Genomic DNA, 69192 nt, shown 5'->3' with positions numbered 1-69192 from the left:
TGTTTCTCCCCTGCTCTGTGTAAAACAATGTGCAGAGAACCTCTGTTCTAATAATGGAGGCCTGCTGTATAAGGATATTGACACCCTTCTTGTGGGGTCATGGGAATGGTATTTCCCAACAGAACAGTCTGAAGGCCTTTTAGGTAATAGTATTTTTAGCTGCAATTTTCAGTGGCAATTGTTAATTATGATCATTATTAATATATGCAGTTTATTATTATTATGCCTTTTTATTAAAACTTTGTTGGCTTACAGTTTACTGCCAATTCATAAGGAATTTAAAAATGTTCCATCATATATTTTTCCTATACTACTAAATCACTCTATGCACTGTATTCTATATTTATCCAAATATGTTCATTAATGCTTTTATGCATTCCATAGTTTTCTCCCCAAGTCAGAATGCTCATTCGTAGTTTTAAGTGTATCCCATCAGTGCTGGTGTCCTCTGTCAGTTTGGGAAGGTTCTCACAAACACACACATCCTCCAAAATGCATGTAGCCATGCTGCAGCAATGCTGAAGCTTAGGCAGACTGTGAACCGCAGTGATGAGGGGAGGGTGCATTAAACTGCCACTGGCAACATGAAGGCTTACTGTGCATCACTACAAACACTACAGCCAGTTATGCATCGGAACAAACACTACAGCCAGCTACACATCAGAACAAACACTACAGCCAGCTATGCATCAGAACAAACACTACAGCTGGTTATGCATCAGTACAAACACTACATCTAGCTATGCATCAGAACAAACACTACAGCCAGCTACGCATCAGAACAAACACTACAGCCAGCTATGCATCAGAACAAACACTACAGCCGGTTATGCATCAGTACAAACACTACATCTAGCTATGCATCAGAACAAACACTACAGCCAGTTATGCATCAGTACAAACACTACATCTAGCTATGCATCAGAACAAACACTACAGCCAGTTATGCATCAGAACAAACACTACAGCCAGCTATGCATCAGAACAAACACTACATTTAGCTATGCATCAGAACAAACACTACAACTCGCTATGCATCACAACAAACACTACAGCCAGCTATGCATCAGGACAAACACTACAGCCAGCTACAGTATGCATAAGAACAAACACTACAGCCAGCTATGCATCAGAACAAACACTACAACTAGCTTTGCATCAGAACAAACACTAAACACTACAACCAGCTATGCATCAGAACAAACATTACAACTTCCTGACCCTGACCCCTGCTCTGTTGCTCCCTCCTCCAGGGGAGGAGTCTCTCACAATCTTTGTGAATAAGAGGAAGCTGAGCCGGGAGGGCGTGGTGAAGGAGGGGGACGGAAACCGCACTGTGACCACGCTGGAGACCCTACACCAGCTCGCTGCTTCCTACTTCATAGACCGGGAGAGCACCCTTCGAAGACTGCACCACCTGCAGATAACCACCTCTGCTATCAAGGTAAATATTCACTCCTCCTATTCTATTTCACATTGCCCCATTCCTCATTCACTCCTGTTCCATTTCACACTGCCCCACTCCTCATTCACTCCTGTTCCATTTCACACTGCCCCACTCCTCATTCACTCTGTTCATTTCACACTGCCCCACTCCTCATTCACTCCGGTTCCATTTCACACTGCCCCACTCCTCATGCACTCCGGTTCCATTTCACACTGCCTCACTCCTCATCCACTCCTGTTCCATTTCACACTGCCCCACTCCTCATTCACCCCTGTTCCATTTCACGCCACCCCACTCCTCATTCGCTCCTGTTCCATTTCACACTGGCCCTATTCCTCATCCACTCCGGTTCCATTTCACACTGGCTCTACTCCTCATCCACTCCGGTTCCATTTCACACTGCCCCACTCCTCATTCACTCCTGTTCCATTTCACATGGCTGTTATCTTTGTGTTACTCACTACATAGTGGTCTTGTGCTTCAGCTACCCAATGGCTGTGTAAGTTTATTTTGTGCACCATCCCTGTGTCTTATATTCAGGCCAGTGCTTGATGTCAAAAATAAATGTTTTTAGTAAATTATGACATAGCCTCTTTGCAGTCTAGTGTATAATACCATCATTTTTTCCCTTCTGAATGTCAAAGCAGATAAAGCAGGCCCTCCCAATCAAGAACATGCTGCAGAAAAGATCATTCACTCATACACAAAGAGATGAACTGTGCTGTCAGGAGGATTGTGAGACCAGTCATGTCTGATAAGCAGCTTGTCTGAAAAAATTAATCTACATGAATGAAGGGTACACTGGAAGAAGTGCTGAGGTGTACTTCTGCTTCCCCCCCCCCCCAAACTCCTGCTTACTTGCATCCATTTGTCAGGGGCTGTTCCCTGCACATTTACTGCATCAACAGTTTCTATCTTCTGTCTCTATAGCAACTGTAGTGTCTGCATGTTTGTGTGTATGCCTGTGGGTGTGCGTGTGTATGTGTATTTGTGTGTGTGGGTGTATGTGTGTGTGTGTGTGTGTGTTTTTTTTTTCTGCACCTCTGCACCTTGAACTGATGCACTTGTACGTCGCTCTGGATAAGAGCGTCTGCTAAATGCCTGTAATGTAATAATGTAATGTAATGTGTGTGTGTGTGTGTGTGTGGTAGAGAGAGAGAGAGAGAGTGTATGTGTGTGTTTGTGTGTGTTCGCGTGTGCATGTGACAGACAGAGTTATATCTGACTGATTGGTGCATAATCTAAAAGGAGGGCAATGGAGAAATGCTCTGAATCAAATCTCCTCCGTTTTAAAAATATCCAGTTTGTACATTTGGAGAATGTCCAGTGAAAGAACGTGTTCAAAAGCAGAACAATTAAAGGATACCATGTCTGTACAGACTGTACTTGTTGTCCTGTGAGGATTGATACTGTACACAGTACAACCTTGTGGGGAAGAGATCCACCATGAGCACATCACTTACACTGATGCTAATCCCCGGGGTGCACACTGCACTTGTTCTGGTACCACTTGTTCAGACATCACTTATGCCAGGCAGTGGTCTCATTTTATAGCCATCATCTACAGCCACAACCCAGTTATTTTAAATGGAGGATTTTTCCGGAGTGTTCTAACACACGGCGCTGCCGGTGTTCCTGCCTCTTGTTGCTGCTGCGGCTTAAGATCGGAACGCGGAGTGCTTGTAGGTGCAGGGTTCAGGCCGGCAGAGAAAGCGGGGCTTGGAGCAGGGGCCGGCAGCCGGAGGGTGGGTTGGCCGGTTACAGACCGCTGATCACAGGCTGAATGAAAATGGATTTTGGGCAAAGGTCAGAACTCCAGGCAAACAGTACGCGCGGGTTTAAAGCGGGAGGTTAAATAGCATTTTATATGAGAGCCTTTGTGCCCCGTGCCATCAGTGAAATGATCCCGGCTCCTTGATTAATTTTAGCGGCGGCGAGATTGAGTTTAAAAGGGCTGTGACCTCAGTGCAGTAATGTGATTAAAATTACATCTGATAAAAAGGCCTGAACCACCATAGCTCAAAGCGAGGTTTCCATAGCCGCCATCCGTCAAATCAACACGAGGTTCCCATAACTGCATTCTTCAGCTCAACGCAAGGTTCCCATAACCGCATTCTTCAGCTCAACATGGGGTTCTCAACACCATCCATCTTTTCAGCACGGGGTTCCCATAAACCACATCCAACTGCTGAACGCAGGGTTCCCATAACTGCCATCTATCAGCTCAACACAAGGTTTTTTGTTGGATTATGGTTATGAGAACCCCACGTAGAATGTATATTGTCTTAAAGCAGTATGTTTCGGTACCTCTTTAGATTCCTTTGATACTCTTCTTGCCTAGGTAACAGAAACAAGGACTGGTCCTCTTGGATGCAGTAACTACGACAACCTCGACTCTGTCAGTTCTGTCCTCGTACAGAGTCCTGAAAACAAAGTCCATTTACAAGGTATGTATAGTTCAAGCTGCTGTGTTTTTAGCGGCTAGGCTTTATGGCCTGCAGTTCATTCATCATGGTGAAAGATGGCACAACAGCCTCCTCATCAAGCCACTCTTTGTGCAATCACAAAAGTCATCACTTGATCCTTACCTGGATCATGCCCATTTATTCTAACTGCATAATAATGAAATACTCACATTTCCTGTAACAGCAGTATTCATAATGTGGCAACAACATGATATTTACCAGTAACAGAATATGATTTATCAGCTTTTTGTTTGTTAATAAAATATTCTCAATCAAAAATGCCCATTGACACTTGAATGTTTTGAAAATGTTTGCTCTTACTAATAAGCAACAGTAAGACATTTCTGAGTTTGTCTATAAAGCAACTGAAAAACCATCTAACATCTAATGAAAATCTAACATCTCCTCTTCATGTACTTATCTCTCCCACGTGCACAGCTCTCTCACATGCACACATGCACACACATACACACACACAATGACAGGAGGGAAGCGGGCTTTGAGTTGGACAGATTAACGGTCACTAATGTGTCCTCTGTGGGGCTGTGGCAGAGAGCGTGTAGTATTCATGCTCATGTTGTTCCCTGTCTGTTTGGGAATTGGGTGTCAGTTCATCTAGAAACATGACACTATCTGCTTCATGGGCAGCATCGTGGTGGCCATTTTGGAATAAAATGTGGGCTAATTTGTTAACAGAGCAGCAGCAGTAAATCTCTGGGCTGTATTTTTTATCACTGGGGTGGGCATATTGTGTGGGAGGACTGCAGCTGTAAATTTGCCCTCGTTCATTAGATTCACTGGAGAGGTTCACAAGCGGGCATTAAATCTCCCAGTGGCGTCTTCCTGACATTAGATTCCATTATCGCTAGGAGCCGTCACACAACGCGCTATGGCCGGTGTTAATCGTTCCGTCCTGTCACGGTGCTCAGTACATAGGGCATATTCCCACCTTTAAAAGCACTGTGTGTTGGGACACAATGTGTTTCTTGAATTTCTCTGCTTTTTCAGCTTTGTTAACTCTTAGGACCTGGTAGTGTATGCTTCTGAATTGCATTGCAGTACCATCATTTTTGGGGTTTGTGTCATTTTTACATTTGTTTGCGCAGGTCTGCAGCTGATTCTCCCTCTTTACCTGCGAGACAGCTTCATCAAAGCTGCCCTCAGCTACATCACCTGCAACTCTGCTGGGGACTTTGTGTGCAAGGACAATGACTGCTGGTGCCACTGCTCCCCCAACTTCCCAGAATGCAACTGTCCTTACACAGACATCCAGACCATAGAGTATAAGCTGTCCCAGCTGAGAGAGATGTGGGAAAGTCACAATACGGAGTTTGAGGGCTCAGGTGAGGCCTTAACTGTGCTCAGATTACTGGTGACTTGGCTGTTGCAGTAACCAGTGCATTTGTTTTTTAATAGATTCAGAAAGGAAGCGACTAAGCAGCATTTATACTGAAATTTGTGGATTCCATCTTTTCAGAAGGAAGGTTCCACAGGACTCAAACACATGCTTATTACATTGTTCTCTTGGAGTGTTTTTTTTTAGGTTTAAATGGCTGAAGTCACGTTTCATTTTACTATTTAAAGAACTGCTTCATTTGTGTGTGGCTTTATTATCTTGTTTGACTCTTGCTGCCCTCCCCATTTGAATCTACTGTTAATAAAGCTAGTTCTCACCTGTACCCACTGTTGGTAAATGGATGCAGATCAGGTCTATGTGTATCTCTTCTATGAAAGCCTACTGCAGATCCAACCTGAATCTGCAAGCTTTTTGTCATCTTTATAATGATGTACTGGAGTCTTTAACATTAACTAAGACTATCAATATTGGATTAAATTTTAAAGAATTACACATTTAAAACTTAATCACATGAAAATTATGATTACATTTTATTGTCTGCACATTCCCTGTACTTGTTATTAAAATGAAAGTTCAATAGATCATGTTATAAACTTAATTGCAGAGGGAAGATTAACAGCGAACGGTGTACATCTGTCTGTGAGGAAAAGAGATCATTGAGAATGTTTGTTTATGTTCTCATTCATCTGATAACATAATATTTTATCTTGGTGACTCACCCTGCCAGTGCTCTTCTATGATGTGGTTGTGCAGTTGGGTAACCAATCCTGACTTTATGGCATAATTGGCCATACATTTATTGCTGTAATAATTGACCTGGGAGCACAGGTTTCAGTCCATGAATAAACTGTCTCATCACACACCAGCGACCCCTTGTGGTGCAACGGATGCATGCAATCTGTCTGCACAAGCAGCAGAGGTGGAAAGTCCAGGGGTTAGAAGATGACAGTCCTGCCATGCATTTCTTCCACCCATGAACTCACTAATGATTTCACTAATTAGTCCTACCTAAACCTGGGGAGGACTTTAACTTTCTGAACCTGGAGTTTCCACCTCTGACAAGCAGAACATAAAGTGCACTTCACCAAAGCAGTTACTGTGCTCCTCTGGTGGACTGCAGAGTGAAAAGAAGCATCTTCTAAAATCAAGCTTTGATGAAGAGCAAGTGCTTGTCCATGCCCGCTAGATTGACTGAGGAGGTTGCAACAATGAGACTGGCTTATGTGTGGAAAGCGGTCTCTTGCAGTCTCTACGATTGCTGTCACTTTTTCCCCCAGATGAGTTCCGGGCCTTCGTGAAGAGACTGCCCCAGGACCACCTGCTCAACATGTCCGCCATTTTCCAGCTGTGGAATAAAGACATCCATCTGCAGCGCCTCTACAAACAGCTCGAGGGAAACCTACAGCAGGTCTACAGCAAGACCCAGAGCATGATCCAGAAACTCTTCAGCATGAGCAAGCGCTGTGACAAGCAGCCCCAGTACCGGCTACCCAGAGAAAGGTGGGTGAAACCAACCAACCAGCTTATCAGTTGCTCTCAACATTACTGCTTGTTACCCAATCTGTATAACATATAGTACCCTGAAAAAACAGATCTGTGATGTGTGTATGTGTATTGGTGGTAGCAGTAGCACCAGTAGTAATTGTACTGGCAGCAGCAACAGTAGCTGAGGTAGAGGTGGTAGTATTCATGTTAGTAGTACCAGTAGTAGCAGGTGTATGTACTCTGCTGGTGTCTGATTTTCACAGGCCTCTGGCCTACTGGCTGAAGCTGGTTCAGTCCCTGCTGTACTGTAATAAGAATGGGCTGCTGGGCACATTTAACGAGGAACTGCAGACGTGCGCCTGCCCCTTGGAGCAGGAGTGCCAGGGACCGCTGCCCTGTCTGGTGGGCGAGGGTCCCGGCTGCGCGGCGTGCACCCTGGACAGCCCAGCCACCTGCAGCGGCTGCAACCCGGGCTACGTGCTGGTCTCGGGGGCCTGCCGCCCCCAGGTGTCCCAGTCCCCGGAGCTCTACCTGGGCCTGGAGACGGACTTCCAGGACCTGGAGCTCCGGTACCTGCTGCAGAAGCACGACAGCCGCCTGGAGGTGCGGGCCATATTCATCAGCAACGACATGCGCCTGGGCAGCTGGTTCGACCCGTCCTGGAGGAAGCGCATGCTGCTCACGCTCAAGAGCAATAAGTACCGCACCAGCCTGGTGCACATGCTGCTGGGCCTGACCGTGCAGGTGTGCCTGACCCGCAACAGCACCCTGGAGCCTCTGCTCTCCATCTACATCAACCCGTTCGGGGGGAGCCACTCGGAGAGCTGGCTGGTCCCCGTGGGCCAGGGTTCCTTTCCGGACTGGGAGAGGACTAACCTGGACGGGGCCCCCCAGTGCACCAACTGGACCCTGACCCTGGGCAACCAGTGGAAAAGCTTCTTCGAGACGGTGCACATCTACCTGCGCAGCCGCATCAAGTCCACCAACGCCCTGGGCAACGAGACGGTGTACTACGAGCCGCTGGAGTTCACCGACCCGTCGCGCAACCTGGGCTACATGAGGATCAGCGGGGTGCAGTCGCTGGGCTACAGCATGCCCTTCGACCCCGAGGCCATCCACGAGCTGATCCTGCAGCTGGACTACCCGTACACGCAGGGCTCCCAGCACTCGGCGCTGCTGCAGCTGCTGGACATGCGCGACCGCGTCAACATGCTGTCGCCGCCCGGCCCGCAGCGCCTCGACCTCTTCTCCTGCCTGCTCCGCCACCGGCTCAAGCTCTCCGCCAGCGAGGTGGCACGCATCCGCGACGCCCTGCGCGGCTTCGCCAGGCAGCTGCCCCACGGCATGGACTACGAGACCGCCAAGCTGTGCAGCTAGCCGCGAGACCGCCAAGTTCCGCGGCAGACTGCCTGCTGGGATACAGTACGGGGGCTTGAGGACTCCTGCAAGTGTCTGTTAGAGTCTGAATGGGAACAAAACATTTTCACTTGACAATACATGGGATATATGGAAACCAGCCTCTGATTTCCATATTAAACAGGTTTGTTGCCACTGCTTCTTTTGGATAAGAATGCCCTTGTGGTAGTACTCTGTGGGCTACTTGGATGCCGTACAATAAAAAAAGATCCTGTCTGTCTGTAGCACTGGGCAGATTTGACCATTGCATAGTGAAAGTGCTATATGGTTCAGAAAAGCAGAATGCGAAGAACTACTACTTCAGTATTCTAACTGCATTGCGTGCGCAATAGTGTCAGCTTGCCCTGCATTTTTCTGAGTTGGTTTAATGTCCTAACAGTCTTTCAAAGGTATTACAGTGGTGTTTTATGCTGACGGCAGCTTTCCAGCAGTCGTTGTGTTTGGAAAGTTGTCAATTTATTTGTGTTGTCTTCATTCAGAGCACATTCCCTCAGTCTGGATTTTTTGCTACGAGATCACCCGTTAGAAACAAAGGCACCACATGCTGCAATGCTATGCTAATGCATTCATTTTGAGCTAGTTAGGCATTCTAAATAAAATGTGCAGAACCTTTAGAAGTCATGTTGTATGTGTTGATGCTAGAGTTATGATCTGCTGCTCATCAGATGCTGTTCCAGGACAGAATTGCTCCAGCTTTGAATAGCCGTCATGCTAATCGTTCTGTGTGAACACTGTTGCATCCTTCCAATAGGAGCTCAGTTCATCAGCCCTGGGAATTTTGACTTGATTTATATGGTTTATGGAGCGAACTAATTCAATAAAGTACATTCTTACAAAGTGTGTTGGTTCTGCTTTTTCACACTTCCACACACCTGACAGACATGACACAGGTCCAGGGTGTGGCTTTTTCTTCATTATGACATCATGTCAAATGTTTAACTTATCTGCCATCATGACATCATGCACAATGCATTGCTTTAAACAGATTGGATGGGTACCTTTGTTTTTTGTTTTTTTGTTTTTTTTTGGGGGGGGGGGGTTCAATTGCAGCACACAGCAGACATGATTGATGACAATATAAGTAGGGATTTCATGTACCATGAACACTAAAGTATCACAACTTACAAAATATTTGAGGGAATATTCATGGTCCACACATAATGTACACAAAAATATTAAAAATAAAGTGTCATAATCTATTTGCTCTACAGTTTATTTAACAAAATCCACATCCGCTTATGGCAAAATTATTGTACATAGCTAATTTCCATTCTCCATATATCTACAAGCCCTCAAATTCAAAAAGAGTTTTCAAGGAAAGATTAGGCTATTTCTCCTCGAAAATTCACTTTTGTTGAGTTCTCAATAACTTGGCCACAATAGAAAAACATCTGAAGTGAGAACTGAAGAAAACTTACCACGTATTGATTGACAAGCACCAAACACACCACAGCCTGTTGGATCATTAGCTTACAAATACAAGACTAGAGGGGTTGCCAAACAAATAAAACACATTTAACATAAGGGGTAGCCTATACAGTGTACATCCTAAGTCAGTGTCCTAAATCAGTGTTTGAGAACTTCATTTCTTTCAGTGACCAGTACTGATTGTTAAATTAGCAAGAATGTTCAGCAAAGAACACTCTAATTAGTGGGCTTGCTTCCGGGCCAGCCCACTCTTGCTATCTTGCATATTTCTTTAAATTTTTTATTATCTGCACTTTATGCCCAATTTTTCTAGCTCTATCTACTCCTACAGTTTTTGCACTACATTCAAACTTTTTACACCAAAATGACCGGCTAGTTCCAGACATTGTTACTTTTATTCAGATTTTTAAAATATTTAAAACTTTTTGAAATATTCAACTTTTTTGTGGTTACTCCATAGAGTCACTCGGGACGTTTAGTCAAACGCTGTAGTAGGACGCATGCGCAGGTGGTCACTCTCATCGACGGTGCTGGCAGGTGTGGGCGCAAAGAATTGCGTGTTATTAGTCATATTATGGCATGCTATCCTGCACGCATGAGTAGGAGCTAATGACACACAGCTACAACCACTGATACAGATGTATGGACACACGGACGCTACAACCACCGATACAGATGTATGGACACATGGAGGATAACAAATAACGTTACAGAGGTGAGGACATGCCATAGCTTGCTAGCTATATAGTTAGCCAAGTTTTACTCATGACACTTTTACGATATGACTAATCCATGGAACATAATCGCTACTTGCTGATCCCCGGCTGTATATGTAACGCTACGGTGCGCCGTGGGTCTGGACCCAAGCGGCCAAAACCAGACTTCGTTTTTGAAGCTCATTTCCTGGTCTTGTTGTTCCTGGTTGCTCACTAGCGCCACTACGGTTGGCTCCAGTATAGGTGTTTTCATATCCGGTTTCCATGTAAGTCTACGGTACAAATGCGGTCAAAATACAAAGTCAATAATTTTTTCTCATGAGTACAAATAGTCACAATATGTGTATTTTATTCGTCTTATGACTGTCCATGGGTCGATTTCATGATTTATTGTGTCATTTGAGCACTGTTATAATATTTGTTGTGGACCAATGAGGTACCGTTTGCGTCACTTTCTGATTACTGCAACAGACTAAGCTACAGTAGGGGCTACAGTCTATTGTCACTGGGGTGGGAGGTGGCGCCTCTTGGCCTTGACATTGTGGCTCCGACCATGGTCCACCTGTGCGAAGTCAGAAAATGCAGGCATCCCATTTCGTAGTGATTTCATTATGGCGTGTGCTATTTACAGCTGCAGTAGACGACCATAAAATAATCATCCTCTGAAGTTTTTCGGTAGGCGAGTCATTTTTACTATTTCCTTTAGCCTACTTAACCAAATAATTCGTTGGCAGAAAGCGTAATCAGCTTGCTATATTTGGTAGTCCAGTAGCCTATGCTAAAACTTCGCAACTTCGGCTACCAAGCTATTTGACTAGCTAGCTAACCCTAAACGGCAAATATTCAATCTGTCAAACGTGTTTGACGGCTTGTCAGTCGTGTACATTCCGTAAATGTCTACCTGGGCCATGCTTCACGCTTGTGGCAAAGCTACTATAATCCCGATTTTGGGATAAACATTGCAAAATTTTCAGTTTCACGAAGCGAATTAAGAGTCTTAAGGTTTATTTGCTGAATAACATACAACACACGATGAAATCACACACACACAATTTAACGAAATTAACCATCTTTGTAAGACTGGCATTTAGAAAGGAACATGTTTTTAACATTTAGGCTAAGAGACCGACAAGAGCATTTAAGACAGTGGTTCTCAGAATCGGTCCTGGGGGCTCCTTGTGTATATTGGCTTTTCTCCATTGGTTTTGATGATTTACAAGAAAATAAAATAGCCTAATATAATAATTAGAAATTCAATTTACATTATTTTTGTCTTCATGCACCAGGTGGAAAACTTGCTGTACAAATTGCGTTGTTATATTTACACGCCTGCAGATCAGTTATTAAAATACTTGGTAGATTTGTTAATCACCGCTGACAGTGTTAAAGTAGTACCATGGTGATTTTCACACTTTCTCGGTTTTATGTGCTATTTGCACAAGAGGCATTGAAGAAACACAATGAGCAAAGTATTAAATATGTCCGTTCTGTATTTTTGGAGAAATATGCGTTTTAAATTCATCGTCCTATTTTCAACCGGTTGAGAAAGTTGTCATTTTGCTACGTCACTAATACAGTAACTACTCCCATTTCCACGCCCAGTAAAGAAATCTGACAGCACACACCGTCCTTCTGTTCAGACAATGCAAATATTTGACTAACGTTAGGTTCACTTAAATTAGAGTGCCTTTAGATTATTTCTGGTTATATTCATTTAGCTAGCTAGCTAACGTTAGCTAGCTAGGAGGTTTGCTTTCATAAGACAATGTTATCGATAACGTTAGCTTGCTAGTTTGCTTTTATGAGGACGTTATAGTTGTGCTTTTATCTTAACTTGGCTAGCTAGATATCAAAAATTATAATTGGATATAAGTCAACGTCCTTACCTTAGCTATCTACCGATACTTGATATACTAGCCCTACTAAGCTAGCTAGCTTGTGAAAATTCAGTCTCCCAAGAGAGCGTAGCATGGGGGTAGCTATGGAAACGGGGCACGGTCTGTCAATCATAGCTAACTGACAGTTCTCATTACCACGCCCAGACGGTTCGGGTGAATTTTTATTGTGGGAAATTTAGGCTTAGAAAAATACGTTTTAAAGTGCATTGAAATGACTGAAGAATTAAAAAATTATGCACATTTGTTTTGTTGTTGCCTGAAGACAACTGGGAAGTGTCACGTTCAACCACCATAGTACTCCTTTAATTTTTATTCGGTAGAAAGCGAACGATCGGTCAGCTAGCGTCACCCAGCAAGTGAACACCACAAACAGCGATGCAGTAGCTAGTAGCAGTTACTGGCTCATTAACTGACTGTGGCGAAAACCTACGACGATAACTTGCTCGGTTAACAGCAGGTCTACCAGACAGTTATATGAAAATTAGCCTAGTCAAATCACCAGTAGCCTACACATCTCTGATTGATTGACCATCAGTGTAGTCGATGTTCTTCCCCTGTGGTTCATATTGCTAATGCGTGAGCTAACCACGGATAGCCTACCTAGCTCACTGGCAAGCTGATATGCTAGCTAAGCATATTCGTTTTGCTGAGAAACATAAATTGAAGATAACTGAACATAATTGTATTATTAATGTTATACATATAACGTGATTACATGACACAGTACAGTCACGGATGGAAATTAAACTCCGTAAACATTTGATAATATATTTTAAAACATAACGGCAGATAGTCAGCTAGCCTCAAGTTCGTTCTGCAATCGTTCGTTCAGGTTGATGAGCTTTTCCGCACCGGACTGTCAATCACATTGTAAAAATCACAAGACCGCTTAACTCTATGGTTTTGGCTCCAAATCGAGAAAATGGCCGCGCCCGCCATTGAGCTTCAAAACGTGTTATATAGAGACCCACGGAGAGGCAATGGGTGACGTCACAGTGGCTTTGTCCTTATTTTTTACAGTCTCTGGTCTGGACTCAGAAAAAAAAAAAAAACATGGACTGGATTTTTTTTAAAACTGGACTGGACTCAAAAAAAACCTGGACTGGATTTTTTTTAAAAAACTGGACTGGACTCAAAAAAAACCTGGACTGGATTTTTTTTTAAAAACTGGACTGGACTAAAAAAAAACCTGGACTGGATTTTTGAAAAAAAACTGGACTGGACTCAAAAAAAAACCTGGACTGGATTTTTGAAAAAAAAACTGGACTGGACTCCCAAAAAAAAAAACCTGGACTGGATTTTTGAAAAAACTGGACTGGACTCGAAAAAAAACCTGGACTGGATTTTTTGAAAAAAACTGGACTGGACTCAAAAAAAACCTGGACTGGATTTTTGAAAAAAAAACTGGACTGGACTCGGCAAAAAAAACCTGGACTGGACTTTTGAAAAAAACTGGACTGGACTCCCAAAAAAAAAACCTGGACTGGATTTTTGAAAAAAACTGGACTGGACTCGGGGGGAAAAAAACCTGGACTGGATTTTTGAAAAAAACTGGACTGGACTCGGAAATAAAAAAAAACCTGGACTGGATTTTTGAAAAAACACTGGACTGGACTCGGGGGAAAACAACCTGGACTGGATTTTAAAAAAAAAAACTGGACTGGACCTATTTTTTACAGTCTCTGGACTGGACGGTTTCCTGCTTCTTCTGAGCTATGCGCCCTCATTGAAATGCATTGAGGCTTGAGGACAGTGCCAGTTAAAATTTGAAGCAAGCCCACACATTTCTAGTTACACGTTGTACACATACTGCTGGATCGACTCACCACAGTAGACACCCCGGCACAGTAGATGGCGCTGCACACCTTTTAGTAAAGGGTACTCTGGCCACTCATCCACTGAAGAAGAAAATAAAATCTGCGGCCGACAGTCAGCCATCTTATGGACTGTGTGTGCAGTGCGCCGGTTCATCACTGTTGAATACCTGGAGGTTACAGGTTAGTTCAGCAGTAATTTCCCCATACGCTATTTGTTATTATTTTTGTTGTGCATTCGTTTGTTAATTATCTTAGCCTGATTATCGCAGCCACTCACGCGAATGTTAGGCAGCAACACAGAATTTGAGATGTAACGTAGCTAACTATAGCTTAGCTCACCCAGTGAACAAGAATGCTCACAGGCAAACCGTTTTATTCATAGACATCTGTGGTTTTATTAACCAGCCGTCGATAGCTATCTATGTTGCATGCTAACATTAGTCGTGTTAAATGACCCGCGACTCTGAAATGCCAAACGGGCTAAATAAATAAAAGCTTGCGGTCCTGCAGTGCTGGTGTCAAATAAACTATTTACAATATCTGTGGCCATAAGGTGTAGATGAAGCGTAGCCAGCTACTAAAAGTAAAGCTAGTAGACCTGAGCTGCAGGAAAAAACATGAAATTATCGTACTGATCTCAGTACCATGTATTTCAAGAACGTGAAATACTGTTAGACATCTGACGACATCTGATACGATTAGCTTGTACAAATTGTCCACAGCCAGCTTGTATTTTCCCTGTTGCTAGCATCATGTTCTGCATCTGTGTACCAATAATTAAAACAAGTCTGCAGCGCCGACTTGCTTTTTTTACTCAATATATTTTGAATACTGTTATAGTCCATTATTGTTTAATAGGTTAAATTATTAATTTGACAGGTGAACCTCATCCAGAATGGGGGATATTAAGAATTTCCTTTATGCCTGGTGTGGGAAAAAGAAACTCACGCCTAACTATGATATCCGAGCTGCTGGAAACAAAAACAGACAGAAGTTCATGTGTGAGGTGAGTACGGTTAGTTTGTCTGTTTGTCAGTCATCCTCCGTTAGTCATTTAAAAACTTTTTTAAACCTTTAAGATTAAGAGTTTTATTATTGCAACATGGTGGGAAATTTCTCTGCATATTGTCAGTATCTGCGATACTATATGTTTAATGGTGTTTTCCATACCCTCAGGTTCGTGTGGAAGGTTTCAGCTACACTGGAATGGGAAATTCCACTAACAAGAAGGATGCCCAAGCCAACGCTGCCCGTGACTTCATCAATTACCTTGTCCGTGTTGGGCAAGTCAACCCCTCTGAGGTTCCTGCTTTAGGGGTTAGTTCTCAGTTACCTCATCTGTGGTGCTTGGAGATTCTGTAGCAATAACAATTCTGTGAATAAAAATGAAGTGTTAGGATTCTCCTTCTCAGTGTCTAATCTCCCAGCAGGCAAGTGTACCTGAGGCTGACGTAGCTGACAGCGGTGGGGGATTTGGCTCACTTCCTGAAAATGGCCCTGTTCCTCCACACTTGATGGTGAAAGCTGAGCAAGGTGAGTTCCCCTCACAATATTCAAAGGCTTTTGATGCTTGCTGACCAACTTTAACACTTATCCCACACTCTGGTTTTGCATTAATCCCAGTCAGTGCACTCATTTTCTCTGGTTAATTTCAGTTATGCAGAATGAGGAGGAACATATGAAAGAGCTCACTTTGAGCTTATTGCTGAATTATACCCTGTAATGACTTAATTGACAACAATGACTGACTTTATTTTCATTTCCACAGCTATAATTAACCTACCAGTGGATTGTGTTTGGGCCCCAGGCCAGCACTTAATGCATTGTTGTTAACAATATGTGTTAACAATTATTCGTCAGTTTCTCATGTTGCCGTGTTACAGTCCCCTTTTCCCTTCTTTTTTTTCCCAGAGAGTGCTGATAGTGAGTCCAGCTCTGGGCCTGTTCCAGGAGTCACCGGATTGGGTTACTCTGGCTTCCCCGGTGCCCAGTGGGACCGTGGGGCCAACCTTAAGGACTATTATTCAAAGAAAGAAGAGCAGGAGGCACAGGCAGTGAGTCACAGTTCGTGCCTATCTGTATAAGTGTTTTAAACTGTTCAAATGGTGAGAATTTTACAGAGACATCCCTGTATATTTAAAAACTGTCATATTATCAATCTTTTTCTGTTAAAAAAACTCAATTTTTAAAATTGAGTGAACATATTTTGTTATTGTTGTTTTTTTCTGAAGACCTTGGAGTCTGAAGAGGTTGATTTAAATGCTGGTCTTCATGGGAACTGGACTTTGGAGAATGCAAAAGCTCGCCTGAACCAGTTCTTCCAGAAGGAGAGGAACCAGACCGATTACAAGTACAGCCAAGTTGGGCCTGAACACAACAGGTCAGGAAGAGTCTGGCAATGTTCTGTACCATGCCTCGCTGTACCACTTCCTGTTTCCTGCATGCTGTGCATTTCATGGGCATTTGTTTGCAACACATTTTTCCCCCTGTTCTCCTTTTATCCTGGTTGTATTTCTTAGCTTATTTTGTAGCCCAGTCTCATAGCTGCAGGATCCTGAGTGAGTCTGGGCCGGCGATCACAGAGGAGCCTCATCTGCACAGCATATATCCAGCCGGCGCTTTGTCTTTGCTCCGCAGCCCTCCCTCTGTAAAGCCATCGTGCCGGAGGATTTGGGGCTCATCGCTGCACAAAGCACAATATGGAAGGGGAACACTGTAGAGCCGCTCACTGGATAAAGTGGCCGTTGATTGTATCTATCTAGGCCGTAGATTCTATGGTGTCAACACTCTGAAGATTGATTCGGCAGCAGTGTGTTTCTCGGCCAGACTGATATGGAGACAGAGCCCTCCTGGGTGTGCTGATAGACCCTAGGAGATCTCGCTGGACACTTCCTGAAAATTCAACGTAGTTTTACAAAAAAACATCTGTTTGTAGTCCAGGCTTCGGTTGAGTAATTAGCAGCTGGACAATACAATCGAAGCATATGTGTAGGGAAATTTGGGGGAACCTCTACTGAGGCTGATGCGCTGGTAAACTTCAAAAGCATCAGCTGTGCTTAAGGATTTGCAGATAATCTCCATTAAACTGCTGGAGTACATATTCTGCGAGAATAGACTGCCGTCACCAGATATCACAACCTTCCTGTTGGAAAACCTTGGGAAACATGTGGCGTCCCTTAGGCTGGTCTAAGCTGTCACATGGTTGCATCCGAAGTGGGGTGGGGGAGCGCAGTACTGTGTGGTTGTGATTTCTGGTGTCGCTGTTCCACTTAGGTGTAGGAGGAGCCTTCGTGCCCCGAGCGGACTAAAGGCCAATAAGTCTGGCAGAGAAACTCACTGCTGTCCAGGGTTAAGATGAGACGAGTGGAGAATAGCCCTGTGTGTCACAGAGGCTCCCTTCACTGTCTCAGGGCCACTGTGCTTCACAGGTTAGTTTCCCTTCGAAATGGTTCCCTTTTGAAAGTAGGCCTTCGGCGTCTGCTCAATATTTGTGTCCTTTTATCCAGTTTAACTCATTAGTTAAAGCTTGTATTTGTTTTTGCAGGGCTTTTTTCCGCTCTTGTAATTCTGTGCGCTCAAGGTGCTAATCTCTGCCCCTTCTCTTTCAGGAGTTTTATTGCCGAAATGAGTATTTTTGTAAGACAGCTCGGTAGAAGTAAGTACGGTTTTGGTATATTTTCAATAGTTCAGAAATTCTACTGTGAAGTTTTTCTGTTAATTAGCCTAATTGGTGGAGCTGCCACATCCTTGAGGGAGACAATAATTGTTAAAATGGTTCGTAAGCTGCTGGGGCTCGTGTTATTTTCATGTTTGTGCTTGGGCCGCATTCATTTACAAGAGCTGAATCGGTACGCTAAATGAGACTCAGGCGTAATAATAATGCAACAACAACCATAATAAAACAAAAATCCCAGTACAGCAGTATTCACTAAGTGTAGGAGATCTAAGTCTGTGGCTGGCTCTGTATTGACCCCCCCAAAACAGTATTTTCATTCTAACAATAAAAAATTATAATTATAACCAGAAGTATACCGGCTTATACAAACAATAACGTAGTGATTGCAAAGTTAATTTGTGAGGGGAAAAGACTCATAAGATCAGGATTATCAGAAGGTAACAATGTGTTCAGTGTATCTATATTGATGAATATTTGATTGAAAATATCACATTAATCATTGTGGGCGGCATTATATTAACCCTTTGAATAGTAGGCTTTTTGGAATGTTTACATCAGAATTCAAAGTCAGTGTTCTAGAACTCCATTGCTTCAGTTACCAGTAATGATTGTTACATCAGCTTTAGAATGTTTAGGTAAGAACATTCCAATCGCGTATCTTACACCTTTAAAGGGTCCGTTGCTAACAATATCTGATTAAGCACCATGCCTGAATTTTGTAGAGATCTTTGCCCGTGAACACGGCTCCAACAAGAAGCTGGCCGCGCAGTCCTGCGCCCTGTCCACCGTGCGCCAGCTGTACCATCTCGGGGTGATCGAGGCCTACACGGGCCTGACCAAGAAGAAGGAAGGAGAGACCGTGAGTTTGAGATCGATTTAGCACACTGTGCCATTCTGAGGGACGTCTTCCTGTTTGCGGATTTGTCATTCTCTGTCTAACCTCGCTAGCCCTTCCCCTCTGGCTGTTGCTGACTGATCAGGGTACCCAGAGGTTGCTGGGCTGGGCCTGACTGGGCCCTGCGGTCGGAGCTGACGAAGCCGCGATTCTCTCTCCCGCAGCTGGAGGCGTTCGAGGTGAACGTGGCCCAGGACTTGAAGCAGCAGCTGCTGAGCGTGACCCAGGAGCTGGGGATTAGTGTTCCTCCTGTTGTGAGTGTTTGATGCTGGAGATCAGTTTCCTTTCGTCTGTACGTCTCTGTCGCTGGCGTCAGTGTTCCAGCGCCTGCTAGCTTCTCTAGAGCTGGGGATTAGTGTTCCTCCTGTTGTGAGTGTTTGATGCTGGGGATCAGTTTCCTTTCGTCTGTACGTCTCTGTCGCTGGCGTCAGTGTTCCAGCGCCTGCTAGCTTCTCTAGAGCTGGGGATTAGTGTTCCTCCTGTTGTGAGTGTTTGATGCAGGGGATCAGTTTCATTTTGTCTCTACATCTGTATCGCTGGCGTCAGTGTTCCTGCACCTGATAGCTTCTCTAGTTCTGGGGATTAGTGTTCCTCCACCACTAAGTCAGTAAAATCTTCCCCCTCTATGGAAATGCTTCAGACTACTGGTCAGTATATCCCAATCGCAATGTGAAATCCGCTACTTTTCAGTGACCAGGAAATTACATATACACTTTTTGGCCTGGTTTGTAGTATTGGGGTGTTGTAACACTCTCATCCCCCCATAAATTGCACCCTGATTTGCACTGCACCTTATATTTTACATAGAGAAAGGATGTTGGGCAGATTAAAATGGACAGATGAATGCTGTCCTATTGATAATCAAGAGCAGCCAGTGAGTGACACACTTTTTCTCCCTGTGTTTTTTCCTCCCTCTCTCCTCCAGGATCCCAGCGGCCCTGTATCTCTGGTCCAGCCGAAGATGGCCCACTTTGAGCCGTCGCAGAAGCAGAGCATTGATGGGGTGGTGCCCTGGTCCCCCCCACAGGTCAACTGGAACCCCTGGACAAGCGCCAACATCGACGAGGGCCCTCTGGCCTTTGTGAGTCATTTTCCAAGCCATGCTTCCGCTCTTAAGCCTTATGTGCCAACCTGTTAGTAAATGGCACTACACAAAATAATGTAGAAGCATTAACCACGCGGATTAAGGTCCCACTTGTATATTTTAGGCTTTTAGCAAGTGCTCTTATCCGTGAGTGACTTACACAGCTTATGTTCTTCATATCTGATGAGCTGTGAAAACCAGCTATTTTCTGTATTATAGTGGCCCCACTACATTAATCCTTTGTGCTTGTGTGAAACCGCTTGCTTGGTGCTCAGGATTGCTGCTTGCCGGTACATGAGTGTCGTCCTGGCTGAAATATGGACCCAAAGGTTTGAAACAAAGATCTTCTGTCTCCGCAGTGCACTCCAGAGCAGATCAGTTCAGACCTCCAGAATGAACTGATGTATCAAATGAAAGAGGATCAGAATCTGCAAAAGGTGTGGAAGAGCCCCATGGTCCATTTGATCTGTGTCTAGCTGTTCAGTATTTACCAATTGTACTGAGCTGTGTGACTGCAGTATTTATCATTAGTACTGAGCTCGCCGATTGCAGTATTTATCATTAGTACTGAGCTCTCCGATTGCAGTATTTGTCATTAGTACTGAGCTCTCCGATTGCAGTATTTGTCATTAGTACTGAGCTCTCCGACTGCAGTATGTATCATTAGTACTGAGCTCTCCGACTGCAGTATGTATCATTAGTACTGAGCTCTCCGATTGCAGTATTTGTCATTAGTACTGAGCTCTCAGACTGCAGTATTTATCATTAGTACTGAGCTCTCCGACTGCAGTATTTATCATTAGTACTGAGCTCTCAGACTGCAGTATTGATCATTAGTACTGAGCCCTCAAACTTCAGTATGTATCATTAGTACTGAGCCCTCAAACTGCAGTATGTATCATTAGTACTGAGCGCTCAGACTGCAGTATTTATTATTAGTACTGCAGTATGTATCATTAGTACTGAGCTCTCAGACTGCAGTATTGATCATTAGTACTGAGCCCTCAAACTTCAGTATGTATCATTAGTACTGAGCCCTCAAACTGCAGTATGTATCATTAGTACTGAGCGCTCAGACTGCAGTATTTATTATTAGTACTGCAGTATGTATCATTAGTACTGAGCTCTCAGACTGCAGTATTGATCATTAGTACTGAGCCCTCAAACTGCAGTATGTATCATTAGTACTGAGCTCTCAGACTGCAGTATTGATCATTAGTACTGAGCCCTCAAACTGCAGTATGCATCATTAGTACTGAGTGCTCAGACTGCAGTATTTATTATTAGTACTGCAGTATGTATCATTAGTACTGAGCTCCATGTCTCTGTTGGCTCGTAGATCATAGAGGACCGTGATCAGCTGCCAGTGAAGAAGTTTGAGGATGAAATCCTGAGGGCCATAGGCAGCAGCCCGGTGGTGATCATCCGCGGTGCCACGGGCTGCGGCAAGACCACCCAGGTGCCGCAGTACATCCTGGACCAGTTCATCACCACCGGAAGGGCCTCCGACTGCAACATCGTCGTCACCCAGGTGAGATTCTATCTGCGAAGCGGGGGCCCTCTGGTCCTTAAGCACCCGATTAGCGCCATCGCGGCTCCACAGTTTAAAGAGGAAAGGCATTTGTCTGCCTGCGAGCGGTTGTCACACACTGCCGTGGTTCTAGCAGCACGATGGTTAATCATATTTCTATCCCCGAACAGTCCTATAAATTTCAGTTAATGTTGCTTCATAATGTAGCACTGCAGTATATTATTTATTGATGCGTACAGATGCCTTGCCAAATGAAATTAAGTGATGACTGTAAGGATTTATGAAGCGTAATTGTAGTATTAGCTTTTTTATGTTCGTTTGGCACGGTGAGCGGTTTTTTCCTGCGGCAGCAGAAGTTGCTTCAGAAGAGGAGCCAGTTCCTTGCTGGTTTATTTCGTAGGGTTGTTCGTGTTTCTCTGAGACGTTGCGCACGCGGTTTGCGCGCGCATGTTCGTATGTCGCGTGCGTTTGTTGCTTGGCGCGTTTAACGGTGCTCTGCGTTCTCTCCGCTCTGCGTTGGACAGCCGCGGCGCATCAGCGCGGTGTCGGTGGCGGAGCGCGTGGCCTTCGAGAGGGGCGAGGAGGTGGGGAAGTGCTGCGGGTACAGCGTGCGCTTCGAGTCGGTCCTGCCCCGCCCGCACGCCAGCGTGCTCTTCTGCACCGTGGGTGAGCGCGCCCTTCCTAAACGTGCGCCCGGTCAGCTCCCGTTTCCTCTGCTGCACCGTCTGGCCTTCGTTGAATTTGCTTCGAAATCAGGGCGAGTCTCTCTCTGCTCATGTACTCAGAGCTACCGCACTCACTGAAATGCTACCGTACTCACTGAAATGCTACTGTACTCACTGAAATGCTACTGTACTCACTGAAATGCTACCGTACTCACTGAAATGCTACTGTACTCACTGAAATGCTACTGTACTCACTGAAATGCTACTGGACTCACTGAAATGCTACCGTACTCACTGAAATGCTACTGTACTCACTGAAATGCTACTGTACTCACTGAAAGGCTACTGTACTCACTGAAATGCACTTCAGTGCTGCTTTACACTACAGGCTTTCTGCTTTACACTTCATGCCCGCCACCGAAACATTCTGTGCCGTTGGAATCCTGCATTCACTGGTATATATTTGCGAAAAGTTAGCTGCTTTTGTAACGATATGAAGGTTTTTTTTTACTAATGTCTTGTTCCTGTAGGCGTTCTTCTGAGGAAGTTGGAATCTGGCATCCGGGGAATTAGCCACGTGATCGTGGATGAAATCCACGAGAGAGACATCAACGTAAGTGCTGTGTGCCCGAAGCGAGCCGATCTTTCCTGCCATGGGAGCGTCCTGTTTGTTTGCCTTCAAGGTCACTCTTAGGCTAAGGGCACTTAGCCTTTGGTAAAGCCAAAATGTAATCAAATTTAATTTAAAATAATCCTTTATGTCATAAAACAAAACTAATTAAAAAAATTCATTTGCTGAGAAGCTCGTTCCCATCTGTTGCCCCTGTTCAGACCACATGAGTGTGCGGGAACGTATTAGAATGATTAAGGGCGTGCGTCTTGTGTTGAGCACAGCGGTGTGCGTGTGCAGACAGCGATAGCATGCCGGGAGACGCTGGACTAACGGCCATTTTGTGGCTCCCCAGACGGACTTCCTCATGGTGGTGCTGCGAGACGTGGTCCAGGCCTACCCGGAGGTGCGCGTCATCCTCATGTCGGCCACCATCGACACCAGCATGTTCCGCGAGTACTTCTTCAACTGCCCCGTGATCGAGGTGTTCGGCCGCACCTTCCCCGTGCAGGGTAGGGGCTCAGCCTTGCCCACTTGGCTACCGAAGCCGTTCAGCGTTAGCGTCCTCTGTCCCTGTTTTACTCCAGACGGCGTGATGCGCAATGCCAGCGGAACGCTAGTATACATGAAGAAGTAGGAGCTGGGGACAGAGTGGAACCATTTTCATTTTTTGAATCGTGCACCGGTCTGCATTTTTACTCCAAAGTTGCAGTGGGAGCCATTGATGCTGCTATAGTTCACAGCAAGCATGTTCCAGGAGTACTTTTTCAACTGCCCCGTGATCAAGGTGTTGGGCTGCACGTTCCCTGTGGAGCTCCTTTCTCTGAGCCTGTTAGCCACTCGTTGGCCTGAAGCACAGCGTGCGTTTTGTATGGGACTGCAACCTCGGCCCCGCATCGCAGTAACAACTGCCTCATTCAGGGTCCGCTGTTCAGCATTCCAGACGTCGCACACACAGTAAATCTGAAACATTTGCACCAAGTATGGGGCTGCTGTGATTCTGCAGTCAGATCACTGTTTTCTGGTATAAATCTAATTCCGCAACGTAAAGGATTTTGGCGGTTATGTGTTCAGATGCACATGAAAATGCAGCTCCTTTGTGATTTAGGATTCACGCTCGGATTTCGGTGCTGTAAAGCTCCCGGTCCCGGGTGCGTGCGAGATGAAAGCTGAGCGGTAATTATTAGGAGCACGTACGCTTGACTGATCACTTGTCTCACGGCCAGTCCAGTGGCAGCAGGTGGTGTTGTTTGTTTCTTCAATGTGTGTGCGCGTGTGTGTGACTGTGTGTGTGTGCGCGTTTGTGTTTGTCTGCGTGTTTGTTCATGTCTGTGTGTGTGTGCGTGTGTGTGTGTGTGTGAGCGTGTCTGTGTGTGTGAGTGTTTATGTGTGTGCGTGCGTGTGTGTGTGCGTGTGTACGCGCGTTTGCCTGTGTGTGTTTGTGTGTGTCTTGTACGTGTGAGTTAATGTATCCTATATTTATTACTTGGTTTCAGAGGTTTGAGATGATTGATGTGTTAGCAACTGGGATATGATGCCCTTATTCTTGTGCTAATGGATGCTGCTGGGATGATGTACAGTCTAGTGAAGGGCTCCGTGTCCATTATGTTCAGAAATGCTGTAAAACATCACTCACCTCCCAACCCCCTCCTCCCCCAGAGTACTTCCTGGAGGACAGCATTCAGATGACCAAGTTCACTCCTCCCCCCATGGAGAAGAAGAGAAAGGACAAGGAAGAAGAGGGGGAAGGCGGAGACGAGGAGGTACTGCGACTTTGTTTTTGCGTGACTGACAGCCCACCAAACCAATGAGAATTATTAATTCCACCTCAACCCCCAAAAAACATTGCCTATGCACATATCTCATAAATGTGCTGGTGCTCTGAAACATGGTATCCTTATATCTACAGAACTTTGTCTCCCCCTATATTTAGCAGTCTTGTGGTGTAATGTTTGCTTATACAGCACACTTGTATTGTGCTGGGTAAGCAGTAGATTCGCCTCAAGCCCAGTGTTCAGGCTGCAGCGGGGTTAAGTCGCATTCCCGTCTCTCTGTTTTGCCGTGTTGCAGACTAACTGCAACACCATTTGCGGGCCTGAGTACGGCCCTCAGACCAAGAGCACTATGGGGCAGATGAATGAGAAGGAGACGTCCTTCGAGCTGATCGAGGCGCTGCTCAAGTACATCGAGACGCTGGGGGTCCCCGGGGCCGTGCTGGTGTTCCTGCCCGGCTGGAACCTCATCTACTCCATGCAGAAGCACCTGGAGATGAACCCTCACTTCAGTACGTCGCCCACGCACAACGCACAACGCACACACACGCACATACTCGCACACACTCATATGTGCAGTGCACTCTGTCTCACACACACACACACACACATACTTGCACACTCACACATGAACTCTCACGTGCACTCGCACACACACTCGTGTGTACACATGCACACGCATAAACGTGCATGCACACGCGCAGCACTGCAACCTCCATACAAACCTGCATCTGTGTTGTGTTACAGACGGTCACGGGCCTGTGTTCTGTGATTTGTGTTGCAGGCAGCCATCGGTACAAAATTCTTCCACTTCATTCCCAAATTCCCAGAGAAGAGCAGCGCAGGGTCTTTGAAAGCTTGCCAGAGAACATGACTAAAGTAAGAGTCTTCACAGCAGTGCCTGACAATATCACTAAGGGGATTACCTTCAAGTCCTCGAATGAAAGTGTAGCTTGTGTCTGTGCTTGTGCTTGCAGCAGAACTGGGGCTACTGTCTTTTAAATGGAGACGCTACCGAAGCTGTTTAACATTAGCGTCCTCTGTCCTCGTGATGCAATATGCCAGTGGAATGCTAGTAGACATTCCTTATGTGGGGGAGTAGTAGCTGGGGACAGAGTGCAGCCATTTTCATTTTTTGAATTGTGCACTTGTCTGCATTGTTACACCAAAGTTGCAGTGGGAGCCATTGATGCTGCAGTAGTTTATAGCAAATAATACGGAGGACTTGCTATAATTGGCTTAGAGACGCCCCTAACAAGTGTTATGAGCCGGGTTGTACGATTCCCTTGCTATAAGAAATGAAAGCTGGCTACGTGGCTAATGTTCGTTTGCTATAGTTATTTAGCCATCTGTAAGTCGGCGAGCTGTGGTCCATCAAGATATCACGGATAGCTTTGGAGCCTTTGTGCTGTGGAGCTTGCCTTTCGTTTGTGTGGAATTCTTGTCTTAAAAATGATTTCTCTCTTTTGCTTGGTAAGCTTACGTTCTACAATTCAACTTTATAGGTTATCCTGTCAACCAATATTGCTGAGACAAGTATTACCATCAACGATGTTGTTTATGTCATTGACTCTTGCAAGTAAGTACTTTTCTCATTTCCACAGGCCTGTAAGGCTTGCTATTGATGGGCCTCGTTGTGCCATTCCTAGTAAATCTACCATTTGGACTTCCACCAAATCTAATTTGGAGCTTTTATGCCTTGCAATAACCGTAGGATTTGTTTTACCTCCAAAGGCAGAAGGTCAAGCTTTTCACGTCTCATAACAACATGACAAACTACGCCACTGTCTGGGCGTCCAAGACCAACCTGGAGCAGAGGAAGGGTCGGGCGGGCAGGGTGCGGCCTGGATTCTGCTTCCACCTGTGCAGCCGGGCCCGCTTCGACAAGTGAGCTGCCGCCAGGGGGCGGGGGGGGTCGCGATGAACGCAGTGCGGTCGCTAATCTGTGCGCGTCGCCCCCTGCAGGCTGGAGACCCACATGACGCCGGAGATCTTCCGCACCCCCCTGCACGAGATCGCGCTGAGCATCAAGCTGCTGCGCCTGGGTGCCATCGGCCACTTCCTGTCCAAAGCCATCGAGCCGCCGCCCCTGGACGCCGTCATCGAGGCCGAGCACACGCTGAGAGGTGCGCGCGGAGACCGCGACTGATTCGCTGCCTTAGCAACCAGAGATGAAAGGAGAAACCGTACCTATCATTGATCGATTGAGTTTTATTTGATGATCGTCTGAAAAATACAAGAGGAATCTCAAGTAGGAAGATCATCAAGTAGCAATCTTAAAACTGTCAAGGAGAACATTGGAAAGCTTATTTTCATTGTGGTCCTTAAATACCTTAAAAACCTACGACTGAGTGATTATCTCGCAGATGTGAACGGTGAAATGGTTTGTGCGAATGACATCTGCTTTGTGTCCAGATCTGGATGCGCTGGACTCCAGTGACGAGTTGACTCCTCTGGGCCGAATCCTAGCCAAGCTGCCCATCGAACCCCGGCTCGGCAAGATGATGATTATGGGCTGCACTTTCAAGTGAGTCCCGTTGTGCTTCCCCAGCAGAGAGACTAATGGGGAGTGTTACATCCTGCTGTCTCGAAGTATGTATGAACTCCATAATTGGTGGCGCTACAGTGAGCTACTGCTTGAAAAGATGACTGATAAAACCAGTGGGATGCTAATAGCATGTGGTAGCTCTGCCAGTTCTCGGTTTCATTAAACCAGACTTTAGTCTCATTGCAAGCAGATGGATGTGAACATGGGAATGGTGATATTTAGGAAGGGAACAGCATTTTCCATTTGTCTATATGCCAGAATTTTCTTGAGTGGTTATTCGCTACACAGTGTGATTTAAGGTATGAGAATTTTTCTTCTGTGTTTATTCTATTCAGTGTAATAAATTCGATCCACAATTCCATTTCAGTACAAATCAAACACTGTCTCTGAAATCTGATTTAACTGTATTGTTAAATTGTGATAAAAGCAGCCACTAATTGAAAATGTGCTATGCTGGCTAGCAGGCTAAGTGCTGGTAGGTTGTAGGTTGGTAGTTGTACCGTGTATTCATTCATGCTAATCTTTTCTTGGTAATATTGTACTAAACGGTCTGGTTTGTTGGCTTTAAATGTGAGTTTGTCATGCCTGACTAAGATTAACTAGATAATGTATAGACTGAGAGGGAGCATCTTGTGGTTTGTGTGTTGGTAGTTAATGTGGTAGCGATGTGGGAGGTTACATTTGGGTTAAGTTGCCAGTTGGTTAGCTTGTAATATTCTGTACAGTCCTCCTGAGGACATTCCCCCAGCGCTGACTGAATGTTGAGGTTCACTCTAATCAGGTGTGCTTGTTCCGTGTGCGTGTTCAGTCAAAGCCGAAAAGCAGGCAGCGTGAAATTGGCTCATTAATCACCACTGTTGCCGCGGTTGTGTGGACAGCGATGTCATTTTTTATGTGCGTTTTCCATTTGGTATGATGCTCGCCATGTCAGTGTTAGCCAGCTGATTGTTCACTGAATATTACAAATACGTGCAGGTTTTGTGACCCAATAGATAGCCTATATCGCGGCTGGAAACTGAATTGAACACCATGGTCTTATCTGCATTTTCAATATGCAGAACATTTGTTCCTGCATTCATTAAATGTGTTCTGTGTGAGAACTGCAGAATTCTTAATACAACGTCTGCAGTAGTTTAGCACAGTAGCTGTTACCCTCTAACGGTGGCTTGTGCGGTTTACTCGCGTATGTTTGCCCTGCAGTGTTGGGGATGCCATGTGCACCATCTCCGCCGCCTCCTGCTTCCCCGAGCCCTTTCTTAACGAGGGCAGGCGCCTGGGCTTCGTCCACAGGAACTTCGCAGGCTCGCGGTTCTCCGACCACGTGGCTCTCCTCTCAGTCTTCCAGGCCTGGGACGATGCACGGTAAGAGACTGAACCAAGCTCTGCTGTCTCATGCTTATTGTACTTACAGACAGTACAGGAGTGTACCATCTTGTGCTTATACATAGGTCTACTGTCTCTTGCTGATACACACAGATATGTCTACTGTCTCATACTCATTATTCGGACGATACAGGGATGTAGTCTCATGCTTATTATAATTACAGATGGGTCTGTCATCTCATGCTTAATCAGACAGTGGAGAGGTCTACTGTCTTGCCACTATTAATAGGTCTACTGTCTCACCTTTATTAATACACTTACAGAGGAGACGACGATCTCGCCACACTTACCGTTTTAATACTTTTACGCAGATTTACAGAGCAAAAGCACATACAGGGCCCATAAACATACTTTGTTGTAAAACAATAAACATCCTGATAGGATGGATTTTTTAAGGAGCTGCAGATGGAGTACGAGAGCAGTTTGACAGTGTGCTGTGTCCTCGGCTTTAGAATGGGAGGCGAAGATTCCGAGATCTCATTCTGCGAGCACAAGCGTCTCAACATGTCCACCCTGCGCATGACCTGGGAGGCCAAAGTCCAGCTCAAAGACATTCTCATCAACTCCGGCTTCCCCGAAGGTCCGCTCCTCCATTACCTCAGCCGCCACTTCCTCCTCTGTGAAGGAGAAACGGACCCCACGGCACGAGCACCCCATTAATTGAACTGGGTCCTATTAATCCCTCCTCGGAAAACTCATTCATTTATCTTCCCGCCGCTGTTTGTTTTTAAATTACATTTTCTACAAATGCAGATTTAATTATCCGTTTGGCGGCCTTTGATTAAATGCATAAATATTCCCGCGAGGAGGTTTTAGCTTCCTTAGTTTCACTCTGTCATAAAATCTTAAGATTATAAAGAATATGTGTGCAACGGAGTGTGGAGGTATCCTCTCTCAAGCACGTAACCGTACGAAATCTATGGTCTTGTTTCAGTTTGGCCATCGCTAGGCCCTGGATAATTTCTGTTAGAATTGGCAGCGGCCTAACCATGGCAGCCTAAGACCTAACCATGTCTTAGCGGTACATGTCATCTGTCATAATGTTTTTTTAAGACTGCGCCTTCACTTTGGATGACAGAATGCCTGATGACGCAAATGTTCAACAACGTCGGGCCGGATAACAACCTGGACGTGGTGATCTCTCTCCTGGCCTTCGGCTCCTACCCCAACGTGTGCTACCACAAGGAGAAGAGGAAGATCCTCACCACGGAGGGCCGCAACGCCCTCATCCACAAGTCCTCCGTCAACTGCCCCTTCAGCAGCCATGACATGAAGTACCCGTCGCCGTTCTTTGTGTTTGGGGAGAAGGCAAGTGAGCTGTGTCCATACCCACTGCCTGTGCAGAAACTTTCCTGTGTTTCCTTATTGTATGCTTTAAGATCAGGAAAATTAGCATGGGTGCCCAAATATGATACAGAAGTAGGCTTTGGCATGCTTAAATATAAAAGCTAATCATTATGTAAATTATTGAAGAGACTTTGATTTTGTGAGCACAAAATTCAAATGACAAGTTATCCGAGTAGTGAATGTGTGGGTATTGTGATGGATACATTAGTGTAGTGTTACCTACAGCTAAAAAGTAATTTGAAGGTGTGCTGTGCCTCTTACTTCCTTCTCCCCTTGCTTCTGATTTTAAAGATGTAATAACAGCATTTTTTTTTCGACTGAATTCATTATCAGATCCGGACTCGAGCCGTCTCTGCTAAAGGAATGACCTTGGTCAGCCCCCTGCAGCTGCTGCTTTTTGCTACAAAGAAAATCATGTCAGACGGTGAAATTGTTACACTGGATGACTGGTATGTTTCCGTAACACTGAGTGACTGGTATGTGTCTGTCACACTGGATGACTGGTATGTGTCTGTCACACTGGATGACTGGTATTTGTCCGTCACACTGGATGACTGGTATGTGTCTGTCACACTGGATGACTGGTATTTGTCCGTCACACTGGATGACTGGTATGTCCGTAACACTGGATGACTGGTATTTGTCTGTGACCCTGGATGACCCTGTATGTGTCCATAGTACTGGTTGTGGTTTAGGCATGTGTGGCTTTCTCCAGTGTTTTTCCTTTACAGAAAGGATGTGCATGTTTAAATTTGTTTTTGTTTAAGGATCAAACTGAAGATTGACCACGATGTGGCAGGCTGCATAGCTGGCCTAAGAGCCGGAATGGAGGCTCTAGTGGTGGAGGTGACTAAAGACCCAGAGTACATCCGTCAGATGGACCCTTTGAACGAGCGCATGCTCAATGTCATCCGCCTCATCTCCAAACCCTCTGCAGCCGGCATGAACCTGATGGTCAACAACCCGCGGTAAGTATATGACTGCATCTCATAAGCCCAAAAAAACATTGCTCCAGACTGCGTTAAGACTGAAAAATACAAGTTCATGTCAGTTGATCTCCTCATTGCATCTCGCTCCAAGTTATAGATCATCTTTGACTTCCTGGTCTTGGGAGGCCTGTCTAACAATCTAGAGTTAGTCCAGTTTAAATGCAGACAATACTCAAAACATTATGAATACTTTAAAATGATTCTGTATTGTGTTTTGCATGCACTGATAACAAATTTCTCAGAATTAATCCTGTTTATATTCAAATAGAAAATATAGCAACGTCTTTTTTACATGAAAATGTGCCAACATTTCGGTTGTCTGCCAGTATTCCAGTTGCAACGTGTGTTGTAATTTTGACTTGTATTCTCAGCAGACCTTCAGCCATGATTATAATAACCGTGCTTCAAATGGGAAGATGGCGAGATGAAGCCATGCCAGAGCGTGCTTCATGGTAATGTGCCCTTTCCTGTATAGGCCATTCTCTTGGCTAAAAGGGTCTGTTCTTCCTCCTCAGGTTTGGAGATGGTCCACGGCCTCCCAAGATGCCGAGGTTTGATGGGGGAGGTGGAGGATTCCAGGGGCGGGGAGGCTATCGTGGTGGAGGCGGCCTGGGGTACCAAGGAGGCGGAGGAGGATACAGGGGAGGTGGTGGGGGAGGCTACAGAGGAGGCGGTGGGGGAGGTTACAGGGGAGGTGGTGGGGGAGGCTACAGGGGAGGTGGTGGAGGAGGTTACAGGGGAGGTGGAGGGGGTGGTTACAGGGGAGGTGGAGGCTTTGGGGGGGGCGGTGGTTATGGAGGTGGAGGCAGGGGTGGGTATGGAGGTGGGGGCAGGGGCGGTTATGGAGGTGGAGACAGAGGTGGATTTTAGTTTAGAAAAAGAAAAAAACAGTAGGGTTTTTCACAAAGTATGTCTTGCCATTCGTCATGATTTAATAAATATTTTAGATGTTCAGCATTTGTTTATTTTTGATTCGGGTATATAAGTGCAACTGAAACTGATGGCAAAAAGTACTAATTTAACCCGTTAAATTGAGACTGTGTATGTCTGAATTCACTTCTCGTTAATTTCTAGAAAAGGAACAAGGCTCAGTAAATCTGGGCTTAAATTGAAAATGTAAAAATTACTTGCCTTTAAACCAAAGTTGTGCGTTTTTGCAATTAATGTGGTATCCCTTTTTTGAAGACTTGTGTTACTGAAGTTTGGCTAAATATGAATATGTGTAGATGTATAATAAACAAATGTCATTTGTACTACTTTTTTCTGACTGAATGCTCACAGTGCTTTCCACCAAAGGTCAGTGGGTAGTAAAAATAAAAGCATGGTTATAAAAGTACCTCTACAAAATTTATACATGTTGAATAAAAGAAATGCTGTTGCATAAATAACATTTATATTTTGTATTAAAATAGAATTAAACATTATATATTGATCCCCACAAATGTTAAATCGAAACGTAATTGAATTATTTACTAGTACTTCCACAAGAGGGCGACAGACACCATTGAGAGATCACCACGATAAAAAGAATCACATTTTGCTGAAAGAGCCATTCCTACCATTTCCAACATGAGCTGAATACAGGTTCGTGCTGGATCCAGAACTCCCCTGTTGTGATGGTATGCAATTACTTGTTTGGAAAGGAAGGCACCATTATGATACACAGCACACCATGCAGTGTTCTTCAGCAGTGGGACAGGGAAACGAGAATAAGGAGACAGAAGGGCTTTGGGTACAGCTCCAAATAAATGTCCACAATTTCAGTACACTGATGTCTGGGTAATCACATTCCTATGCTGTTTCACATAGGGCTTACAGTATGCAGAAAAGCCATGGTCTCTGGTCACCTCTGATCAGACAAGTCTTTTGTTTTTCTTTTTAGGCCAGTTCATAAACTGTATGCAAAATTACTCCATAGTATATATCTCAATTCCAAACAATATAAATGAATATATACTATATGGTTAATGCTTGCCATGTACCCCTGCTAGATAATCATTAAAAAAGGATCGTTCATTCTTTGTGAAGTTGATTTATATTAAAAATCCACCATAATGAAGGCATGGGGGGCATAAATCATATTTATATGAAAAATTAAAATTTCATGCAGCAGATTGTTTATATTTATTGTTTGAACTGACATTCTCCATTTTTCATCTTCCATTCAAAGGAAAAAGACAAAGCAAATAATACATGATGAACAACAAATAGAAACAAAATCAAGAACCACATTTACACTGGTTTATTTGCTCGTTGTGAAATGCGTCTCAAAAAGTGTCATTCCTCTTACTAAAAGTTAAATGGGTCAATTTCAGACACACCAAACACAAGTGTTAATGGCCTGCTGGAGAAGTCAGTGCATTTTCCCAGATAATCAGTGTTTCCTGGTTTTAGTTGTAGCTTCAGCTGAAAAACAAAATAACAGTTAAGCGATTGGGTGTAACTGCAGTGTTAGCATTCTAATTATTAGAGTAGAATGATTATGAAGCGATAACATCTCAGATCAACCAAAATGTGGGGGAAGGTGCATATTGCTCTGTGATACCAATTGTTTTTCTTGTCCAAAATGCTGTATTATGAAACTTGCATTTATTTCCATTTGACAGCTACATTGTGAAGTATTGAACTGGTGAAGATTCATCAAGCAACTTGATTATTCCAATTGGTATACCCAGAGTGAGATTGATGTTTTATTGCCATCTATCTGCCAGCTGTGCTTAATTTACTCTATAATCAATTGAATCGCCCCATTCTTTGGGCAGTTAGAGTAAAATATTACATCTGGTGACTAATGGAACCTGATTCTGATGATGGTCTGTCTGGAGAAAAATGTTTGTTGTATTTTGCACGTTTGCACTTTATCATATAGCCTGAAAAACATGCATTTTTTACAAGCTCCTGTTTAGCATTTGCTTTCCATTTTTTATAAAGATGTGCAGGTCTGTCTTGTTTTTAACATTTTGACTGACCTGTTTTGATATCTTAAGACAGACACAGGCCTACCCTGCAGTAACTTACACCTATATCTGAAAATGACTTGGAATGCAGAAATTAAATGTTATGGGAATTGTTCACATCAATGGATGAGGGATATGTGGTAACAGCTTGAAGTGTACCTGTAATAAAATGGGAGTTTGTTCATCACTGGTAGAAAAACCAAATGGAAAAAATGAGAGCACTCACATGGAGCTGTGAGCTTAACAAGAAGAGGGCTAAGAATGTTTTCCAGGTGCTTCTTTTGCTCAGTGAAATCTTGTACTGATGGATTTTTTGCATTCTGAATCCAATCTGCCTTTACTGAGCAGGAACTCATGAATAGGTTCTGAAATGTAAGAAATATTAAATATGTTCAACATGACTCAAATTCAGGGGCGTCACACTACGAATGAAAAAAGGATATACTGAAACTTTTTGTGATGGTCACCATTAGTGACTAAACTGGAATAGTGTACACATTCAAAATTATATTTAAATAATAGTTCATATGATGAAAGTATTGAGAGGTGACAATAACATAAGGGTTTATGTAAAGGTGTAAAGTGGTTAATGGAAACAATTAGTAGTGTTTTGTGTCTTGGTAACTAGTATAGAACTAGCTTTAGAGTTATTTTAAAATTTAATTTGAAGGATTTGCAGAATGGAATACTACATACTGTTCTGTTTGAGAATATTTCAAACGAATCGATTACCTTTTCTTCTTTGTTGAGTTTGCCTTGAGCTTTCTCGTCACAAAATGCATCTCTTGCTTGAGTGATGTATTCTTCCAAGTTCTGCTTGGCTTCTAAAGAATGAGAACGTAGTGTATCTTGTCAAAGTGCGTAATTACATTATTTCAGTAGGCACTAGTGACAACCTGTTTAAGGTGTATTTCGGATGTCACCCCCACTCTTACCTGCCCAAGAGAGATACTCGGCACAAGCGATCTTGGAATAGCGGCACGCGACCTCATTAGCCCTCTCCCCGCGGAAGTTTTGTGCATGCAAGTTGGCACCAAGTTCCACCAATGTTTTCACGGTGTCAAGATGACCCCAGAGAGCAGCATAATGTAATGGGGAGTAACCTGCATACAGATAGCAGTAGCGTTAACAGGTGAATATTCGGTTTTGCTACCAAGCAGTGTAAACCATAGTCTTATTAAATGAGTGAGGAGTTTAATTGCGTTTACCCCTGACCGTGCGTTCATTTACACTGGCTCCATATCTAAGTAGTTCTCGTATGATATCGCTTCTGCCAAGCATACAGGATACAAACAAGGCATTTCTTCCAAATTCATCCTTTTCCTGGAACACGTCAAGCGTTTCACCCACATTTGAACTGCTTTTATACTCCAACAATCCTTGAAGAGCTTCGATATCTCCTGATAAAGAGCAGGTGAATATTGAGTTTTCTCCGTCCAATTCCATTGACTTTGAATGATGATTTACGTTTATTTGTAGCAAGGTAATTTAGTAATGGTCGTTAAATTGAGCTCAAAACAAACAAACAAACAAACAAAAAAAAAAAAAACAATTAAGTCCCCGTAGCGCTTTTAGCTGCCTGAACGTTTAGCAGTCTAGTGCAAGTAACGTTAACGTCTCGTGCGGTAGGCTACGTTATTCTACTGACATCTCATTAATTGAAACTTTCTAGTAATTGTCTTCAGTGGTTACCCACAACAACTTAGCTACCAAACAAGCTAATAATGGAACCAAATGTCCATTATTAACGATAACTTCTCACTGAATCAAATTCGAAAGCCAGCTGGGTTTTGTTTGAACTGCTGAGCACCCTGCAGTCTCTGTTGTGTTGCTATAGTTACTGGTTGGTCCTTGTCGGTATTCTTCAGTCATGCAGTTCATTCGTCTAGCGTTGAGATACTAACAGTGGTAGGTTAAGCTGATCTAGTTATTAAACGTAGCGCTACGTGGCTAAATTATTAATTACTGCATGCTTAATAAAACTGAAACACTTGTCATCAATGTTACTCCTTCGGAGCTATTTTTCAATTTGACGATTCACTTTAAAAGGACAATTACATGGTTGCAAACACCAACTATCTACTCTTCTATATACATAATGGATTTTTCTGTATTACATACGAGTTATTTAGTTTACTAATCAAAAAAAGTATTATTATTGTTTTTTTGTTTTTTTTACGAATCATGGCTTTGCAAGATCGTTTTGCTGTGTGCATATAGCAACTTGGTTTTAGTTGACTAGTGACGAATTTGATGTGGAACCATAAGTAGTAACTGGATGTGTGGTAGGGGGACTTTTCGCGTGCACGTTTCCTGTTTATAGGAATTTTCAATATGTGGTGGTTTTAGCACTTCTTTGTGCTTAATATTTCGTCGAAGCGTCAGAAAATAAAAATAAGCTTCGTTTTTACTCGTATAGATGGAAATATAAGGTGAGTGTACGTATTTATCTGTATAACCATTTCTATATAAGTACTGGAGCTTGCTTTGGCAATCCGCAAGAAGCGAAGTATGCCACTTAGCTAGCTACCGCTATCAAAACATTCACAAGCCACTGCCGAGGACCAAATATGTCAAACAGTTTTCGCACATAGCAGTTAGCTAGATAAATACCTAAACGAAGTTCCTACGGCATCAATGACTCTATCTGCAATTTCTTCACAAACTGAAGTTAGCTAGTAAACTACCACCATTTACCTGCTTGTATGCATTTCAATGTTTCCATGTGTAAATCAAGGCCTTTTCATTGGAGGCCATATGCGGCTTGCTAAATTTCTAAATGGAGCTCGGTATTGAGAATTTTATTATAGAATTAAGCAGAAAGTCAGGTCAATTTTCTCATCCTGACGTGTCCATACAGCTGGATAAGTTAATTAAATACATGTTTGTGTTGCTGATTGCACCGCCTGGAATTTGCTGCCGAGCAAACGAACGTTAAGGAGCTCGCTCTAGATTTACATCGCTCAAGTTTAAGTTTATGTTAGCTATCGATATGAATTTGTCCAGCGAGTTGTTAACTAAAATTCATTTTGGCCCACGTTTAGCTGACTGTATCAGGAACGGAGAACGATGTGCATCTTAGATGGAAAGATTTATTTTTGACTAGTTCCTACTGTTGGTTTCGTAATTATGGTTCAGTAAATTTGGTGAACTAAGAGAATCAAAGCTGACAGTTTAAGTTCCAGTCGGCTACATTGACGTCCAGGAGATTCATTACCATTGTACCATAATTACCAGTGGAATACCATTGAAATTTTTAAAATGTAATAATTCGCAACCTGTGTATAGATTAAAGTACGCTTTGAAAGTACTTTAATCTATACATAGATTGAAATAAATTGCATAGGCCGAAATTTTTCTTTGTAGGTTAAAAAACTCTCCAGATGTGCGTTGCATTTTAGGAAGAGCGAAAACAGCAATATAATAGCCGTTGAAAATCCATAAAAAGAATGTAATTAGTATATATTCACGAACAAGCAAATGATTACAATGGCTTTTCACGTTTAGCTGACTGTATCAGGAACGGAGAACGATGTGCATCTTAGATGGAAAGATTTATTTTTGATTAGTTCCTACTGTTGGTTTCGTAATTATGGTTCAGTAAATTTGGTGAACTAAGAGAATCAAAGCTGACAGTTTAAGTTCCAGTCGGCTACATTGACGTCCAGGAGATTCATTACCATTGTACCATAATTACCAGTGGAATACCATTGAAATTTTTAAAATGTAATAATTCGCAACATGTGTATAGATTAAAGTACGCTTTGAAAGTACTTTAATCTATACATAGATTGAAATAAATTGCATAGGCCGAAATTTTTCTTTGTAGGTTAAAAAACTCTCCAGATGTGCGTTGCATTTTAGGAAGAGCGAAAACAGCAATATAATAGCCGTTGAAAATCCATAAAAAGAATGTAATTAGTATATATTCACGAACAAGCAAGTGATTACAATGGCTTTGAATGAAGATAGATGTATTATGCTTAAACAGGGCCTCTAGATGAGAGCATGTGAGCTAAAGTTTCGGTTTTCTGGCTGAATTGGCAGAAAAGATATGAATTGACCTGTCCATGCAACCAATGAAGAGATGTGCAGTGCTGCTACCGGAGATCCTTCAGTATATCACAATAAAAAATGTATATGTACAACTTCAGATTCAAATATTTATTTAAAGCCTGTATACATTTTAAGTAAAGAAACACAATACCTTAAGTATAGTCTGTTCCCTGTCAGTGCACTTGTCTCAGATATACAAATGGTGAAATGAATATATTTCACATCTGTGCTTATCAGTTCTTTTTATTTTCCGGTCATGTTTACCAAAACACTGCCAGGTGGAGAACAAAAGTATGTTCCACCTCTTGGCTCGACCTCTCCGTAATCAAACTAGAGACCAATGGGCTGCCCCAAAAACTGCAATGTTCTGAGGCCTGTTTCTGCTTTCTCTTTCGTTCCTTACAGTCTAACTGGGAGGTGCGACTGCAGGTTGTATTTTCTGTGCATGGACGCAAAACTAATGCGCAGGTAGGGTATTTAATTCTCTTTGTATCTGGTTAACCTTGTAGGAAAGCTGAATGTTGTATACCATATTTATTGAAATAGCCTATTACTTTCTGTCTCTATCCCATTCTTGAGTGACATTGTTTTATATGATATTTATTGATGTTGCTTGGCAACTACAGGCAATGGGAGTTTAACGATTAAAAATGATATAGCTTGGAGCGCTTCGGGGGTGGCAATTGAAAGAGTGCTCGGCCTTAAGTCATACAATACAAATATCACTTCCTGATCCTTCAGTCATTGAGTTTGTCTCACTTGCAGTAGTACAAGGCAGCTGCTGTGTCTGTTTACCTCAGTTTAATGCAACCATTTTTCAAGGCCAACACCTCTGCAGTCTCCCAAGTGTAATGGAATATAATGCACACCTCCTTGTCTTTTGATGCATGGTGAGCATCTTTATAATTACAATAGTGGTGGTTAATTTCACTGTAACGCACTTTGATATCATGAAATGTGCAATATACATGCAGTCCATTGTTTGGCATTAGCTTGATGGCTTAGGCCTATCAGCTGCAGTGACTCATTTTGTTTTCATATGGTTTGAAAACTGGGACTGTGCCATGGGCTTTGGGCAGTTGGGTTATGTGGACTGGGTCACTTAGTCTTTCTGAAGTGGTTGTAAAAAAATAAAATAAAAGAAAGGGCTCTGTGTAGATCTATCTTCTCTCTGTCAGCTTTGGTATGTGCTTCTCAAAGGCTGTGCTAGCATATACCTTTCAGTGACAGTTATAATTAGAACAACTGTCTGCAGTTAGATGAGAAAATTTATGCGGCCAAGTCGCTTAACTCCAGTCCAAGTAGAAGTTGCTGACTGCAGCTCTTGGACGGCTTGCAGGGGAATGAGAAGTCCCACTGGACCGTAGACAAGTGCGGGGCTTGCTATTTGTCGAGATGCCAGGGGTAGAGTTCAGGGATTGTGCTCTGGGCCAGGGAACCTGTCGGTACTGGTTTGTTTGATCAGAGTGAACAACTGTATTATGTTGGTGTGCTGTGACTGCATTGTGTGGAAGCCTGTCTGCTTGGCTGCGGTGCTATCCCCCAACACAGCATGATGCTCGCTACTTCACCAGTTTATATTTGACATTTTGGTGTTTAGGGTGTTGGCAAGACAGATTTGGTTTTGTATTATTTTGAAAAGTTCATCAGACTCTTCTGTCTTGTAATATTAGCAAGACTTTATCTCTTAATGAAAATGCAATATCTTTAATTGGTACCATGTCACTGCGATTGAAATTTAATGTCTTAGAACATTAGCATGACTTTGTCACTGTAAGCTAAATGCAATGTCTTGCAATATTAAGTCTTTGTCATTGTAATGGAATCGTAATATTTTAGAATATTAGCATGGCTTTGTTTTGGGAATGGGATGGAAATGTTGTCTTTGATAAACATTAGAATTTTGAAAACGTATTAATTGTATGACTGTCTTACCCCCCCGCCCCCCCACCAAAGGGGTACCAGTGCTCGCCCAGACACCACCGGAATGGACATCACCAGTCGTTGCACCCTGGGTGACCCCAACAAGCTCCCGGAGGGCGTTCCCCAGCCGGCGCGGATGCCCTACGTGTCGGACAAGCACCCCCGGCAGACCCTGGAGGTGATCAACCTGCTGCGCAAGCACCGGGAGCTCTGCGACGTGGTGCTGGTGGTGGGAGCCAAGAAGATCTACGCCCACCGGGTGATCCTGTCGGCCTGCAGCCCCTACTTCCGCGCCATGTTCACGGGCGAGCTGGCCGAGAGCCGGCAGACGGAGGTGGTGATCCGCGACATCGACGAGCGGGCCATGGAGCTGCTCATCGACTTCGCCTACACGTCGCAGGTGACGGTGGAGGAGGGCAACGTGCAGACCCTGCTGCCCGCCGCCTGCCTGCTGCAGCTGGCCGAGATCCAGGAGGCGTGCTGCGAGTTCCTCAAGCGCCAGCTGGACCCCTCCAACTGCCTGGGCATCCGCGCCTTCGCCGACACGCACTCCTGCCGGGAGCTGCTGCGCATCGCCGACAAGTTCACCCAGCACAACTTCCAGGAGGTGAGCCTCTGCTCCAGGGCTGCCCAGCGATGGTCCTGGAGATTTTGCATCCTTTGGATCAGTGGTAGCCAGCCCTGTTCCTGGAGATTTACCATCCTGTATATCAGTGGTAACCAACCCTGTTCCTGGAGATTTACCGCCCTGTAGGTTTTCACTACACCTCGTACAGAGGACACCTCATTCCACAGCTAGAGAGCTTGTTGAGCTGCTAATTAGTAGATTCAGGTGTGCCAAATTGGGGTGTTAGAGGTGTAGCTCATTGCTCAGTGTGTGTGAGCATGGTGTGTTAGTGCTGTTACAGATGTAATGAGTGCTCATTGCTCAGTGTGAGTTATGTTTTGGCCTCTGGTTGCTTGGTGACCCATTTGTTGCTCTCTAAGGTGATGGAGAGCGAGGAGTTTATGCTGCTGCCGGCCAATCAGCTGATCGATATCATCTCCAGTGACGAATTGAACGTACGCAGTGAAGAGCAGGTGTTCAACGCTGTCATGGCCTGGGTCAAATACAGCATACAGGAACGCCGGCCACAGCTGCCGCAGGTATGACCCAAATCCATGTCTATCGCCTACGTGTGCTGCAAAGCCCAACCCTCCACAGATCGACATCTATCACCTATATTTGGCACGGGTTCAACCCAACTCCACCACACCCACATCTGTTATGACCTACACCTTCCACAGTTACGGCCCAGCCCCAAAACCTACATCTGTCACCTACATATTTCATAAATACAACCCCAACACTATAACTTTCATCTATCACCCACCCGAACCCACCACTGCTACAGCTCAACCTTTTCAAACCCACATTTATCACCCACACCTTCCACAGATAAACCCAAACCCACACCATCCATAGCCTTGTGAATCCTGCGCGGTGTTTTTCTGGTTTCTGCTCCACTAGTCTGAGTGATGACACCTCTCTCTGATCTGCAGGTACTTCAGCACGTCCGCCTGCCTCTTCTAAGCCCCAAGTTCCTGGTGGGGACTGTGGGGTCTGACCCCCTCATCAAGAGCGATGAGGAGTGCAGGTGAGTTCATGAAGAGCAGTGTATGTGAGTGTAGAGCTGTACAGGAGTGAAGAGCAGTGTATGTGAGTGTAGAGCTGTACAGGTGAGTGAAGAGCAGTGTATGTGAGCAGTGCAGGTGAGTGAAGATCAGTACAGGTGAGTGAAGAGCAGTGTATGTGAGCAGTGCAGGTGAGTGAAGATCAGTACAGGTGAGTGAAGAGCAGTGTATGTGAGTGTAGAGCTGTACAGGTGAGTGAAGATCAGTGCAGGTGAGTGAAGAGCAGTGTATGTGAGCAGTGCAAGGATCCTTCATTTGTCAAATGCTTTGTGGTTTTATTCAGAGACCTAGTCGATGAAGCCAAGAACTACCTCCTCTTGCCACAAGAGCGCCCCCTAATGCAAGGACCACGCACTCGTCCCCGCAAGCCAATCCGATGCGGAGAGGTCCTGTTTGCAGGTGGGACCCATCTTCCATCCCTTCAACCATTATTTTCAGCACACACAAAATTTGCACCAGATTATTCGCACACATGCATACATCCATGACACTCTGCACATCACTTTCTAAAGAATGCCCCCTTTAAAGGGTCTTTTAAAGAGACAGACACGCGCACACACACACACACACACACACACACACACCTCTGGCTTATAAAGGGACACGCCCTCTAAAGCGGTACGTGGCTTTGCAGTTGGAGGGTGGTGCAGCGGTGACGCCATCTCCAGCGTGGAGCGCTACGACCCCCAGACCAACGAGTGGCGCATGGTGGCCTCCATGAGCAAGAGGCGCTGCGGCGTGGGCGTGAGCGTCCTGGACGACCTCCTGTACGCCGTGGGGGGTCACGACGGCTCCTCGTACCTCAACAGCGTGGAGAGGTGGGTTTGCCCCCCAACACTCAAATAACATTTATTAACAGTCCCTTTAAGGTGTATTTGTTGTGTTTAATCAGGGGTTGGAAAAAGTGTGTCCCCACCTTGTACACATGATGGTTTAAAATGTGAAATGCACACCTGCTTTTTGACAGGTACGACCCCAAAACCAACCAGTGGAGCAGCGATGTGGCCCCCACCAGCACCTGCAGGACTAGTGTTGGGGTGGCGGTGCTGGGAGGGTATCTGTATGCGGTCGGAGGCCAGGATGGAGTCTCCTGCCTCAACATTGTGGAAAGGTGCTGACCCATCGTTTTCTAATGCCATTAGAGCCATTCAACAGTGGCCAGGCAGTGGCACAAATAATCATTGGCCGCACATTTCAAAGTAGTCTGTTCAGTAGGAAAGGACTCGTGCTGGGAAAGCCAGGTGGGATTTGGCTCGCGCGCTAACGTGCTAACGTTCCCCGTCCCACAGATACGACCCCAAGGAGAACAAGTGGACCCGAGTGGCGTCCATGAGCACCCGGCGGCTGGGCGTGGCCGTAGCTGTGCTGGGGGGGTTTCTCTATGCAGTGGGGGGCTCGGACGGAACCTCCCCCCTCAACACAGGTTAAAAAAAAAAAAAGAAAAGAACTGGCATCGTGTTTGCTTCAATTTACTGTACATGTGGCGCATGTCTGTATCTTAACGTGTCCGTTCATACGCAGTGGAGAGGTACAACCCCCAGGAGAACCGCTGGCACACGGTGGCGCCGATGGGCACGCGACGGAAGCACCTGGGCTGCGCCGTGTACCAGGACATGATCTACTCCGTGGGCGGCCGCGACGACACCACCGAGCTGAGCAGCGCCGAGCGCTATAACCCCAGGACCAACCAGTGGTCCCCCGTGGTCGCCATGACGTCTCGGCGGAGCGGGGTGGGTCCAGCCTGTAGACATGACTCAACGGTCTTGACGTGGTGCCGAGTACTGAGTCATGACATAAGCCTAAATGGGAAGTGTCTTCTCATAAAACAACACATTTATTTGATAGGTATCAGTATTTGTATATGAAATTGGCTTTTTTAGATACATTTTTTCAGGCAAAAGTAGCACTGACCAAACATATAAGAGTGTGCTAACTATACAATGACTTTCATGGAGTTTAAGCAGTTGAAATGGTATTGAGCTTTTCTGTTTCAGTCACAGAGTTACGGCTGTATTGAATGGTGTGACGAGTTGGTTCAACTGTGGAAAATGCTTTTCTTTGGCAGGTTGGTTTAGCTGTGGTAAATGGACAGTTAATGGCTGTGGGAGGCTTTGATGGAACAACGTACCTGAAAACTATTGAGGTCTACGATCCCGATGCAAATACATGGAGGTGAGTTGTCAACGCTGTTATACTGGTATTTGTCTATACTCCTATACTATGCAGTGGAAAATGGGTATGGTTTGCTGATATTAACGTATGCTGTGCGCTGGTATAACCTGTTCTTGCACTTGGCAATACATATACATACGGTATGTGTAGGAACAGGTTTGGTACCTGCCAGCGTTCAGGTATGGTATCTGCACATGTTCTGCTATGCGTGGGGTAGAGGTAGATGTATGTTTTTATACTTTCTACAGTAATGCTGGTATATATAGTACTATGGGATTGTATATTCACAGGAAGGTGCATTACTATTTCATACAGTCCTGCCCAATGTTAACCCTGCATTCTCTGTTCCTTCTCTAAGGCTGTATGGCGGTATGAACTATCGGAGGCTGGGAGGAGGTGTCGGAGTTATCAAAATGACGCACTGTGAATCGCATATATGGTAACCATGGTAACTCCCCAGGTGCCTCCCTGTAGCCTGTGCTTCCTCCAAAGACATTTGTGCATCATGCAAGAATGAACTTATACTCCAACCATCAGCAACCATCCAGCCAGCAGTCTGAGAAGAATGTGAGGATCCTCCCTGAGAGAGGTCAGAGGTTAACATGCAGGCAGTTTCTCATCACCTTCTGCTCGCTTTGGGACCTTGGGACCTGTAGTTCTTCTCATCATTGCTCTGCCTGTACTAAATGGATGGTCTGACACTTTGATCTCCATGGCTGGATGCTGCAGCTGTTATGCATTCACTCAGTGCTGCGTTTCTGCATGGCTGCAGTGACTCGCAGGAACGCAGCACAATGTCTTGCTTTTCCGATTCCGGCACTGTGCCCAACAGGAAAGTTCTCTGGGAAGGAAGACACTCAATGTTACTGGACATATAAAGAGCACATTGGGTTCCATGACGGTCACTTAGACTCTTAGGAGATGGATCATTAGTTACTCATGGTTGGATTCCGTTAATTTGTATTCCTTATGCCATTTATAGTTTGTATACAGAGCAGTCCAGGAAGACATTTCACCAATTGGCCATACATGTGGCCTGCTGTAACATTGGTATATGGGCAGTGATAATGATATAATATAGGCTGTGGCAACATTAGCATTTGGGCCTGGGTAACATTGGCCTGTGGGCAGTGGTAATGTTATCATATAGGCTATAGGCTGTGGCAACATTAGCATTAGAGCCTGTGTAACATTGGCCTGTGGGCAGTGGTAATGTTATCATATAGGCTGTGGCTACATTAGCATTTGGGCCTGGGTAACATTGGCCTGTGGGCAGTGGTAATGTTGTCATATAGGCTATAGGCTGTAGCAACATTAGTATTTGAGCCTCTGTAACACTGGCCTGTTGGCAGTGGTAATGTTGGCCTATGAGTATCAGAAACATTGGTCTATGGACAGTGGTAATGTGGACATCTTGGTACTGTAGAGCTCTTGAGGTCTTGGATGCATCGCTCCCTGAATGGGAGTGCTAAATGGGCAAACTAAGCCTGGAGGAAAGCCTTTGATCATATTTTACTGCTCTCGGTTCACTTTGAAAAGGTTAAGGTGTGTTTAACTTATTTTTTTAAATTTCATACTATCATTTTTGAAGAATAGGTGCACTTTATTGCCAATTTGGAAATGAAAGTACAAGGCAATAGCAATTTGCGTTCAGTGAGTCTTCGGCCTGGTACTTCTGACGGCAATGAGAATATTAAATGTATTCATTGTATATTTTGGATACGTGTCAATCATGGACATGATGCATCGTGACCGTAATTACTACTTTCAATTTAAACATTGCCATTTTGAATAACTAGTAATGTATCCATTCTTCAAACTCCTAATGCAAAAATTAGTGGACGGGTTATTTTGTGGACTTCATATGCATTTGAATGTCCATTTAATTAGAAAATGTACTGCCAGCTTTTATTGGATTGGCTCTAATTGGCATTACATCCACAGATGTTACTTCAAGTGTTGGCTGTATCATGAAGATGTAATCCCACGATTCTGCAAATGTGAGCTTATTTCTATTAAATCTAACCATTATTTAGTCCTTTATTGTACGATGACTGGAACTGGGAACGAGTTAGTTTGATTCAAAAGGTTTTTAGGTGAAATCAATTGGCTTGGAATCTCCTAGCTGGTTTTAAGGAATCTCTGTGCAGTTTATTGCTGGGGAAGTTGTATTTTGCGGTTTTGTTGGCCAATGGAGCAATATTTGCACCTTTTATTCCTGGATATTTGTCAAACCAAACAATGCATTTCAATCTGCTTTCGACACAGACCAGTCAAAGCTGGTTGGCTGAAATATTTTTTCCAAGCGTGCAAAGTCAGAGGGAAATGGGCTATAAGAGACTAATCTGTTGGCTATTCCAGTGTGCATGAAAGCCTGGGAATCCAGGAATCATTTCACCCACTTCAACACCAGAGCAATGTCTGCACTCTAACCTATGCAGTCAATAAACTGTTTTCAGTATTTGCTTTCATTTTTTTCCCCAAACACTTAAAAAGGAAGGGAGACTAGTATTCAGACTATAATTCAGATTTGCTAGTTTGATCATCTGAACTAGCATACAGGCCCTCTACATTCCCAAACATGTGCATCCTTGTGGTATGCAAGAGCTCGAGTCCCTGGGCACTATCGCATACTCTGGAGACTAACTCAACAGTTCATCAGTGACACTGATCCTAGAGGAGAGAATGACTCCTGGGATAACAAGGACTCCTGTGGTGCAGCTGCTACTGTTGATCAGAAAGGAAAAATGTCATAGAACTAAATCATCACTACATAAAATAAATTCTAAAGATTGGGTACATAAAAGAATAAGTATTCACCTATAAAAGTGCTGCAGGTCATGCAGGTGAATAAATGGATTGCATTAAGTGTCTCAGGTCCATCTACTATTGATGTAATACAGAAGTTACTATTGAAGGTGTGACCTGTGTGATTATGGATGTGTGTATAATGTATAAATGCAAAGAACCATTTGGCAATTGTTTGAAATGGAATTGCATGTTTCCCTCAACCACAAATGCACACAAACAAAATCACAAGACAGGTTTCTGATTTATTTAATATAAATACACAAATATAGGTCAGGTGTCTCAAGAATTATAGAGAACATTGCCATTTTGGATTTAATACAAAACTGCCAAATATTTGCATTAGTCTGATGTACTAGAACCAAGCTGGGAATGATAGATCTCTAGGAATAGGGTTGGGCTGTGTTGAGTTACATAAGGGCTGTCTAATATTATCCAAAAAGCGCTGGTGTGCGTGCAGCACTGACACCCGATTCAACTAATTAACTAATCATGGTATAAAATGAATAACTTGACAAGTAGAATCAGGTGTCTTTGTGCTAGGCTAGAACAAAAACCTGCACCCACACCAACCCTGATGCAACTCAACACTCCCCAAAAGCCCAACCCTTTTCCTTGAGATCTATCATCCTGTAGGTTTTCATTCCAACTCCACCAAAGCGCACCATTTAACAGCTAGATATTTTGATGGGCTGCTAATTAGAACCAGATGTGCCAAATTAGGGTTGAAATGAAAACCTACAGGACGGTAGATCTCCAGGAACAGGGCTGAGCAACCCTGTCCTAGAGGAAGTAGAATGGGCTAAAACCCTTGGTCTAGTCATCGGTGATTTAAGTTTAGATTGGTTCCTGAACTGCGGGAACCAAGAACTCCTGGGATAGGCTGCAGTATGAGAGTTCTCATTAATAGATGTTAATGTTGGTGTAATACACGCATACATGCAGACACATACAAAGGAAAGGTTCTAACCAACGTTAACTTTAATAACTAACTGCAGCATGTAGCCTTCTTTCCCAGTTACCATATGTAGTATATCACAGTTAAAAGCAGGACCCCTATTGCGTAGCTTAATTAGTATGTTGACATTAAAAGTTATGAAGAAATTTTGTACATATAAAATGCTATTTACAAACGCTGGGAAGACTTCCTAGGGTCAGATGGGCATTTTCAGAAGCGCACATTCAGTCAGCAGGGCAAGGACCGAGGTCATCATGTCACTGCTTGCAATCTGAAAGAGGGATAAAAGAATAAACATCACCGCTTTGCACACTTCTGCCTTATGTATTCAGCACATCAGAATACTTTATCACAGTCTACTGAGACATTTTCCCTTTAAAGGCATAATATGCAAGATTTTTTAGCCTTGCTGTGGTCCGGTGTTTACAATCAAGGAAGTTTTCTCCTCCGTCTTCAACCCCGCCCACTCACCCAGAATACCCCATCTAACGTAGGAAGCTGGATAGCTAGAGTGAACATTTGTACAGTGAAACGAGCGACCGTGAACAACAGTAAGAAGCAGATTAGATTGTAGCTTAATGCCATTATACTGAACGGATAGCTTAATTCATTCTGTTATGTTGCAAGCAATAGTGGTTTTATCGTTGGGACTTATTTTGAAAATGTCAGACCCTCACGAAAGACGCTGTCGCTGGCGTCACACTGTAGATATCGTTTCTTACAGGTCCAACAGAAAACAAGCTAACTCAGTGTCACTTTTCATCCCCTTCATGAACTTCAGCTGAGGAAAAGCAATTCCAAGGTTAGCCTAACTGGTTTTTGAACAAGCCATATCACTGTGCCTTTTTTCCTTGCTGTATCTGGGCTTTTTCTGAAATCTGATCCCAAACCACAGACTTTGTACTAGCCACATCCACCCCTTGCCTCAGAAAAGAGCACCTCACCCAGAAATGTCCTGAACACATTTTAGAAAAACAAATGCAGGGAAAGGTGCATGAATTTAGTGAAAATGCATAATGCCAGACTGCTAAAGCATATCTGTGATGCACTGGCATTGTTATTTTATAATATTTTTAAGGTAAAAATCAAGCATAGTATGACTTTAATCTTCTAGCAAGGCTCTTCTAAAGGCTGCATTATTTTTCACTGTGAAATAAATAATGGCTCTTTGCTATCAGCAACACTTATATGCTTGCCTTCAAGTCTTGGGAATTATCTGCTCTTCCTCTCTCATGTCTTTGTCTCATATGATTTCCATGTTGTGAACATCACTAACCCATCACGTAGTTACATTGTTGTTTCGGGCCACCTGGGCTCCTGGGAGACTTCCTAGAGGACACCAGATGTATATCTAAGCTCCATCTCGAAGAAAGGAACCACTGTGTTCCTGTTGGGTGATTTCAGCTTTCACCTGTATTGCCCTCAGGTATCTGGCTTCCTACCCCACTTCCACTCTCCATGTCACAAGGCAGGCAATTGACTAGACCAGGACTTCTTAAGAGTCTGCCACAGTATTACATTTTTACTTTTAAAAGGATTAAAGCGTGAACGTACCCTGATTTTTCCGTCCTTGTGAGCAGAGCCCAGAGATGTGGCCACCTTAGTTAAGGTCCCAGCTGACAGGTAGATTCTGAAATGGCGAAAAAAATGGGATTCCAGCCCTCGGATGAAACAGTTGACCTCCTCAATGTCCACTGTGTCCCTCAGGCCACTCTCTTGCCGAATGCTGTCCCAGAGTTCCCAGGCGTCCTGTGGGTGAACGGTGTAAGAGACATCCAGAGGGGGTTGAGCTGGGACCGTCCATGCTAACTTCAGGTAGCGGATGTTGGTGTCAGAGTGGCACCCAGTCCATAGGGCAGCTAGCCACTCGAGGTTAGTGGCATTGATGCCCAAAGGGCCAAAGTAACAGTCAAATGTCCTCTCAAACCAGGACATGACCAAGGTGGTGAGGGACTCTGCCCCACTGGTGCCAAACAGAGGCAGGCAGGTGAAGTCGGGGGGCAGGGCCTTTAGGTACTCCACATCACCACTGACACAGCTCAGCCACCCGCTCCACACCACCTTGGCAGTTTCCCCCTCGGCAGGAAAAGCAGATTTTGACTGGATCTAACAGTAAATGACACATGCAGAAAAGGACTGTCAGTTTTCAAGAAACCATCACACTGCACTGTAGCATTAGATTAACTGAGGAAACCATCATACATCACTGTAGCATTAGAGCAGTGGTAGCCAACACTGTTCCCGGAGATCTACCATCCTGCAGGTTTTTTATTTCAACCCTAATTTGGCACACCTGACTCTACTAATTAGCAGCTGAACAAGATCTTTAGCTGTCAAATACGGGGGGTGCTTTGTTAGGGGTGGAGTGAAAACCTACAGGGCGGTAGATCACCAGGAACAGGGTTGGTTACCACTGCATTAGAATATTTGACAAAAATATAATTTGCATTGTGGTTTTAGAACAGTTCAAGAAAATATAATGGTACGGTCCAGTTGGCTGGTCAAAATCAAACCAAGATGGACTGATCCAAGTGCAATTTTTCTTTTTGATCGCTTCAGTACGTTTTTTAAATTATTTTTTTACAGTAATCAAAGCATATGTGCTTGTTCGATATAGAGAATATTCTTCGAATTCTCATCAGTGTGCCGAATGTGGCAGTCAGGTCATCTTATACAATCTTTTATTTCATGTTATTCAGCAGGTGGGCTGAATGACATGAGCAGTTTTTAAATAGGACGATATGAAAATGAATGATCATTACAGAATTTGGACTGCTTCTACCTGTATTAAAACCGTCTCGGCATCATCTTCAGTCTCTGCCAGTCCAAGGGCTGCGGTGAAGACCACTTTGAAGCCAAGCTCTTGACCAACTTCCACAGCAACTCCCTGCTGCTTTTCAGCCACTAAGAACGATGCTAGTTGTTTTGAGTAAGACTGAAGCTGAGTATGTCTAAACTGATATAAAGGTGTAACGTAGGAAAGCTTCCATTCTTTCTTCACAATGAGAGCGACGTGTTCTGGGTCAACTTGTTCCTGCAAAGCAAACCAGGAAGATCATGTAATGATTATCACTAGCTAAGACAATAAAAAACATGAATACTGCCAAATAAAATACGTATGGCACCGACTGGCTACCTGTTATTTCCCTATTACCAGTAACCAAAATAGTACCACAGCTGCTTTGAAACCGTTATTTTAGCAACCTTTATTAAGCATTTTATATGTAGCACCCGGGTGTAATTAAGTGCTAATACAAAGTTACATTTCAAAAATGGCCAGCTCAACAGTGGGTATCAGAGTTTGGTATATTCAGCAAGCAACATAGTTTATTTGTTCGGGACGTAAAACGTTGTACTTACTGTAAGGTTGCGTGGTTTGGGAATCCCTCTGCTTGTTGGTATTCGTACAGCAGTAAGTTGACCTGGTGTACACCCGAAATGAGATGTCAATTCAACACCAAGACTTCGGCGTGAAAACCCATAACTTTTGGTCCTTCTGTGTGGCGCGGTCTCATTTCTAGGGGTCGTGATCGCGCTAAAACAAGAAATTGACATAATTCTGTTAGATGATACCTTCAAGATGAAGTCGCAAGATAAAAGCAAGCTAACCTGCTAACATTTGTACGAATATAAATCTAGATAAATACAGCCATATTACTAGCTAAAATAAACTAGAAAGAAGGTTTCAAAGTTAAGATTAGCGGTTAGAGAGTAACACCTTAAATGACTAGTCTAATTAAGATAACGTTAGTTTGCTAGGTTCATCTTGATATAGTCTAGTAGCAATTCGCTATCTGTAAATGTCATCAAGCAGCAAACTCGTTTGTGATTAGCAGCGTTAGCTAGTAAATCGACGTTTATGCATGCTTTTTTCCCCACAGTTCGCGTTGATACCAAGCTATCAATTAATTAACGTTATCTTGCTAGCGTATTTCTAGACATCAAGTTTAAAAAGGCACTCCTGTTGTTACCTTACTCGCGCCTCCATGGCTCACAAAAAACAGCACAAGTAAAACCGGAAACAAATTTGAACGACGCGCGTTCCCATCAGGCATTGGGAAACAAGCAGGCCACACCAACTAAGTACCGAGTGAATTATCTCGATTATCGTACAGCCGACGTTGATAATGTACTAATTTCAACAGTCGTGATTTCAACGGCTATGCCCACTCTTACAGCTAACAACACATAGATACATGTATACTTAACGTTAATTTATAGCATATAATATATATTTTTAGTCTAAAGAATCTATGTTGTGACATCCAATTGATTCTTTCTAGGTTTGACATATATAGTCTAGGTAGATTTGGTCAGGTTGTCCGTGTCTCCAGGAAGGACCTCTACACATGTTCTTGAAAATGCATGCAATTTATAGTTAGTTTATAAAGCTATTGTGGAATGTATTTTATTGCCAGCTTGCGCATTAACATTTTCATTAAGAAAATTTACACGTTGCTTAGGTGTCGTTGCGTTGTAATTAAATTACCTTCTCACTGAGTATTTCTGTTTCAGTTCGCCATATCAATAAGTACTTAGCAGCTGACGCCAGTGTTGTATGTTTTCCCCCTGGATATAGCAAAACAAACTACAATGGCAGCTTGGTAACTTAAGTTATTGGTCAAATATACTTCACAGCATCTTGGGAGAACCATGTCCTCGAAATTCGGAATGCGGTTTGTAAACGCTGCCAGGTTGTCGCTGCCTCTAAGGTTGTATTCAAAAGGGATGCATGTTCGTGTCACCAAAAATCCGGTATCTTTTGCAAAACATAGAAGCATTCCCTGGATTTTCACTCGCTACAGATTTTACAGCACTTGCACAGGTATCAATTCAGCTAGAAACATGTATTTAATGAACTTGCCTATGAAACACGTTGGAAAGCTTTGGTAACACTAACAAGTATAGTGAGCTAAATCTAATCTTTAGTTCAGGATACCTTGATTTTAGAAGAGGAACAAGACTAACGTCAATTATCCAACGTTCCACGTATACAATGTCAGACGAGTGGACCTAGTTGCTGATGACAGGCCGCAGTTTTACCATAGACACGACAGAACCCGTGTTTTCATGCATGTATGAGAAAGGAACGTACGGAGCAACCTGCTCTACTCAACTTGATGAACCCTCAGTGTTTTCTGCCCTTTTTAACAGGACAGAGCAGTTTCTCGCCCAGGACTCACGCCTGTGCGGAACTCCGCCCCAAACACGTTGGCGAGGAGGTGACCCTATGTGGGTGGATCCAGTACCGTAGGTAAAGATGGACGCACAGAGAGCTTTCGTCTGCTATAACTTGTTATAACATAACATACCATAATGACGAGAACAGGCCATTCAGCCCAACAATGCTCGACATTTTCCTAACTAAATTGTACCTAGTGTTTTTATTACCTATTGACTAAATAGTACCTGACACCATAGGTCTGCAGTTTCTGTGTACAGCAGAAGTTACAGCTGCTGCCTAGAAAACTAACCAGGGAAAGGAGACAAGTCCTGCCAAAGTTCATCTGACCTGTTCTGGAAGACTGTGTGACAAGTCTGGGAAATCCATTTGTTTCTTTGTACTTCTTCACTTAGACATGACTTGTTTGTCATCCTGAGAGACTTCAGTGGTCTGATACAGCTCCTTATCCCACAAGATGAGGTATTGTAAATAATCTTGTTTCCCCCAAATGTACATGTATGATTTTTACTTTAATTGTTAATTATTTAAACTTACTATGTTAAAATAGTTATTTACTGCTATTTTTGTTACTGATTTGACTAGTTCTAAACCTCAGTAAATGGCAGCAATAAAATGTGTTGTAATTGTTGGACAAATGCCCTATTCTTATCAGTAAAATATTATGTTATGTGTTTTTCTGTAGTCTTTAGTGCATTTGAAGAACACTCTCTGTGGTCTACCACTTGAGTCTGTCATCAAGGTAACCGGAAAGGTCATCCATCGTCCACCAGGGCAGGAGAACAAGGTCAGTCTGAATCTGCCAGTCTGAATATGTCAGTCAGCATTGTTACAATGGACTGACTGCCTTGTTTGGGCAGTCAGTCTATTGCAATAGTTTATATTGAGAATTATTTTCAATTAAAAAATTATCTTATCTCTAAATATGAATGTACAAATATGAGAATTTTCCAAATATTTTAATATTGGTCTGAAAATGGAGAAGGGCTGCTTTTCACTTCTGAATACTGGCTCATCTTTCAGTCTGATTATTTAGTGAAAGTAAATTGAATACTTGCTTTTTTCCCAATTTCTTATGATTTGTTGACTTTCTTCATCTGTTCTGCTTTCTGGTGTGATACTGCTACTCAGGAGATGCCCACTGGAGCAATTGAAGTCTGTGTTGGGAGTCTCAAGGTCTTAAATGTCTGCAAAAAGTTGCCCTTTGAAATCAAAGACTTTGTAAAAGTGAGTCATGAATATTCTCTGTACTTAAAGGAATGTTACGCTATGCAGATGTGACATGCACTGAAAGGATTCAGTAACTACATCGTACTGCGAGTGTGCAAATGTAAAAAGCTGCAACAATGGTCCAATGGTACCTTTTCAGTAAATGCCTTCACCCAAATGTTAAAGTGTTAGGTTGTCTGCTTGCTAACTTGTTAATGATTTTGCATTGGATATTTCAGCATTGTACTCCGCATCGCGTTCACACAGGTCTTAATTTGTATTTTGCAGAAGTCTGAGTCCCTGCGTATGCAGTACCGCTACCTGGACCTCCGTTCTGCTCAAATGCAGTCCAACCTTAGGCTGAGGTCTCAGCTTGTGATGAAAATGAGAGAGTTTCTGTGCAATATACACGGTATGTACATAGTATATTGTAAAACACTTTGAATGCCATTTTGTCACGTCTAGTTAATATTTTCTTTTTTTTATCTTCGTATTGTAGGGTTCGTTGATGTTGAAACCCCCACCTTATTTAAGCGGACCCCTGGAGTAAGTGTCAACGCATTTCAGTGTGTGCTCTGAAGCCACTGCATTGACAGGTGTAGTGGGTACAATTACTCACTGCTGGTTGTTTCTGCCTTTACTATTTGGAGTTTTTGTGGTCATTTCCTATTTTTTTAAAGAGTTTTGAGGAGTGATGTCTATACTGAAATTATGTTTTTAGGGTGCAAAGGAGTTTTTGGTGCCCTCTCGGGATCCTGGTCGATTTTACTCACTCCCGCAGAGTCCACAGCAGTTTAAACAACTGCTAATGGTGGCTGGCCTCGACAGGTAAACACGTCAGCTGTCATCAACTAGCAGATATTTTTTCTGATTAAAATAAAATTAATTTGTTCTGCTCTGTTGGTACATTTTATATTTTCTGCTTATTTTGAAATTTTTTCTTTTTTATTTTTAGAAAATCTTTCAAGGCTTATTTCTGCTCACTTGTCTATTCTGTGTCAGGTATTTCCAGGTGGCTCGCTGCTACAGAGATGAGGGTTCCAAGCCTGACAGACAGCCTGAATTCACACAGGTGATTCACTCATTCACTCAGTGTAATTCAAACAATGTGACTCTTTGGTTATTGCAATGATTCTGTAATGTGGTAGCTGCTGGGTTCTACTTGTCAAGTTTTGCAGCCAGTCAGACTGAGCCACCTGCACAGCTGCAGTGGTGCTGCAGGCGAGTGAGCCCCTGTTACGGTCGGCCTGGCTCTTTCGCAGGTGGACATAGAAATGTCCTTTGTGGATCAGACGGGGATCCAGACTCTGGTAGAGGGTCTAATTCAGCACTGCTGGCCGGAGGCGATGAGCCCTGTCTCCGTGCCCTTCCCCTCCCTCACCTACGCTGATGCGATGAGGGAGTACGGGGTGGATAAACCTGACACCCGATTCGGAATGAAGGTACGTTATGGTCATTATTACAATGGCCCTAATATCCTTGTTGTTTTCGTCCAGTGACTCTCTCTGGACAAGACCAGCTTCTTTCAAAACTTGAACTTGAACTAAGGCCTCTTGTAAAACTTTGCTCCCTTAAGTGTGGTACTGTGCATACCGTTGATGGGTAGATAGCGCCATGCCCTCTTACAGATATCCAGTCTTTGCTTTTTGGAAGCGTTGGCCTTTGTGACAGGTTGTTAACGTTTCCTGTGAATGCAGCTTGTGGATGTGAGTGAGACATTCCGTGGCACAGAGGTGGGGTTCCTGAGGGAAGCTGTCAATCACCCTGAGGGGTGTGTCCAGGCAATCTGTGTGCCTGGTGGGGCGGTAAGTACATGAAATATCAGGTGTGGGGTGACCCTCACAATTAGAGCAGCCAGTCAGCAAGAGATGTGTGTATGCATGAAATGAGTGTTCAGAAGTTCACAGTTTTTCTTCTTTGTTGTCAGACACATTTGAAGAACAAGGATTTGGAATCCATTAAACAAACAGCCCAGGCCCAGTTCGACCAGGCAAGTGTTCTTCCGACACATGTTAAAAACAGACACGCAACTTCTAAACGCATTGTTACAGTTCAAAAATGCACCTCCAATGAGACTGCTGGGCGGGACTTCCTCTTAGGGTACTGCCCTAGTGCATGGATGAGCCTTACGGTCTGGTGTCAAATCTGGACCATGACAGTGCCAGCTGTGCCTGGCTGTGCTACAGCATCAACCAAGAAAGGGAGCATTCCAGTCGGCATTGTGATGGTGTCCAATCACAAACCAGCAAAACACACTGGTTGATCGGACTTCCAAAAAACTGTGTGTTGAGCTGCGTATGAAGCATCCTCTTCCCACTCATGTCTGCACCGGCCTTGCACACTAGAGTTGCACACTACTGTCTGATTAAAAAGTGGCTGCTGACATCACATGCTTCGGAGGATAATGCATGCGTGCCTGTGCTCTCCTGAATTGATAACAGAGGTGACACCGATGAAAGAAATGAAAAAAGTGGGAAAAGCACTGAAAAACATATTATTGATCATCCATACTGATAATTGAAAAAAAATACACCTTAATTTACAGATGGCTCTGGAAACTCATGCTTAAGACAGAAAAATAAGGTAACTCGGGGAACTAAAGTAAATGTAAGTGTAGGCAACATCATTAAAAACTAGATAAAGCATTATGGTCTGTTTAATCCAACAGTTCTGTTTCATTATTTATCATGTCAAATTTTTTTTCCTGCTCTACAGTCACCTCACTTGTGTATGTTCACCTCGGATGCCTTATTTTCTCTTGAACTGAACAGTCATATAGTCATACACAAACAAATATGAAGTGGTGTTTACTTGTAACCAGAGGTGCAGATGTCTGCTTTTCCCTATCTAAACAGTGAGTGACTGTGGTGTTCTCTTTTTTAAAACAGGAACTGAGTGTGGTTGTGCTGAAGGCAGACGGCTCATGGAAATCTCCCCTAAGCAAACACTTATCCGACTCGGTGAAGCAGCAGCTGCTTCAGAAAATGGAGGCTGAAGCTGGAGACCTGCTGCTTTTGGCCGCTGGTGCGGCAGAGGGTGTGGTGAGTGAGCTTGCCACACCTTTGCTTTCCTCTACCTCTTGATATGAGCTCCCAGTCATGCTAGAAGTACACCATGTGTTTCTGTGTAATATTTACAGAAGACTGTGGCTGCTGTTGTAACATGTTAGGCCTTGTTTTCAGTAGGCCTCTTGTTTTTAGAATGTTTATCTTCTCCAATGGAAAGTGAAGAAGACCAAAGCTATGGGTGAGGCTGTTTTTACATCCCTGCTGTTGTATATGAAGTTTTGTCTCTCCTCTTCATCTCTAGCGCCCCCTCCTGGGGAAACTGAGGCTGCAGTGCGCCGAGCTGCTGGAGGCCCAGGGAGTAGCCATCAGGGACCCTTCTGCCTTTCACTTCCTGTGGGTGGTGGACTTTCCCCTGTTCCTCCCCAAAGAGGAGGACCCGGGACAGCTGGAGTCTGCTCACCACCCCTTCACCGCACCCCACCCTGAGGATGCAGAGCTCCTGTACTCTCAGCCACACAAGGTCAGAGCGGCCACTCTCACCCGACTGACTGAGCAATGCTACAGTGGCCCAGTGTCGCTGTGGTTCCTCTGTTAATCCTGAGTTAAGTTGGTGTGGAATAAGGGAACTGGGTGGTGTTTCATGAAGCTGGATTACAGAGTTAGCTGGATAACTGCTGAGTAAAACCTGGAACAGCTCTTTTTTTACTTCAGTCCACGTTCCAGATTTGGGAAGGTTCCGGGCTTTTTGCTCAGTTCAGTTATCCAGCTAATCTCAGTAATCCTGCTTGTGAAACAGGGTCCTGAACCTCTTCGTGGTTCCAAGGTTTGTTTGTTGTAATAGTGTGAATGTAAAAATTTGGAGCACTCAAGAAATGACAGTGAAAATTCAAACAGACTATTTTTATTTCTAAATATTACTGAGCGATTACAGTCAACCTGGCTTCAATATGATTAGAGTGCTGTCTGTAAGAAATCACCCACTCAGTATTGATTGTTAAACCCAGCCCAGTTAGTGATTGGTTAACGTGGATGCACATGCTGGTCTTTCTATAGTCTACATCCACCTGCAGAAAGGTTGAGGTGGGGGGGGGGGGGTGCAGGTGTCTGATGTCACGAGACCTCTCATTAGCTTCTGCTTCCTTTGGCATTGTGTCAGGTCCGCAGCCAGCATTATGACTTGGTTCTGAATGGATCTGAGATCGGAGGGGGATCCATCCGCATTCACAGGGCCTCCATGCAGCAGTATGTGCTAGAGAAAGTCCTGAAGGTAACTGCAGCCTACTGACCTTCGCTTCTGGCCTCAAATACTGACCTCAACTACAGACGTCCACTGCTGACTTTGTGATACTGCCCTCAGCGACTGACCTACATCCTGATTGACAAGATATGACCAAACTCCAACACCCGTATGTACAGCCTGTTATCAAACCCTGCAGCCGTACGTACAGGCTGTTATCCTACCCTGCACCCCATTCACAGACCTGTGAACAGACCACCTGGTGTTTCGGCCTCTTAGGGATGGAAGTGATGGTTATAGTTCACTTTTGCCCCCTAGTGGAGCCTCAAGTTGCCTACAGCAGTCAGAAAATCAGTGACTCTCCAATCTGCAATTCTCCAACACTGAAAACCTACCTGTTTAATATGTGTCTTCCATCAACCCAGACTCACATCTCTTAGCTGATTTGATCTGCTGATCTTCAGCCAGTTTTTAAGTACTTTAAGTGCAAATACTGGTGTAGGTCTTTGACTCTGGACTTTTCCACACATTAATGTACTTTTCAGTATTTGTATTGGTATCAGTATGTTTGACAATATGCTTGTTACAGCGTTGTTTCATACAGTGCATTTTGTATTTTTTATAGTCAATTTTATAGTCCGCTAAATTAATTTAAACCTCTTCTCTTCCAGGAGGATTCCTCCCTGCTCTCTCACCTGATGGAGGCGCTAGACTCTGGTGCTCCCCCGCACGGAGGGATTGCATTGGGTAAGCTTCTCTGACCAAACGTCGCGTTGCAAACCTCGAAATTCCAACGGAATTCAGGAAACGAACTGGAATTCAGTTCATTAACTGAGAAATCCTCATAGAACGTTATGGGCCTTAATTAGCTGACTTTTAATTCAATTACTGAACTGAAGTGCGATTGATCCCAGCCCTGTTATGTAATTAGTTAGCACTGGTCCAAATCCACCATCTCCCAGGGAAGTTGTTCTTAACTTTACAGTCTGACCGCAGGAGCAAAGTCAGGCAGCTGACCTGTTTATAGCCTCATTGTCTTAGTTTATGATGCAACTGACTGATGAAAGCAGGAAATCTCAGAGTGTAAACTGTTCAAGACTGTACTGAAAACAGTGATAAAATGGAACTGGTCTTGTCCGTTTGATGTGAAGCGTCATAAAAGCTACGCTTTGTATTGAGATTTGCTAGTGACCATTGTTTTGTCGCTGTTTTATCAGGCTTGGACCGCCTGGTGGCCATCATAGTGGGCGCTCCCAGCATTAGGGACGTGATCGCGTTCCCCAAATCCTTCCGGGGTCATGACCTTATGAGCGGCGCCCCAGACTTTGTCTCTGAGGAGGAGCTGAAGCCCTACCACATTAGTGTGAACTGGCCCACAGAGGACCAGGGAGTCGAGGGGAACTAGGCACCCAGACATTATGGACGGTGTGTAATTCTAATCAGTGCCTGAGAATATCCTTTTATGATTAAATGTATAATTTTGATTTAATACAATTTCAGTTAAATCTTTTCATATAGGTTTTACTTATGTGTCATTCATTATTCTAGATGGGGAAACACGGAAAATGATACTGACAGCTGAAACTGACCAATAGCTTTAAACATTGGATGGAATCCCTGTTCATATTGAGCCAATCAGAAAAGGTTAGAAAATGGTATAAATGTTCCAGCACAATGCAGTGGATTACACTGTAGCGGGGAGTAAATGCATCTAGCGTTTGATGAATTACATTATTTTCCACAGCCTGGAAAGTGCTAACACAAGTTAGCACTATTGTTAATAAAGGTGTTGGTTTTATATTACCATGTGGTCCGGGTATTAAAAAAAGGTTGCACAAATATATTTTTACAAGATAGGTCAAAATGTATGGAAGTCCTGCTTTTTGTCTCCAGCAGTGAATAACATATTTATTAATGAATTTAATAGAAATATACAGGCCACACGTGCTGTGTAGCTCTATTCTCTCACTATCCGCCAGGGGGCAGTGTTAACCTATTGTAAATTTGGATTGCGAGATATATTAAATTACTGTCTTTTTCAGGCTTCTGTCAGCGTATTAGTGAGCAAGGCTGCATTTATTTTGGTAATAAAAAAAATTAAGTTAAGATTGTTGATAAGCCATATTTGTTCCAGATTTTAAATTATTATTTCTATTTTTTTATTCTGGATATGCAGGGTTCTGCGTTAGGGTATATTGATAAATTGATGCATCACTATGCAAATGTCTAGATACAACTGCATCAATGTGATGTATGAATCGATTGGTATCACATTGAATCGCTAGCTTTTATTTTGCCAGATTGAGGCACTGAAGTTATACTATTATTTCAATGATCTCTTGAGTGTTAGTGGGATGGGGGGAGGGGGGATCTGTCAAATCTAATAGTCACATCCATGAACTTGAATGGACTACTTGTCTCAAAAGTTGCGCATTATTGTGTAAGAAGGAAGTAGGAATAAATATAAAGTTTTCAGGAAAATTCAATAATTATTTGCTGATGTGCCTTATTAAAAGTATTTAGCTCAATTAACAGCACTGCACAAAGTGACTTGCCCCTTTAAATGCATTCATCTGAATTAGATCCAGGGATTTTTTTCCTGTCAGAGAAGCACCCCGTGTGCAGTGATCATTAAAGAAATGAGCTTTCTTTTGATGAGAGTAGTTTGACAGGGAGCAAATGGCAGCATTTAAAATTCACAATGGAACAGGAGCTCCATGGTGCATTAAAAATATGATTTATCACCAGAGAGCGATCTTTTATTAGCTGCAGTTTGGAAGACAGAAAAACAACAACAAACCAATCAAAGGAGTCCAGGGTGTGTCCTCTCTCTGTCTGGCTGGCAGTTTGTCGGTTTGTAATGAAAACCAGAACTTCGTTAGCTCATTTCAGGCTTCATGGAGGTATTTTAAAATGGTTTTCTCGCAAGGACTTGATATAATCAAACTCTTCTCTAGGCTGCCACTGTAATTGTTCATTTGCCTGTATAAACAAACTAGGCCACTGTTCTTTGTGATAACGGTTATAAATGATGTTCCCATTGAATTCTAATCTTAATCTATGGTCCCATCTTGATTGTTTGAGCTGTGTGTGACATGGTCTTTACATTGTTACCACCTTTCTTTTGAAGCTTAAGGTTTAGCCTCTGTCTCAGCCATTTTGACAATAAGAAAAAATGGTCAGTCTTGACTCTGGTCCTCATGTTGACAAACAGCAACATTCAAAAGCCTAGAAACCTAAAATATTTCTTTGTTCCAAACATTACGGAGCTTGCTGTATGTAAATTAGAACTAGTATGTTAGAGCTTGGAATTCACAGTACCATTATACTTCTCCAGTGAATCTGTTGCCATTAGAGAATGAAGTTCAAAAAAAGCCTGCACCAAATAGAAAGATCTTACAAGGCAAGGACATAAATTCTCTGTATGGCCAACAGATATTTCTGACACTGTGAGAGGTATCCAGTGTTCTTGGAGCTCCTTGTCTCCCTCTCTGAAGTGGATCCATGCCAGACGGATCGTGAGGGATCGCTTATCTCCGTTCAGAGCGCCTCACGCGACAGGCAGGCGGGCTCCCGGGCGACGTCCCCGACCGGGCGCCTCTGGCCGCGGGGGAGCCGCTGTAATCCGGGCTGAGCCCGTCGCTGGGATTACGGGGCGTTTCGCTGGGCTCAGCGCACAGTGCAGCGTGTGGATTAGAGCCGGGGGCGTAGCTTGCCTCCTAATCCGCAGCCCTTACCAGGCCGCGGGCAGCGGAGCAGTAATGGAATAATGTAACGAGTGCTGGCACTGACCTGCTGTCTGGTAATCCACTTTCCTTTCGCTCTGCCATTTGGCACATTAACAGGCTAAAACTGAGGGTTTAGCTTCGGAAGTATTACAAGGTTGGCTGCCATTTATCGCTTGTGTCTGTAACATGAAATTCATTATTTTTAGGAGTGCATCAAAAAGTATACAAGAATGAACCCCAGGCAAAGGGGTAAAGTGATAAGCACACACAAAGAAAATGGGTTTTCTGACTGCTTGGTTTTAGTATGCCCACCTTTGAACTTTTCAGTTCTCTGTGCTCACCCATTGTTCCCTTTAAGCAGAAAGAGCCCAGACTTGATTTGACATGCTACCTGAAATATAAAAGGGCTGTCATCTTATTGACATGTGTGTTTTAGATGGGGAGGTTATGAAAATGTAGAATGTGGTCTCTTGAGTTACTAAATTCGTAACCCTGATTGGAGAGAATATTACATAAACCCAGAGCCCTAGCAAGTGTAATCTATAAACAGACACTAATAGCTTGTATTGCCATTGACCCATTTCCCCAGACCTAGATGCTAACTGATCTCATTAAGCGCTTGACTTGACTCCATTCCTCTGTGGTGGACTCTTGTGCGCCCCCTAGGCTTCAGCAGACAGGCAGCAGGTACTTTAAATGCACTTCACGTCCACCACCCAGGAGCTGTTGACCACAGCTGGTGAGCGGGTCAGGGAGCTTTGTAAAAGTATGCTGGAATGGACATAATGCCCTGAAGGCTGTGGGACTAGATGCTGCCCACACTCCTACTATTAGGGACACGTTGTTATTTTTCTAATATTAAGCAGTTTTTTGTCATGCTTTGACCCTCCATTAAATGCATGACAGCCTATAGACAGTTACTGCTGACAGTCTGTAGCTGTCTCCACCTGTCTGGGTGTGGGAGTGTGTGCATTATAAACTCATGATGTTGTCTATGCATATCTTCAGAATAGCTTCTTCAGTTGTAAATTGCTTGCAGTATTGTTTCCTTGCCAGTTCAACAGCCAAATTCTTATACTTTTATTTAGGGCAAGGCAAAGCTTCTTAAATGTCAATAGAAACAGTTAATTTTGTTTTAATTATCACTGTATCATTGAATACCCTCCCCCTCTCTCATAGACAGACAGACAGACAGACAGACAGACAGACAGACAGACAGATAGATAGATAGATAGATAGATAATTAGTAATATGTAATGTTTACCACTGAAGCTAATCCCATTGCTGAAAACAGCATAATTATGCATGGTTCTGGAGTGTGCCAGTTAATTATCATGGGCTGCTTTTTCATTCCCAGACACAGACCCTCTGCAACTCATTATTCTCTGATAATGATGTTTTTAGATGTACTTCTACTCTGACTGTAAATCTCCTGGAAGCATGCAGATGTTTTTTTTTTTTTTTTTTTTCAAAGATCTTTTTAAATAACATTCGTGATTAGATTTTTAGAGCCATGTTGCGTTAGGAATTTTAGTAAGGCTTCCTGTTTTAAAGTAGTGTGCCCTTTATTGTTGATTCTTAACATTCCTGAATTTGAAGAATTTAGTTTGTCTCATTTGTTTATGGCTTTTTTTCCACTCCAGATTTATAAAGTTGATACACAAAAAAGAAGATGGGAACATGCTGCATCAAAATGTGGGATGCGTGTTAATGCTATGTGAAAGGAAAGCAAAAGTTTAAAAGGGAAAATGAATTCTGAGGCTTAGTGTTGATTCTACACAGATCACAGAATAGAGGTCATAGCTTTACCATCAGCAGACATGCCAGGGGAGCTGGTTTACAGAGCGTTGGCTCACTTATTTCATTATCTGTCTCTGAACATCACGTGCACGGGCCATGGGGTTATGTAAATCTCTGCAAGCTGCCAAACACACAAAGCAGTGCATCGTCGGGCACTTGCAGAAATGACAACCAAGTGAAACGCCAAGTCAACAGTACGAGATGATATTGTACAGCTAATCGAGGCCACCCCACTCCTGAAAAGCACCTAGTTATTTTTTTATGGTGAATAGCCCTCCTGTATTTATGGATCTTCATAAGTTCAGTCATGCTTGCAGGGGGAACTAAACCACCTTGGCCCTGTGAATGTCATGGATTAAATGTGCTGCTGATGGTGAATTATCTCGTAAGCTGAAAATGGTGTATGGTTCATTCCTCTAGTAATTAATTTTGTGTGGCATCTTTGCATGCACACATTTAATGTTTACTCCTTCAGGCTACAGGGGAGAGTGTGGTTTGAGCAATAGCGGCCAGCACAGGCCTTCTGAGGGGTATTTTAGATACAGGTATTAACAGCTTTGTCAATGGATATAGCCAGGAATAATGCTGTTTTGATGGCTTAAAATCCCTGACATATCTTCTGCATATTTCTGTGTGGATGTGTGTATGCCTGTGTGTGTTATGTATATTCGTGTATATGGGGAGATTCCTATTGGTATACGTGATACCTGAGGCTTGGAGGACTAATCTGATTTAACGAAACAGAATCTCTCTTCAGATTAATCTAACATGGAGATCAAAGAACAGTAACGGGAGGAAGATCAGTGAGAAGAGCCCCCCCCCCCTCCTTCTGCTTATCAGATGATGAAACTGGACCCTCAGTGAAAACAGAGGTGCTCAGGGACTCTTTTGTTGGTGGAGTAATCCTTGTAGTAGAACACAAATTCCAGGAGATTAGGCCATTTCTACAGAGACCATGCTTGTTTCATCAGGACATTTATGCTTATGAAGATACAAACACTGCTCTACCAATGGAATTCAACATAGGACCTTCAAAATGACTACATACGAGACTCTATGGTTCAAAAACATAGAATAAATATACAACACATAGTACTTAAGCCCCTGAGTAGTTACCCTGAAGATATAAATACTGCTTGCTTCTGACTCATACATGGAAGACAAAGAACATATAAAGTAAATTATAATTTTAGGGGTTTCGGCAACTATTATGAACGCAGTGTGTGGATTTTATTTCCCTCCATTTGGTGGTCGCCCCTCCACTGAACTAATGGTGCCCAAGGTGACCGCACATGTGGCCTATGCCTAGAACTGGTCAGCGACCTTGGACAAAATGGCATACAGTTCTCCGGCCATTTACGAAATGCATTTATGTCACCCCCATCATTTTTATGTGCTATTCGTATTCCCATGCTTTGGCAAGGGGTTGGGTTGTGAGTGTCAATCACCTTTAAGAGTTGTCAATCGTCTTTAAGAGCATGTAGACCACTGGAGGCAGTGATAGCTACATGACTTGTACAACATTGTGAATGGAATATATTGGGCTACATTAATAAAGCTGCTGCATTGGCAGATAGTGGACAGCAGGGCCTTGGAGCAGAAACCGTATATTAATACTCCATCCCTATGTGACTTTAATCCTTCACTGTTGAAAACAGAATCATTTTTCCTGTGTGTGTGTGTGTGTGTGCGCGTGAACTTGTACTACTATTTTTGTCAGAACCATGTGTGTGTGTAGGTTTGTGTGTGTGTACATGTGTGCGTCTGTGTGTGTATGTGTGTGTGTATAGGTGCGTGTGTCTGTGTGTGCGTGTGTGTGTACATGCGTGTGTGTGCATGTGTATGTGTGCATGTGTGTGTGTGTCTGTGTCTGTATGTGCGTGTGTGTGTGTGTGTATAGGTGCGTGTGTCTGTGTGTGTCTGTATGTGCGTGTGTGTGTCTGTGTATAGGTGCGTGTGTCTGCGTGTGCGTGTGTGTGTCTGTATAGGTGTATGTGTCTGTATGTGCGTGTGTGTGTGTGTATAGGTGCGTGTGTCTGTATGTGCGTGTGTGTGTCTGTGTATAGGTGTGTGTGTCTGTATGTGCGTGTGCGTGTGTATAGGTGCGTGTGTTTGTATGTGTGTGTGTGTGTGTGTGTGTTCGTGTGTGTCTGTCTAGTTCCCCACGGTCGGATGGGGATTTGCAGGGGCAACGTCAGCGCTCAGTGGGAGGGCGGTGTGCTCTTTCACGCTCCGATTGTTCCAGACAGGCATCACACTTCCTCTCCAGGAGAGCAGTGGCGCACGAGGGCCCGCTGGGCCGCCGCTCAGGGGCGCGCCGAAGGGTCCGGGGCTCCCCGGGAGGACGGACGTGCGAAAGGCCGCCCTCGCATCCCCCGTTTCCGGCCCCCATTCCGTCCGCTCCGGCCTCCTGCATGTGCCTGGAGGAGCACGTGGTCTGGGCGGCGGCACGTGGACGCTCGTCGAGCGCGGGAGCTCGCTTCGGGCCTGAGGCAGGATTTCAGTTCTTTTGCGTCACTTTGCCGACAGGAAGTGTCCCCTGCCTGGGGCGCTGGGCTGCAGATAACTCCTCAGAATCCCGCCCTCACACGCTCGTCCGAGGAGCGCTGGAGTAACGTAACGCACGGTTACCGGTGGATGTGTCTGCAGGGTACGGCCACGTTCAGGTCTTACTGTAGGAGCTTCATCTTACTCAGTGCCCTCTATTACCTATAAGTCATTGTGCTTTCACTATCGTTGTGTCATTGGATGTGTGTGTTTTCATCACCCTTTGTAGGAGAGATTTGGGTTGAAAAACTTCTCTTGATCACTTGTTACATGACTCCAGGGCATCGTATTCAATTTCAACTTCTGTACCATTCTGTGCCAATTGAATACTCACATACTGGTCTCTCTCTCTCTCTCTCGCTGAGGAAAATACATATTTCTTCAAGGATTATCAGAAATAGCTCCTGTTAAAACCAGTATACACTGAATTGGCGTTCACTTATTTAAACTCTGAACACATTCACTGTCGCCTTGAACTCAGTTCTGTTTGAGTAGATGTAGAAAATAAACAGTTGAAGGGTACTTTCAGCTAGCACACTGCAACATTTATCCAATAAAGGGCCCCCAGGTCAACTTAACAATTTTCTTTACTGGCTGAAAACGAATTTAGTATATACATTCCACATTCAAGTACTGCTTCTCAAAATAGCCCCGAATGCAGTATGGTCAAGTCAAAAGTAAATGGAAAATACATTTTTAATGTAGGCCTACAGCTCAGAGTGATGCTGTATTCTGTGTACTTCATAAAACAAATATTGAAATGCTTCTCCTATGCAGTTTCAGGCAATGGAAAAACAGCCATTTTACATTTGGTCTACATGTTTATTTAAGAAAGCATATTCCTCCCAGTCCTGCCCATACAACCTGAAATAGATGTGATTATGCGATAAATGGTTAGATCACTACAAATACTGATTTAAAAGGAACACCATGTCTGCATGAACTTGCAACCACCCACAGTAAGCATATTATAACTTCAAATAGCCATAACTCTTTAAATGTGGATGCTTACATTTTTTCAAATGATTTAACCACGCTCATTTTTGTTGAACCACTGTCGTTATCACGTCTCGGGACAAGACAGTGATGCCCTGAAACAAGTGTGACAAGCAATATCCCGTAGAACGATCTACTTCTCAAATAAAAGCCAGGCTTATAAGTACTGCTGTACAGTGCGTACATCCTGACTATGTGCCACAGCTATTTCAAATAAATTGCTGCCTAGATGTAAAATGCTTTGAAAGTGGATAAAAACAAGGCAGACAGGCACTGGCATTTAGAGAGAGGGAAAAATCAATAGTGGTTTCTTTCAGTTCCTTGGTCTACCTGTTATTTAAGGTCAGTGTGTGCATGTTGGAAAATAAACAGTCTCCCTCCCAGTGCTCCGGGGGGTGTCTGGTCTGAACGTGACTGCGTGGCTGCCAGCTCTTCTTTTCCTCTCAGTGCCCAACATTCGCCCATGATCATACATTTAAAAAAATCTCAGCATAAATGTATGATATTCACAATATTCAATGCAATGCATTGCATTTTTAATGCCTGATAAGGTATTATGCAAAATCAAAGATGAATCAAATTGACATACAGTACAGTCGGCATACAGTACAGCTTTGGCTTACAGGCAGTGATAGTGTTCACCAAAATGGACTTTCAAACTGTTCAAATCTCCAGTCAGATCTCCTCCCTGCTGTAGTAAGGGGAACCTCTAAAGGTTTACTTCAGGGGTTCCTCAGCTAAACCACATTTTTCCCTCCTGTCTGTTCGTATAAGCCAGCTGGACCTGTCCCCCACACACCATTTTACCCTCATTCAGCCCAATTTACTCCTCACTTTAATTGGGTTCAGACTGGGCAGAGGGGCATCCATGCTGAAGCTCTCAATAGGAGGTACAGGACTGAAAAAGTCAAAAGTCAATGAAGCCGTTGAATTAATAAGGAGTTTCCAGCTGATAAAGCTTAGTACAAAGAGAATCCAACAAGCATGTGTGTGCTTGTGCATACATGCGTGTGCATGCGCGCGTGTGTGTGTGTGTGTGTTTGTGTGTGTGATCTTACAGTTACCCCGGCTGCTTGGTGCCAGAACTCCCTATATCCCATAATTATAGACACACAGTGGATAATAAAGGCTCTCCTGCCTCTGATTTCTAATCATACAGGGAAGAGAAGGGGTCCTACAATTAGCTTATTCTTTGCATGAATGATATTCTTTTTTTCAGGCTTTAAACGGTCTTAACAGACTTTTACATTAGTGCTTCTTTACCTGAGTTTTTTTTACTTGAAATTTTAATGGTACTCTGTATTCTGTATCTTAGCACTGGAGGACAGCGGGTATGGGAGGGGCAGCTTGGGGAAGCTGGAATAGCAGGTGGCCCTCTCACACGTGGCATGGTCGAAACGCTGGGAGGGAGGGGGGGAGCAGAGAGGGCGGCCCCATTCAGAGCGCAGCGCCACCCCCCACCTGCTGAGCCACCGTCTCCGGTAAAGCGCGTTCATTCAACCCGTCCAGCCCAGGGAAAGCACTTTCCCCACAGGTCACTGCGGTGCTTTGTGCTCATATGGTGACCAAAGCTTTTCTTTGAGCCAAGTCAATTCTCCCTGCAAAATTCCAAATAGGACTGACCTGACTGCCTAACGTTCAGCGGTCTACTAAATTGGTTTGTTTTTTTTAATTTGTTTTTTTTTTATCTTGCGCTATATTTGGAAATTCGAGTTATGTGGAAAAATAAAGTACACCCTCTTTAAGTTCTGTGTTCTTTTACATTTTAGGACATAACTAAATCTAAGCTAACTAAACCTCACCTAGTCCTCACCAGGTCCTTTGTCATTATTTGTTGAAAAACAAGAACAACATGCTCACAAGTCTTCATTGGGCAAATTTGTTTTCTATTTTCTGAATTTTCACATACTGCTGTATCGCTCAAAAAAGAAAAATTTAGTTTAGAAGTTTCAGATCAAAGGATCTGAATCAGAATCAGGGTCCTGAATACAGTGTCACTCCTGGTGGACTGTACCAGGAGTAAACTTTCAGTGGAGTTAGATCTGGATCTATAGATCTAAGAGTTCCGTTGACTGACTTGGTTTCTGATGACTGTTGGTTATCTGCATATATTTGTAAAAAAAATCTCTTTTGCTGGCATGAGAGAGATGAACATAATTTGCATTCCACCTATGGCATGTTAGCTCAAGGTACTTTGTTTTTAACCACACTATCAGCCAGCGGGGGTCGCCAGATAGCGATAAATGAGGACACTTAACCGACTGGACGCTCCCATACCCTGTGTGACACAATCGGCAATTATGCATCGCCCTATGGAGCTACTGGTCAGTCGCCAGTGGCACTGTCCAAATTAGGTCTGAGACAGTTGGACTCATCCATGCACCAGTGTGGTGCCTTGACCAAAAACG

General features: G+C 43.8%; 6 protein-coding genes across 13 annotated transcripts in view; 4 read left to right on the top strand and 2 right to left on the bottom strand.

Moving 5' to 3' along the window:
- LOC118229151 (BMP/retinoic acid-inducible neural-specific protein 3-like) overlaps window positions 1-9007 on the top strand; it is a 23871-nt gene extending 14864 nt beyond the window's left edge. Inside the window, exons 4-8 of the mRNA XM_035420860.1 lie at window positions 1254-1444; window positions 3789-3894; window positions 5019-5255; window positions 6547-6769; window positions 7018-9007. Of these exons, the coding sequence (XP_035276751.1) occupies window positions 1254-1444; window positions 3789-3894; window positions 5019-5255; window positions 6547-6769; window positions 7018-8131 (1871 nt within the window). The 3' untranslated portion in view covers window positions 8132-9007. The remainder of the gene's footprint in view (window positions 1-1253; window positions 1445-3788; window positions 3895-5018; window positions 5256-6546; window positions 6770-7017) is intronic.
- Window positions 9008-14059: 5052 nt separating this feature from the next.
- dhx9 (DEAH (Asp-Glu-Ala-His) box helicase 9) lies at window positions 14060-31790 on the top strand. 4 transcript variants are annotated; one of them, XM_035424036.1, is made up of 28 exons: window positions 14060-14209; window positions 14909-15035; window positions 15206-15346; window positions 15457-15562; window positions 15941-16083; window positions 16261-16409; window positions 17638-17684; window positions 18428-18564; window positions 18765-18854; window positions 19526-19681; window positions 20044-20121; window positions 21024-21215; window positions 21740-21881; window positions 22411-22493; window positions 22846-23002; window positions 24150-24253; window positions 24561-24774; window positions 25047-25141; window positions 25768-25841; window positions 25997-26149; window positions 26228-26388; window positions 26678-26789; window positions 28011-28172; window positions 28646-28773; window positions 29272-29501; window positions 29874-29989; window positions 30308-30508; window positions 31045-31790. In XM_035424036.1, the coding sequence occupies exons 2-28, from the start codon at window positions 14925-14927 to the stop codon at window positions 31397-31399; spliced, it is 3837 nt and encodes a 1278-aa protein (XP_035279927.1). In that variant the 5' UTR covers window positions 14060-14209; window positions 14909-14924; the 3' UTR covers window positions 31400-31790. The 4 variants fall into 4 exon arrangements, with proteins under 4 accessions (XP_035279927.1, XP_035279928.1, XP_035279929.1 ...); XM_035424037.1 differs by having other exon boundaries at window positions 15460-15562; window positions 31045-31399; XM_035424039.1 differs by lacking the exons at window positions 14060-14209; window positions 14909-15035; window positions 15206-15346; window positions 15457-15562; window positions 15941-16083 and adding an exon at window positions 17303-17457 and having other exon boundaries at window positions 16284-16409; window positions 31045-31399.
- Window positions 31791-32748: 958 nt separating this feature from the next.
- Window positions 32749-36319, bottom strand: ankrd45 (ankyrin repeat domain 45). 2 transcript variants are annotated; one of them, XM_035424048.1, is made up of 5 exons: window positions 36184-36319; window positions 34422-34589; window positions 34219-34310; window positions 33713-33851; window positions 32749-32935 (listed from the first exon to the last, which is right to left on the bottom strand). In XM_035424048.1, exons 1-5 carry the CDS (start codon window positions 36209-36211, stop codon window positions 32904-32906), a joined length of 459 nt encoding a protein of 152 aa, XP_035279939.1. In that variant the 5' UTR covers window positions 36212-36319; the 3' UTR covers window positions 32749-32903. The 2 variants fall into 2 exon arrangements, with proteins under 2 accessions (XP_035279939.1, XP_035279938.1); XM_035424047.1 differs by lacking the exon at window positions 36184-36319 and adding an exon at window positions 34695-35387.
- Window positions 34768-45772, top strand: klhl20 (kelch-like family member 20). 3 transcript variants are annotated; one of them, XM_035424045.1, is made up of 12 exons: window positions 34768-34900; window positions 37948-38010; window positions 39499-40072; window positions 40453-40611; window positions 41008-41102; window positions 41423-41538; window positions 41774-41957; window positions 42107-42250; window positions 42429-42562; window positions 42661-42869; window positions 43205-43311; window positions 43670-45772. In XM_035424045.1, exons 2-12 carry the CDS (start codon window positions 37988-37990, stop codon window positions 43752-43754), a joined length of 1830 nt encoding a protein of 609 aa, XP_035279936.1. In that variant the 5' UTR covers window positions 34768-34900; window positions 37948-37987; the 3' UTR covers window positions 43755-45772. The 3 variants fall into 3 exon arrangements, with proteins under 3 accessions (XP_035279936.1, XP_035279934.1, XP_035279933.1); XM_035424043.1 differs by lacking the exon at window positions 34768-34900 and adding an exon at window positions 35353-35394; XM_035424042.1 differs by lacking the exon at window positions 34768-34900 and adding an exon at window positions 35742-35918.
- A 995-nt stretch (window positions 45773-46767) lies between these two features.
- Window positions 46768-51145, bottom strand: cenpl (centromere protein L). Its single transcript, XM_035424046.1, has 5 exons — window positions 51049-51145; window positions 50438-50612; window positions 49860-50111; window positions 48632-49183; window positions 46768-47348 (listed from the first exon to the last, which is right to left on the bottom strand). Exons 1-5 carry the CDS (start codon window positions 51063-51065, stop codon window positions 47274-47276), a joined length of 1071 nt encoding a protein of 356 aa, XP_035279937.1. The 5' UTR covers window positions 51066-51145; the 3' UTR covers window positions 46768-47273.
- Window positions 51146-51197: 52 nt separating this feature from the next.
- dars2 (aspartyl-tRNA synthetase 2, mitochondrial) lies at window positions 51198-59835 on the top strand. Of its 2 annotated transcripts, XM_035424041.1 has the most exons (18): window positions 51198-51902; window positions 52232-52331; window positions 52655-52721; window positions 52945-53046; window positions 53391-53486; window positions 53757-53880; window positions 53968-54014; window positions 54190-54296; window positions 54471-54540; window positions 54731-54910; window positions 55166-55273; window positions 55396-55458; window positions 56357-56509; window positions 56778-56996; window positions 57633-57743; window positions 58385-58460; window positions 58931-59138; window positions 59262-59835. In XM_035424041.1, the coding sequence occupies exons 1-17, from the start codon at window positions 51731-51733 to the stop codon at window positions 59116-59118; spliced, it is 1983 nt and encodes a 660-aa protein (XP_035279932.1). In that variant the 5' UTR covers window positions 51198-51730; the 3' UTR covers window positions 59119-59138; window positions 59262-59835. The 2 variants fall into 2 exon arrangements, with proteins under 2 accessions (XP_035279932.1, XP_035279931.1); XM_035424040.1 differs by having other exon boundaries at window positions 58931-59835.
- Window positions 59836-69192: the final 9357 nt, after the last annotated feature.

Source organism: Anguilla anguilla, chromosome 6 (assembly GCF_013347855.1).
Source record: "Anguilla anguilla isolate fAngAng1 chromosome 6, fAngAng1.pri, whole genome shotgun sequence".
NCBI classification, from domain to species: domain Eukaryota; kingdom Metazoa; phylum Chordata; class Actinopteri; order Anguilliformes; family Anguillidae; genus Anguilla; species Anguilla anguilla.
This window is presented reverse-complemented; position numbering and strand designations above follow the sequence as displayed.

Coding starts and splice junctions, on each gene's coding strand:
- dhx9 (XM_035424036.1), top strand. CDS start 14,925: ATGGGGGATATTAAGAATTTCCTTTATGCCTGGTGTGGGAAAAAGAAA. Junction 24,254..24,560: donor GGGAAGGCGGAGACGAGGAG/GTACTGCGACTT, acceptor GCCGTGTTGCAG/ACTAACTGCAACACCATTTG. Junction 30,509..31,044: donor CTGATGGTCAACAACCCGCG/GTAAGTATATGA, acceptor CTTCCTCCTCAG/GTTTGGAGATGGTCCACGGC.
- ankrd45 (XM_035424047.1), bottom strand. CDS start 34,932: ATGGAATTGGACGGAGAAAACTCAATATTCACCTGCTCTTTATCAGGA. Junction 34,590..34,694: donor AAATGAACGCACGGTCAGGG/GTAAACGCAATT, acceptor ATCTGTATGCAG/GTTACTCCCCATTACATTAT. Junction 33,852..34,218: donor AACTCAACAAAGAAGAAAAG/GTAATCGATTCG, acceptor CTTACATTTCAG/AACCTATTCATGAGTTCCTG.
- klhl20 (XM_035424045.1), top strand. CDS start 37,988: ATGGACGCAAAACTAATGCGCAG. Junction 42,251..42,428: donor TGCCTCAACATTGTGGAAAG/GTGCTGACCCAT, acceptor CCCGTCCCACAG/ATACGACCCCAAGGAGAACA. Junction 43,312..43,669: donor CCCGATGCAAATACATGGAG/GTGAGTTGTCAA, acceptor TCCTTCTCTAAG/GCTGTATGGCGGTATGAACT.
- cenpl (XM_035424046.1), bottom strand. Junction 50,112..50,437: donor CCAAACCACGCAACCTTACA/GTAAGTACAACG, acceptor TTTGCTTTGCAG/GAACAAGTTGACCCAGAACA. Junction 47,349..48,631: donor ACAAGGACGGAAAAATCAGG/GTACGTTCACGC, acceptor TCCCTCTTTCAG/ATTGCAAGCAGTGACATGAT.
- dars2 (XM_035424041.1), top strand. CDS start 51,731: ATGTCCTCGAAATTCGGAATGCGGTTTGTAAACGCTGCCAGGTTGTCG. Junction 54,015..54,189: donor TATTTAAGCGGACCCCTGGA/GTAAGTGTCAAC, acceptor TTATGTTTTTAG/GGTGCAAAGGAGTTTTTGGT. Junction 58,461..58,930: donor GCACGGAGGGATTGCATTGG/GTAAGCTTCTCT, acceptor CTGTTTTATCAG/GCTTGGACCGCCTGGTGGCC.